General features: G+C 40.1%; 2 non-coding genes and 1 pseudogene across 2 annotated transcripts; 2 read left to right on the top strand and 1 right to left on the bottom strand.

The window, feature by feature from the left end:
* Positions 1-29,015: 29,015 nt before the first annotated feature.
* On the bottom strand, positions 29,016-38,022 carry LOC112701451 (2-hydroxyacyl-CoA lyase-like; annotated as a pseudogene).
* A 13,698-nt stretch (positions 38,023-51,720) lies between these two features.
* Positions 51,721-51,828, top strand: LOC112704553 (small nucleolar RNA R71). Its single transcript, XR_003155173.1, has one exon. It is a non-coding gene; the product is annotated as a small nucleolar RNA R71 (small nucleolar RNA).
* A 9,537-nt stretch (positions 51,829-61,365) lies between these two features.
* On the top strand, positions 61,366-61,473 carry LOC112704441 (small nucleolar RNA R71). The gene has a single exon (XR_003155066.1). It is a non-coding gene; the product is annotated as a small nucleolar RNA R71 (small nucleolar RNA).
* The last annotated feature ends 10,616 nt before the right edge of the window (positions 61,474-72,089 follow it).

Here is a 72,089-nt window from a genome sequence, read left to right as displayed (position 1 = left end):
GAAAAAGGAGACATGTTACTGAGGATCTGAAAAATCATAAAAATGATTCTTGAAGCAAGAAAAAGCAGTGAATTCAAAAAAAAACGAAAAAAAAGAGGGGAGAAAAAGAAAAAGAAAGAAAAAGAAAGAAATAAAGTTGTGATCCAAGGAAAAAAGAGTGTGCTTAAGAACCCTGGACACCTCTAATTGGGGACTCTAGCAAAGCTGAGTCACAATCTGAAAAGGTTCACCCAGTTATGTGTCTGTGGCATGTATGTATCGGTGGTAATACTGGAAGACAGAGTGCTTTGGGCCACGGCCAAGACTCATAAAGTAGCTGTGTTCAAGAATCATCATACTTAACTAAGAGAATCAATAACACTATCTGGACTTTGAGTTCCTAGAGAAGCCAATCATTCTGAATTTCAAAGGATAAAAGTGAGATGCCAAAACTATTCAAAGGCAAAAAGCTACTAGTCCCGCTCATCTAATTGGAGCTAAGTTTCATTGATAATTTGGAGTCTATATTATATTCTATTCTTTTTATCTTATTTGATTTTCAGTTGCTTGGGGACAAGCAACAATTTAAGTTTGGTGTTGTGATGAGCGGAAAATTTGTACGCTTTTTGGCATTGTTTTTAGTATGTTTTTGGTATGATCTAGTTAGTTTTTAGTATATTTTTATTAGTTTTTAGTTAAAATTCACTTTTCTGGACTTTACTATGAGTTTGTGTGTTTTTCTGTGATTTCAGGTATTTTCTGGCTGAAATTGAGGGACCTGAGCAAAAATCTGATTCAGAGACTAAAAAGGACTGCAGATGCTGTTGGATTCTGACCTCCCTATACTCGAAGCGGATTTTCTGGAGCTACAGAAGCCCAATTGGCGCGCTCTCAACGGCGTTGGAAAGTAGACATCCTGGGATTTCCAGCAATATATGATAGTCCATACTTTGCCCAAGATTTGATGGCCCAAACCGGCGTTCAAAGTCACCCTCAGAATTCCCAGCGTTAAACGCCGGAACTGGCACCAAAGTGGGAGTTAAACGCCCAAACTGGCATAAAAGCTGGCGTTTAACTCCAAGAAGAGTCTCTACACGAAAATGCTACAATGCTCAGCCCAAGCACACACCAAGTGGACCCGGAAATGGATTTTTATGTCATTTACTCATATCTGTAAACCCTAGGCTACTAGTTTTCTATAAGTAGGACCTTTTACTATTGTAATCTTAAATCTTGGTTCTTCTGGTTCCCTCTCTGGGATCGAAGCCAATGATCACTCTTGTTCTTATGTATTTTCAACGGTGGAGTTTCTACACACCATAGATTAAGGTGTGGAGCTCTGCTGTACCTCGAGTATTAATGCAATTACTATTGTTCTTCTATTCAATTCCGCTTGTTCTTGTTCTAAGATACCACTTGTTCTTCAACTTGATGAATGTGATGATCCGTGACACTCATCATCATTCTCATCTATGAACGTGTGCCTGACAACCACCTCCGTTCTACCTTAGATTGGGTGGATATCTCTTGGATTCCTGATACACGATGCATGGTTGATCGCCTGACAACCGAGCGCTCGCCTGACAACCGAGCCAGCCATTCCGTGAGATCAGAGTCTTCGTGGTATAGGCAAGAACTGCTGGCGGCATTCGAGAGAATCCGGAAGGTCTAACCTTGTCTGTGGTATTTTGAGTAGGATTCAATGATTGAATGACTGTGACGTGCTTCAAACTCCTGAAGGCGGGGCGTTAGTGACAGACGCAAAAGAATCACTGGATTCTATTCCGGCCTGATTGAGAACCGACAGATGGATAGCCATGCCGTGACAGGGTGCGTTGAACATTTCCACTGAGAGGATGGGAGGTAGCCACTGACAACAGTGAAACCCTTGCATAAGCTTGCCATGGAAAGGAGTAAGAAGGATTGGATGAAGACAGTAGGAAAGCAGAGAGACGGAAGGGACAAGCATCTTCATACGCTTATCTGAAATTCCCACCAATGAATTACATAAGTATCTCTATCTTTATCCTTATGTTTTATTCGTATATCACCCATATCCATTTGAGTTTGCCTGACTAAGATTTACAAGGTGACCATAGCTTGCTTCATACCAACAATCTCTGTGGGATCGACCCTTACTCGCGTAAGGTTTATTACTTGGACGACCCAGTACACTTGCTGGTTAGTTGTGTGAAGTTGTGTTTATGCCATGGTATTGAACACCAAGTTTTTGGATTCATCACCGGGGATTATTTGTGTTGTGAAAAGTATTGATCACAATTTCGCATACCAGCCCCAAAAGTGGATTTCTGCATCAATTACTTACTTTTGTAAACCCTAGTAGCTAGACTAGTATAAATAAGACATTTTATTATTGTTTTAGAAATCCTGGATCCTGGATTGTATTTTTTTCCTGTGATCACGTTTTGGGGGCTAACCATTCGTCCATGCCTGAACCTTCATCACTTATGTATTTTCAAAGGTGGAGTTTCTACACACCATAGATTAAGGGTGTGGAGCTCTGCTCTACCTCGAGTTTTAATGCAATTACTACTATCTTTTATTCAAATTCAATCTTATTTCTGTTCTAAGATACTACTTGTACTTCAACCTGATGGATGTAATGATCCGTGACACTCATCATCATCCGTCCCTATGAACGCGTGCCTGACAACCACTTCCGTTCTACAAGCGAAAGTTAGAGTGTGTATCTCTTGGATTCCTGATGCACGATGCATGGTTGCCCTCGCCTGACAACCGAGGCTTCCATTCCGTGAGATCAGAGTCTTCGTGGTATAAGCTAGAATTGATGGCGACATTCACGAGAATCCGAAAAGTCTAAACCTTGTCTGTGGTATTCCGAGTAGGATTCCGGGATTGAATGACTGTGACGAACTTCAAACTCGCGATTGTTGGGCGTGATGACAAAAGCAAAAGAATCAAGGGATTCTATTCCGACATGATCGAGAACCGACAGATGATTAGCCGTGCCGTGACAGAGCATTGGGATGAAGGAGTAAGAAGGATTGGATGAAGGCAGTAGGAAAGCAGAGATTCAGAAGGAGCACAGCATCTTCATACGCCTATCTAAAATTCCCATTGATGATTTACATAAGTATTTCTATCTTTATTTTCTGTTTAGTTATTATTATTATTATTATTCGAAAACTCCATAACCATTTATTATGTGCCTGACTGAGATTTACAAGATGACCATAGCTTGCTTCATACCAACAATCTCCGTGGGATCGACCCTTACTCACGTAAGGTTTATTACTTGGACGACCTAGTGCACTTGCTGGTTAGTTGTGCGAGGTTGTGAAGAAAGTGCTGAGTTATAAACGCGCATACCAAGTTAAATGCCATTATTAGAGATCACAATTTCGTGAACCAGAGATGTATCCCATTGGTTGAACCGGGGTGTCTTCTAACCCGAACAGGCTATCCAGATATGCTCTGAGTTCTTTTTCTTCCAAGCTGAGTTTGTCGAAAGCCGTTTTGAATAACATATCGGCAGAGCTCCCCTGGTTTATCAACGTGTGGTGAAGATTTGCGTTTGCCAGCATAATAGTGATGACCATGGGATCGTCATGCCCTGACGCGACGCCAGATGCGTCTTCTTTGGTAAAAGTGATCGCCGGGATGTTGGGTGCTTCTTCTTTTTCTGCGACGTGGTATACGTCTTTGAGATATCTTTTGTGGGATGATTTGGAGATTCCTCCCCCGGCGAATCCGCCGTGTATCATGTGGATATGTCTTTCTGGCGTCCGGGATGATCGCGCGGTTGGTCCGACATCTTCTGCTCTTCTTCTTTTCCTTTGTTCTTTATCATGGGTGGCCAGGTATCGATCTAGCTTTCCTTCGCGTACGAGCTTTTCTATGATATTTTTTAAGTCAAAACTTTCATTGGTGGAGTGCCCGCGGATCCGATGGTATTCAAAATATTCAGCCTGATTTCCTCCTCCTTTTTTGCCTTTAAGTGGTCGAGCTGGTGGTATTTTTTCTGTGTTGCAAACCTCTCTGTAGACATCTACAAGAGACACCCGAAGAGGGGTGTAGTTGTGGTATTTTTTGATTTTCTCTCCATGGCGATCTTTCTTTTTTCTGGAATCTTTGTCTTTATCCCGAGGGGTGAACCCAACCTTTGAGGTCTCTCCTAATCGGGAGTTTTCTTCCATGTTGATGTACTTTTCCGCTCGTTCTTGCACCTCGTTCAGAGACGTGGGGTACTTCTTTGATATAGATTGACTAAAAGGCCCTTCTCGCAGGCCATTAATGAGGCCCATGATAGCGGCCTCTGTTGGCAAGTTTTGTATATCCAGGCATGTCTTGTTGAATCTCTCCATGTAGTTGCGCAGGGTTTCCCTTTCTCCTTGTCTGATTCCCAGTAAGCTCGGTGCATGTTTAGCTTTGTCCTTTTGGATGGAGAATCTGGCTAGGAATTTCTTGGCCATGTCGTCGAAACTTGAGATGGATCTAGGAGGGAGGTTGTCGAACCATGTAATTTCTGTTTTTGTTAAAGTAGTTGGAAAGGCTTTGCAACGAACTGCATCCGAGGCGTCGATGAGATACATTCTACTCCTGAAGTTGCTGAGATGATGGCTGGGATCCGTAGTGCCATCGTACAAGGTCATGTCTGGAAGTTTAAAGTCTTTTGGGATTCTTGTCTTCATGATCTCCTTGGTGAATGGATCTTGCTCCTTGCGGGTGCTATCTTCGAGAGTGGATTGGCTGGCTTTAGTCTTGACATCGGCTTCAATTTTTAGGAGTTTGTTCTCCAATTCCAGGCGTTGTCTTATTTCTCTTTGCAGGTCCTTCTCAGCTTCTCATTGATGTAGAGCTTCTTCCTCAAGTTGTTTTAACCGATCTTGAAACGCATCCAGGGCTCCCTCGTTTGGGGAGTTCTTTTTGTTGATTTGGGGAGTATCTTTTGGTGTAGTGTCCGCGTTTTTGTGCGACGTTCTATCTTCTAGATCTGAGTCGTGGTTGTTGTCATGGTCGTCCGCCATGGTGCTGGGATGACTTCTAGGTTCCCCGGCAACGGCGCCAATGTTCCGAGGGTTACCTGAAACTGTGGGTCGATCTCGGATGAGATCTTCTGCGCTGGTCGGTGCTGTTGTGTCCGACTTGGTGATGGTGCTGATCCTACGTTCCCAGAGGGTGGGGGTACCTGCAAGGGACTCCGGTGCTTAAGTTAGCAAGGGTCTTAAGCAGGTATTGAGTAGAATCAGAATATGAGTTATACCTGGGTGCTCCAGTGTATTTATAACGGTGTAGAGTGACCTTTGTAGATAAGATAAGTTATACCCGGGTCAGACATCTCAACCCAGGGTATGAACAGAAAGCAATAACAATAACAAAACTATATCATAATCATACAAACTATTAATAAATAATAATAAACTTAGATAATTAGGATGCCCCAGATAATTGATAACATGATCTTCAAGAGACGTATAATCACGTACCATTATAAATATATTAATCCCACCCTCAACTTTAAAACTAATTCAAAATATTCCTAAACCCCAAACCCCACCACTCCTTTGTCACTTTCAAAGCAAATAATGAAACTATCACAGTCCCACCACCATTTTATAATACATTCACTACCAACCCCCAACGTCCCATATTAATGGTTGCTGTTCTCGGTGCTGGGCTTTCCTCTTACAACGCAACATGTGGCAACACGCAGCTTGCGTGCTCCGCAATAATAATAATAATAACAAAATAACATACAATAGCCAGTTTCATTAATTTATTCTACGTATGTAAAATAATTTCTAACAAAATGACATACAATAGCCAATTTCATTAATTTATTTTACTATACAATGAACCACACATAACGAAAGCAATAATAATAATAACAACTACAATCAAATTAATAAATCAAATAAATTAATTAATTTGTGTTAAAAATAATAATAACAAAAGCAATCATAATAACGAAAGCAAAAATAATAATAACAACTATTGTTAAAAATATATAATAAATTTGTTATCAGTTTAAATTTATTATCATGTTTAACTAAGATTTATATTTAATAATAATAATAACGAAAGCAATAACAATAACAAAACTATATCATTGATGCACGAAAAATTGTCTCTCAACAAATTTTTCTTTGGCAAGTATACCGAATTATCGTCAAGTAAAAACTCACAATAGAGTGAGGTCGAATCCCACAAGGATTGATTGGTCAAGCAACTTTAATTGGTAGAATATGCTAGTTGAGCTAAACAGAGTGTAGTTGATATTGCAGGAAATTAAATGGCGGGAAAGTAAATTGCAGAAAATAAAGTGCAGAATCTTAAATGGGGAATTGGAGAGATGAACATGGAACTAAATGACAGAAAGTAAAGAGAATGGGTAAGATCTACGGATCAAATTCATTTTCATCTCTTCCTCAATCAAAGCATCTATTGATCTCCTTGGCAATCTTAAGTGATTGGGTTCCAATTCCTTGGCAACCCAATCTCTCTATGCTTGAACAATTGCCCAATTTCTTGATTTAATTGCTCATGGGAAGAGATGAAGTGTGGTCACTGATTATACCACATGTATTTGCAAATCAAAGTGTTGGGAAGATTACATGTCACTATATCCGCCCAGACCCCAATTTGGTCCAACATGAGAAAGCATTTCTAGCATGATCTCCTCATCCCTTTTCCAAGGCTCAAAGGAGATCCAATTATGGAGAGTTTCTTTTCCAAGACAACTAACCAACTGAATTAAAATCGAAAGCTTTCTAGTAAATCAAAAGAGAGGAAAGAAGAAGAAGAATGAAAACTATAATTGATCCATCAAATTACAACAGAGCTCCCTAACCCGATGAAAGGGGTTTAGTTGTTCATAGCTCTGGAAATGGGAAATGGCAGAAAAGAATACATGCTTAACTAGAAAATGCAGAAAAGTAAATATACAGAGGGTAGTTCTCCAAAGTGCCAAAAGCCCTTCTATAGTTCAAAACTACTCCTATATATACTACTCTTCTTGGTCTTCTAGTGAGTTCTTCAAGTCTTGGATGTGGGCCTTAGATCTTGAGTTGAAGCAGTTACAATCTTTAGTGGGCTCAGCTTGCAGGAAAGTGTGAGTTAGGCATGGGCGTTAGCGTTAAGTGAAATTGTGGGTTCGAGAACGTTAGTGGCAATCACCTTTTTCACTAACGTTCCAACCCCATATAGTCCATGTTAACTTCAACGTTAGTGGCACTAACGTGACCACTAACGTTGCCTTATGATCCTTCGCAAGCGTTATTGGGAATCACCTTTCCCAATAACGTTGCCTTGTGCCCCTCTTTCCTACGTTAGAGTTCACGTTAGTATAACTAACGTGACTCTTAATGTGGGCATGCCTATCTTCGAGAGCGTTAGTGACACTTACCTTTGTAACTAACGCTCCAAAAGTCCCTCTTTCCCACGTTAGAGTTCACGTTAACTAGGTTAACATGGCCACTAACGTGGTAGTGAATGCCATCTCCAACGTTAGTGACAAAGGTGAGTGTCACTAACGTTGGCTCATCAATCTCAGCTCCACGTTAACTTTCACGTTAGTGGTCTTAATGTGACCACTAACATGGGCAATGCTAGCTTGATCCAACGTTAGTGACAAAGGTAAGTGTCACTAACATTGGTATTGTCTTCCCTTCCATGTTAGAGTTCACGTTAACTAAGTTAACGTGACTCTTAGCGTGGCCAATTGCCACTTTGTAGCATTAGGGGTGTTCACGTTTACCACTAATGCTGGAGCTCTCTTTATCTCCACGTTAACTATCACGTTAATGTAGTTAACGTGGCAAATTACGTGGGCTTATGATGGCTTCACAGGCGTTATTGTCGACCACCTTTCTCATTAACGTTGCAAGCTCGTCTCCATTCCACGTTAGTGGTCACGTTAATTAGATTAACGTGGCTACTAACGTGGTTCTTCCTTGCCTCCTTTGTCCTGAAATCAAGCAAATAGAGTGCATCAAAGCTCTAGCCCAAGTCATGAGATTATGCATCATCAATTAGTCATTCAATCCTTGCAAAATCCTCATGAAATCATGTAAAATTCACAATGGTTGCTTAAATCAAGGTGTAGGTGTATTTTCATCCAAAACTTGCCTTATTCACTAAGAAAATACATGAAACTACCCTAAAATAGTGAAAAAAGGTCAGTGAAACTGGCCTAGATGCCCTGGAATCACAACACCAAACTTAAAGCTTGCTTGTCCCTAAGCAAGTACTAAAACATAGGAAGAATGAATGAAAGAGACAAGATGAACAAAATAAAAGTAAAATTCCTGGTTTATCGGGTTTCATGCATAGCAACTTAGGTTCATTCCTTTACTAGGTTTCAGGCCTTTATCATGCCCTTGAATACTTGTTTGATTGCATCCTTTGAGACTTCCTAATTATTGATCCTCCTTTCCCTTCCAGGATTTATTGCATTTCTTTTTAGGCTAAGTGCTCTATAAGAGGCGACTCTTTAAGATAAGCTTTCAGTCAACACTCCCGAACCAGTTGGTTCAAGGTGCTAGGTGTTAAGACACCCCTAAGTACTTACTCCCTCAAGTCTCTTTCCCCCATACATACACACCACAGGCACATGGTTTGTTATTTTTCTTTCTTGAGACCTTGGTGTCCAGTACCTCTTTGGGTTGCTAAGTGCTCTGTAGCAAAGGTTGCTCTTGATAGTGGATTTTCAGCTGATAATCTCGGATTAGTTAACCCAAGTTACCTGGTGATGAGGCACCCCTAAGAGCTTATTCATCCAAGCATATCCTTTGCACATGAACACCACAGACACATGCCTCAATATTCAAACCCTTGGTGCCTAGCATTATTTCTTATTGTTTTTCTTTCCTTTTTAACTTTTATTGCTCTTTCTCTTTTCTTATTGGGATCTCATTATTTGGTTCGTCTCATAGGATGTGTTTCAAGCATAGGATTCAGGATAGATAGTTGCCTTCCTACCTTGTTGGTGAACCAACTTAGCTAATTAGTCACCCTACCACAAACATTCAGGATTCACTCCACAAAATGACTCCACTCTTGTTCTTTTCATAACATCTTCTTTTTGATTAACTTAAAGGACAATCATACATGTAAGAAAGGTGAAAATGTAGAAGGGATTTTAGACTAGCACACTTGGATGTGAATAAAGAAGGACAAGCAGAGTATGAAGGTTTCTAGGATAACATTCAATCATTTTTCAATAAAAGTACTGCAACTCCGAGATAGTTCAATACAACCTCATGATGTCTTCCTTGGCATTATCATTCTAGCAATTGCATCCTTGTTTGTCTCCTTGGATGATGAGGTATGATTATTCCCTGAGATTGATTGAATTCCTGTGACACTATTGGAAGTTGCTTGCTCCCCGAGCACTTAGAAAACAGTTATCATGTATGTATGCTTGTGAGTTTCTGAACTTAATTTGGTGTGTGAACACCAAACTTAGTTCCTTGCCTAATTCAGTGAATTAAATATATGCAAAAACCTCATGTGCTTTTATTAAGGAAACAACCATGAGCTAAAAAAAAGAACAAACTATGCATTAAACATTAAACTTCTGTCATGTGAGTTCTCTGGTTGTTAGAGCAATAATTTATCACTGAAGGGTTGCAATGCACTCTTCAGCTGGAGTCCTCGGTGGAACACCAAACTTAGAGCTCCACATTCACCTTTGAAATGCTTTGGTGTGCAACACCAAACTTGGCTCCTCACAATACAGAGAACTCAACTTGAAGTTTTTATTGAAGAGAGTTACCTCAGGTTGGGTTGCTTCCCAACAAAGCATTTTTTTAGCATCGCTAGCTCGATGATTGCTTCCCTAGTTGAGGTTATACTTCTGTTTGGGGGCTTCCCCCATGCTGTCCAAGTAGAGCTTGAGTCTTTGCCCATTCACAGTGAATGTCCTCTTTGAGCTTTCTTCCATGATTTCTATGTGTCCATACGGTGAGACTTTTGTAACTAGAAAGGGCCCCGACCATCTTGATTTGAGTTTCCCAGGAAAGAGTTTCAGTCTGGAGTTGTAGAGAAGCACATATTGTCCTTCTTCGAAACTTCTTGGTGCCAGGTTGAGATCATGTTTCCTTTTTGGTATTTTCATAGGCTTGAGATCTAAACTCTTCCAGTTCTTGCAGCTGCAAGATCCTCTTCTCACCAGCAGCGGTGCTGTCCAGGTTCAGCATCTTAAGAGCGCAAGAGGCTTTGTGCCTCTAGCTCTAATGGCAGGTGACAGGCCTTTCCGTATACCAGATGATATGGGGACATCCCAATTAGTGTTTTGAAGGCTGTCCTGTATGCCCAAAGAGCATCATCTAGCTTCTTTGCCCAGTCCTTTCTTGATATCCCCACAATCTTTTCCAGGATCCTTTTCAACTCTCGGTTGGATATCTCTGTTTGGCCACTTGTTTGGGGGTGATAAGGTGTGGCAACCTTATGCTTCACCCTATATCTTAGGAGTAGGGTCTCCAATGGTCTATTGTAGAAATGGCTCCCTCCATCACTGATGAGGGCTCGTGGGACTCCAAATCTGGTGAAGATATTTTTTCTAAGAAAGTTTATGACTACCTTGTTGTCATTTGTTGGGGTTGCCATGGCCTCCACCCACTTAGATACATAGTCTACTGCCACCAAGATATACTTGTTCGAATATGAGGTTGGGAATGGTCCCATGAAGTCGATCCCCCCACACATCGAATAGTTCAAGTTCTAGAATGTATTGCTATGGCATCTCATTTTTCTTGGGCAGATTGCCAGCCCTTTGGCACTCATTGCAACTCCTTACCAGTTCCTTAGCATCCTTGAAAATAGTGGGCCAGAAGAACCCACATTGTAGTACTTTTTCTGCGGTTCTTTCTCCTCCAAAATGACCTCCATAGCTAGCGCTATGACAACTTCACAGGACCTCTCGTCCTTCTTCTTCTTCTAAGATGCACCTCCTAAGGATTCCATCTGAGCATTTCTTGAAGAGATAGGGTTCATCCCAAATGAAATACTTAGCATCATTGATGAGTTTTCTTCTTTGATGTTTGTTAATCCCAGGGGGTAGGTCACCGGCTGCTTTAAAATTGGCAATATCTGCAAACCAGGGTGCTTTGTGAACCAACATTAACTGCTCATCTGGAAAGAACTCATTTACACTTATATCATGTGTAGCATCTTTCTCACCAGGGATTCTGGATAGATGATCTGCTACCTTATTTTCCATACCTTTTTTTGTCTCTAATCTCAATGTTAAATTCCTGCAACAATAAGATGCATCTGATTAATCTTGGTTTTGATTCTTGTTTGGCAAATAGATATTTGAGTGCTGTGTGATTAGTGAAAACAATAACTTTAGAGCCAATGAGGTAGAATCTAAATTTTTCAAATGCAAAAACTAGTGCCAGCAACTCCTTTTCGGTGGTAGTATAATTTCGTTGAGTGTCATTAAAGACCTTGCTGGCATAGTATATGACATGCACCAAATTTTCTTTTCTTTGCCCTAACACTGCCCCCACTGTGAAATCAGATGCATCACACATCAGTTCGAATGGTAGTTTCCAATCAGGTGGGGTGATGATAGGAGCAGAGGATAGCCTCTTTTTTAAGTTCTCAAATGCAAGCATGCACTTCTCATTAAAGATGAATGGTGTATCAGACATAAGGAGATTGCTTAAGTGCTTAGCTATCTTTGAAAACTCTTTAATAAACTTTCTATAGAAGCCAGCATGCCCCAAAAAGCTCCTAATTGCCTTGACATCACTTGGTGGTGGTAATTTTTCAATTAGCTCCACTTTATCTCTGTCTACCTCAATGCCTTGGTTAGAAACTTTATGGCCAAGGACTATTCCATCTGTCACCATGAAGTGACATTTTTCCCAATTCAAGACCAAGTTGGTCTCTTGGCATCTTTTTAATACTAGGGCAAGATGGTTTAGGCAATTAGGAAAGGAGTCTCCGAATACTGAAAAGACATCCATGAAAACTTCAATGAACTTTTCTATCATATCCGAGAAGATGGAAAGCATGCAGCGTTGAAAAGTTGTAGGTGCATTACATAGCCCAAATGGCATGCGCCTGTAAGCAAATACTCCATATGGGCAGGTGAATGATGTTTTCTCTTGGTCTCTTGGATCAACCACTATTTGGTTGTATCCTGAATAACCATCTAGAAAACAATAATATGCATGCCCTGCAAGTCTTTCCAGCATCTAATCCATGAAGGGAAGTAGGAAATGATCTTTTTTTGTGGCTTCATTGAGCTTTCTGTAATCAATACACATCCTTCATCCTGTGACGGTTCTTGTAGGGATTAGCTCATTTCTTTCATTGGGTACCACAGTGATTCCTCCTTTCTTGGGGACCACTTGGACTGGACTGACCCATGGGCTATCCGAAATTAGGTAGATTACTCCTCCCTGCCACAGCTTCATGACTTCTTTCTGTACTACTTCCTTCATAACTGGATTCAACCTCCTTTGGGGCTGAATGGAGGGTTTGGCATCCTCTTCCAATAGTATCTTATGTATGCATATGGCTGAACTGATTCCCTTCAAGTCAGCAAGTGTCCATCAATGGCATCCTTATGTTTTTGTAAGACTTGAAGTAACTTTTACTCTTGTTCTTGGCTGAGGGATGAATTTATAATCACTGGGTAACTTTCATTCTCTCCTAAGTATGCATACTTGAGAGTAGGCGGCAGTGCCTTTAGCTCAAGTTTGGGTACTTCTTTTCTTTCATCCTTCCCTTATAGTGTGCCTTGGACATGCATTTCAGCGGCTACAGCCTCTTCGCTTGATACTAATTCCTCTTCTTCTGTTAACTCCTCAAGTTTTTCTTCAAGAGTTTGTCGCACCACAGCATCCACCGAGTCCAACCGCATACATTCTCCCAATGAGTCATGTGGGTAACTTATGGCCTTGAACACATTGAATATCATTTTCTCCTCATGTAGTGTAAGGACAAGTTCACCCTTTTGGACATCAATGATGGCTCTAACAGTGGCCAAGAATGGCCTCCCCAAGATGATAGAGGTCTTGGCTCCTTCCTCCATGTTCAATACTACAAAGTCTGCTAGAAAGATGAAGTCTCCCACCTTTACCAATAAGTATTCTACTATTCCGTGAGGAAACTTGAATGATCGATCTGCTAATTGCAGAGCCATTCTTGTTGGTTTAGCCTCCTTAATCTTTATTTTCCTCATCATTGCTAAGGACATCAGATTTATGCTAGCTCCTAGGTCACATAAAGCCTTCTCCACTGTAAGTTCTCCTATGATACAAGGGATTTGGAAGCTCCCAGGATCCTTCAATTTCTGGGGCAATTTGTGCTGGATGATGGCACTGCATTCTTTGATAAGTACCACAGTCTCATTATTCTTCCAACTTCTCTTCTTGGTCATCAACTCCTTCAAGAACTTAGCGTAGAGTGGCATTCGCTCTATTACTTCAGCAAAGGGTATGTTGATTTGTAGTTTCTTGAAGATTTCAATTGAGAATTGGTTATCCTCTCCCTTCTTCTTTAATTGCTGGGGGTATGGAGCTTTTGAAAGGCATGGGTTGAGCGCTTCTCCCTCTTGATGTGACTTAGGAGTGGAGACTCGAGTTCCCTCTTGTCCTCTTTCTTCTTCATCTGAATTCTTCTCTGGTGGTTTCTTGTGGGTCTCCTTCAATTCCTTCCCATTTCTGAGGGTGATAGCTTGACATTCCTCCCTTGTCGTGGAGTTAGTGTTGTTGCAAATATTGTGGCCAGGGGCTTGCTTGAATAGGTAACCAATTTGTGTTTCAAGTTTCTTGATGGCAGCATCTTGATTCTGCATATTGGATCGCACTTCTTCCTGGAAAGCTTTACTATCTTGAGTTTCCTTACATATGCTTTCAAGTAGAGTCTCGATCTTGGAAAGTCTATCTTCGGTTGGTGATGGTGGGTTGAGATTGGGTGGTTGCGAAGGGTGGTTAGGTGGGTGTTGATAGGATCTCTGTGAGGTATGTTGGTGAGTTGCATTGTTGTTGAAATTGTGGTTGTGGCGTCTCTGGTCTTGGCCTTGGTCTTGTTGATTTCCCCACCCAAAGTTAAGGTAATTTCTCCATCCAAAGTTGTAAGTTTTTGAGTATGGATCATGGATTTGTCTAGGTGAGTTCCCAACATAATTGGCTTGTTCCCAGTCACCTTCTTCTCCTATATTCACTCCTTCTTGAGTTGGTGATGAAGTGATGATTGCTGCAACTTGGTTTTCTTCCACCTTCTTGGTAAGATCTGCTAGTTGCTTGGTGATCATCTTGTTTTGAGCCAGCAATGCATCCATGGGGTTCAGCTCCATTACTCCTCGAGTGTTGCTGATGAGCGGATAATTTGTACGCTTTTTGGCATTGTTTTTAGTATGTTTTTAGTATGATCTAGTTAGTTTTTAGTATATTTTTATTAGTTTTTAGTTAAAATTCACTTTTCTAGACTTTACTATGAGTTTGTGTGTTTTTCTGTGATTTCAGGTATTTTCTGGCTGAAATTGTGGGACCTGAGCAAAAATCTGATTCAGAGACTAAAAAGGACTACAGAAGCTGTTGGATTCTGACCTCCCTGCACTCGAAGTGGATTTTCTGGAGCTACAGAAGCCCAATTGGCGTGCTCTCAACGGCGTTGAAAATTAGACATCCTGGGCTTTCCAGAAATATATGATAGTCCATACTTTGCCCAAGATTTGATGGCCCAAACCGGCGTTCAAAGTCACCCTCAGAATTCCCAGCGTTAAACGCCGGAACTGGCACAAGGATGGGAGTTAAACGCCCAAACTGGCATAAAAGCTGGCGTTTAACTCCAAGAAGAGTCTCTACACGAAAATGATTCAATGCTCAGCCCAAGCACACACCAAGTGGGCCCGGAAGTGGATTTTTACGTCATTTACTCATCTCTGTAAACCCTAGGCTACTAGTTCTCTATAAGTAGGACCTTTTACTATTGTATTGAGATATCTGGGTAGCTACCTTTGTTCTTATGCTATCTTAGATCATTGGGAGGCTGGCCATTCGGCCATGCCTAGACCTTGTTCTTATGTATTTTCAACGGTGGAGTTTCTACACACCATAGATTAAGGTGTGGAGCTCTGCTGTACCTCGAGTATTAATGCAATTACTATTGTTCCTCTATTCAATTCCGCTTGTTCTTGTTCTAAGATATCACTTGTTCTTCAACTTGATGAATGTGATAATCCGTGACACTCATCATCATTCTCACCTATGAACGTGTGCCTGACAACCACCTCCGTTCTACCTTAGATTGGGTGAATATCTCTTGGATTCCTGATACACGATGCATGGTTGATCGCCTGACAACCGAGCGCTCGCCTGACAACCGAGCCAGCCATTCCGTGAGATCAGAGTCTTCGTGGTATAGGCTAGAACTAATGGTGGCATTCAAGAGAATCCGGAAGGTCTAACCTTGTCTGTGGTATTCTGAATAGGATTCAATGATTGAATGACTGTGACGAGCTTCAAACTCCTGAGGGCGGGGCGTTAGTGACAGACGCAAAAGAATCACTGGATTCTATTCCGGCCTAATTGAGAACCGACAGATGGATAGCCATGCCGTGACAGGGTGCGTTGAACATTTCCACTGAGAGGATGGGAGGTAGCCACTGACAACGGTGAAACCCTTGCATAAGCTTGCCATGGAAAGGAGTAAGAAGGATTGGATGAAGACAGTAGGAAAGCAGAGAGACGGAAGGAACACAGCATCTCCATACGCTTATCTGAAATTTCCACCAATGAATTACATAAGTATCTCTATCTTTATCTTTATGTTTTATTCGTATATCACCCATATCCATTTGAGTTTGCCTGACTAAGATTTACAAGGTGACCATAGCTTGCTTCATACCAACAATCTCTGTGGGATCGACCCTTACTCGCGTAAGGTTTACTACTTGGACGACCTAGTACACTTGCTGGTTAGTTGTGCGAAGTTGTGTTTATGCCATGGTATTGAACACCAAGTTTTTGGATTCATTACCGGGGATTATTTGATTCGTGAAAAGTATTGATCACAATTTCGTGCACCAAGTTTTTGGCGCCGTTGCCGGGGATTGTTGAGTTTGGACAACTGACGGTTCATCTTGTTGCTTAGATTAGGTGTTTTTCTTCAGATTTCTTTAAAAATGAATTCTAGAGTTTCATGATGATCTGTTGAAATCTGGCTGGCTGAGAAGCCATGTCTAATCTTATTGGTCCGAGGTTTCAACTTATCATCACAAGAGCTTGTTGATTTCTATCAAACCTGCTATTGGAGTAATGATCTGCTGAGGCTTGGCTGGCCATTGGCCATGTCTAGTGTTTTGGACCGAAGCTTTCTTTGAAAGCTTGGCTGGCTGTGAAGCCATGTCTAATTCCTGGACCGGAGTCTTAGACTAGCATTGCAATGATTCCTGGAATTCAAATTAAGAATTCTGAAACCTTTATTTTCTTTTCCACTTAATTTTCGAAAAACACAAAAAAATTTACAAAATCAAAAAAAAAAAACCAAAAATATTTTATGTTTCTTGTTTGAGTCTAGTGTCTTATTTTAAGTTTGGTGTCTTGCATGCATTGTTTATTTGATCTTGGTTCTATTTTCAAGTCAATAGTACAGGGAACTGAAGATTCAGAACATGCAGTAGAGGAATTACACAGAAAAAGATGGGCGTTCAAAACGCCCAGTGAAGAAGGACAGACTGGCGTTTAAACGCCAGCCAGGGTGCCTGGCTAGGCGTTTAACGCCCAAAAGGGTAGCATTTTGGGCGTTAAACGCCAGAATGGATACCATTCTGGGCGTTTAACGCCAGGATGGCACAAGAGGGAAGATTTTGTTTTCAAATCAATTTTTTTCAAGTTTTCAAAGTTTTTCAAAATCAAATCTTTTTCAAATCAAATTTTTTCAATCAAATCTTTTTCAAAATCAATTTCTTTCCCTTTTCAAAGATACTTGCTATCAATTAATGATTTGATTCAACATTTCAAGTATGTTGCCTTTTCTGTTGAGAAAGGTTTAATGTTTGAATCATATCTTTTCTTGTTAGTCAAGTCATTAATTTTTAAAATCAAATCTTTTTTAAAAATGTTTTTCAAAACATATCTTCTCAATCACATCTTTTTAAACTAATCATATCTTCTGAACCACATCTTTTTCAGAATAGCTTTCAATCAAATCTTTTTGATTTCTAATTTCAAATTCTTTTTCAAAAATCACTTGATTTCTTTCCCACTTTTATTTTCGAAAATCAATTAGTGTTTTTCAAAGTGTTTTCAAAATTCTTTACTTAATTTTCGAATACTACTTCCCTTCTTCTCACATCCTCCTATTTATGGACTAACACTATTCCTTAATGCACAATTCGAACTCCATCTCTATTGATAAGTTCAAATTTTCTACCTCTGCCTTCTATTTTTCTTTTCCTCTGACACCTCAAGGAATCTCTATACTGTAACATAGAGGATTCCACATTTTCTTGTTCTCTTCTCTTTCTTATGAGCAGGAGCAAGGACAAAAGCATTCTTGTTGAGGCTGATCCTGAACCTGAAAGGACCTTGAAGCGAAAATTAAGAGAAGCTAAGGCACAATTCTCTGTAGAAGGACCTAACAGAAATCTTCAAAGAAGAAGAACACATGGCAGCCGAAAACAACAACAATGCCAACAATGCAAGGAAGGTGCTGGGTGACTTTACTGCACCTACTCCCGATTTCTATGGGAGAAGCATCTCTATCCCTGCCATTGGAGCAAACAACTTTGAGCTTAAGCCTCAATTAGTTTCTCTAATGCAACAGAATTGCAAGTTCCATGGACTTCCATTGGAAGATCCTCATCGGTTTTTAGCTGAATTCTTGCAAATCTGTGACACTGTCAAGACTAATGGGGTTGACCCTGAGGTCTACAGACTTATGCTATTCCCTTTTGCTGTAAGAGACAGAGCTAGGACATGGTTGGACTCACAACCTAAAGAAAGCCTGAACTCTTGGGAAAAGCTAGTCAATGCCTTCTTGGCAAAGTTCTTTCCACCGCAAAAATTGAGTAAGCTTAGAGTGGAAGTCCAAACCTTCAGACAGAAGGAAGGAGAATCCCTCTATGAAGCTTGGGAAAGATACAAACAATTAATCAGAAAGTGTCCCTCTGACATGCTTTCTGAATGGAGCGTCATAGGTATTTTCTATGATGGTCTGTCTGAACTGTCCAAGATGTCTTTGGATAGCTCTGCTGGAGGATCTCTTCATCTGAAGAAGACGCCTACAGAAGCTCAAGAGTTGATTGAAATGGTTGCAAATAACCAATTCATGTACACTTCTGAAAGGAATCTTGTGAACAATGGGACTAGTCAGAAGAAAGGAGTTCTTGAGATTGACACTCTGAATGCCATATTGGCTCAGAACACAATATTGACTCAATAGGTCAATATGATTTCTCAAAGTCTGTCTGGAATGCAAAATGCACCAAGCAGTACTAAGGAAGCTTCATCTGAAGAAGAAGCTTATGATCCTGAGAACCCTTCAATGGAAGAGGTGAATTACATAGGAGAACCCTATGGAAACACCTATAATCCTTCATGGAGAAATCATCCAAATCTCTCATGGAAGGATCAACAGAGACCTCAACAAGGTTTCAACAACAATAATGGTGGAAGAAACAGGTTTAGCAATAGCAAGCCTTTTCCATCATCTTCTCAGCAACAGACAGAGAATTCTAAGCAGAACCACTCTGACTTAGCAACCATGGTCTCTGATCTAATCAAAACCACTCAAAGTTTCATGACTGAAACAAGGTCCTCCATTAGAAATTTGGAGGGACAAGTGGGTCAGCTGAGCAAGAAAATTACTGAACTCCCTCCTAGTACTCTCCCAAGCAATACAGAAGAAAATCCAAAAGGAGAGTGCAAGGCCATCAACATGGCCGAATTTGGAGAGGAGGGAGAGGCAGTGAACGCCACTGAGGAAGACCTCAATGGACGTCCACTGGCCTCCAATGAGTTCCCCAAAGAGGAACCATGGGAATCTGAGGCTCAAAATGAGACCATAGAGATTCCATTGGACTTACTTCTGCCATTCATGAGCTCTGATGAGTATTCTTCCTCTGAAGAGGATGAGTATGTCACTGAAGAGCAAGTTGCTAAATACCTTGGAGCAATCATGAAGCTAAATGACAAGTTATTTGGAAATGAGACTTGGGAAGATGAACCCCCTTTGCTCACTAAAGAACTGGATGACTTGTCTAGGCAGAAATTACCTCAAAAGAGACAGGATTCTGGGAAGTTCTCAATACCTTGTACCATAGGCACCATGACCTTCAAGAAGGCCTTGTGTGACTTAGGGTCAAGTGTAAACTTCATGCCTCTCTCTGTAATGGAGAAGCTAGGGATCTTTGAGGTGCAAGCTGCAAAAATCTCACTAGAGATGGCAGACAACTCAAGAAAACAAGTTTATGGACTTGTGGAGGATGTTCTGGTAAAGGTTGAAGACCATTACATCCCTGCTGATTTCATAGTCCTAGAGACTGGGAAGTGCATGGATGAATCCATCATCCTTGGCAGACCCTTCCTAGCCACAGCAAAGGCTGAGATTGATGTTGATAGAGGAGAATTGATCATCCAAGTGAATGAAGAATCCTTGGTGTTTAAGGCTCAAGGATATCCCTCTGTCACCATGGAGAGGAAGCATGAAGAGCTTCTCTCAAAACAGAGCCAAACAGAGCCCCCACAGTCAAACTCTAAGTTTGGTGTTGGGAGGCCACAACCAACTTCTAAGTTTGGTGTTGAACCCCCACATTCAAACTCTAAGTTTGGTGTTGGGAGGTTCCAACATTGCTCTGAGTATCTGTGAGGCTCCATGAGAGCCCACTGTCAAGCTAATGACATTAAAGAAGCGCTTGTTGGGAGGCAACCCAATGTTATATTTTATCTATTCTCTTTTATTATTTTATGTTTTCTGTAGGTTGATGATCATGAGAAGTCACAAAATCAATTGAAAAAGCAAAAACAGAAAGAAAAACAAGAAGAAAAACAGCACACCCTGGAGGAAGAACCTACTGGCGTTTAAACGCCAGTAAGGCTAGCAGTTGGGCGTTTAACGCCCAGTCTGGCACCATTCTGGGCGTTTAACACCAGAAAGGGGCACCAGACTGGCGTTAAACGCCAGAAAAGGGCAAGCACTTGGCGTTAAACGCCAGAAATGGGCACCAGCCCGGCGTTTAACGCCAGAATTGGCCAGAAACGCATTTTTGCATGCCATTTGGTGCAGGGATGACTTTTCCTTGACACCTCAGGATCTGTGGACCCCACAGGATCCCCACCTACCCTACCACTCTCTCTCTTCTTCACCCATTCACCAATCACCTCAACACCTCTCCCCCAAAAACCCTTCACCTATCAAATCCCATCTTTCTCTTCACCACTCACATCCATCCTTCATAAAACCCCACCTACCCCACCATTCAAATTCAAACCACTTTCCCACCCAAACCCTCCCATACATGACCGAACCATCACCCTCCCCCACTCCTATATACACCTATCTTCACTCCTTCATTTTCACACAACATAAACACTCTTTCTCCTCCTTTGGCCAAACTACAAAGCCTCCCCTATCTCCTTCATTTCTTCTTCTTCTACTCTCTTCTTTCTTCTTTTGCTCGAGGACGAGCAAACCTTTTAAGTTTGGTGAGGTAAAAGCATTGCTTTTTGTTTTTCCATAACCATTTATGGCATCCAAGGCCAGAGAAACCTCTAGAAAGAGGAAAGGGAAGGCAAAAGCTTCCACCTCCGAGTCATGGGAGATGGAGAGATTCATCTCAAGGGTGCATCAAGACCACTTCTATGAAGTTGTGGCCTTGAAGAAGGTGATCCCCGAGGTCCCTTTTAAACTCAAAAAGAGTGAATATCCGGAGATCCGACATGAGATCCGAAGGAGAGGTTGGGAAGTTCTTACCAACCCCATTCAACTTGCCCATGATGCAAGGAGATGAACACCCTTACACTAGAAGGGTCAACTTTGATCAAAGGTTGGACCAAGTCCTCACAGTCATTTGTGAAGAGGGCGCCCAATGGAAGAGAGATTCAAGAGGAAAGCCGGTTCAATTGGGAAGGCATGACCTCAAACCCGTGGCTAGGGGATGGTTGGAGTTTATCCAACGCTCAATCATTCCCACTAGCAACCGGTCCGAAGTTACTATAGACCGGGCTATCATGATTCATAGCATCATGATTGGAGAAGAAATAGAAGTTCATGAGGTTATATCCCAAGAACTTTATAAGGTGGCGCACAAGTCCTCTACCTTGGCAAGGTTAGCCTTTCCTCATCTCATTTGTCACCTCTGTTATTCAGTTGGAGTTGACATAGAGGGAGACATCCCCATTGATGAGGACAAGCCCATCACTAAGAAAAGGATGGAGCACACAAGAGATCCCACTCATCATGAGATCCCTGAGATTCCTCAAGGGATGCACTTTCCTCCACAAAACTATTGGGAGCAACTAAACACCTCCCTAGGAGAATTGAGTTCCAACATGGGACAACTAAGGGTGGAGCACCAAGAACATTCCATTCTCCTCCATGAAATTAGAGAAGATCAAAGAATCATGAGAGAGGAGCAACAAAGACAAGGAAGAGACATTGAGGAGCTCAAGCACTCCATAGGATCTTCAAGAGGAAGAACAAGCCGCCATCACTAAGGTGGACCCGTTCTTTAATTTCCTTGTTCTTTATTTTTCTGTTTTTCGAATTTTAGTGCTTATGTTTATCTATGTTTGTGTCTTGTGATCATTAGTATCTTAGTGTCTATGCCTTAAAGTTATGAATGTCCTATGAATCCATCACCTCTCTTGAATGAAAAATGTTCTTAATTGAAAAAGAGAAGAATTGCATGAATTTTGAATTTTATAACAGTTTAATTATTTTGATGTGGTGGCATTACTTTTGTCTTCTGAATGAATGCTTAAACAGTGCATATGTCTTTTGAATTTGTGGTTCATGAATGTTGGCTCTTGAAAGAATGATGAAAAAGGAGACATGTTACTGAGGATCTGAAAAATCATAAAAATGATTCTTGAAGCAGAAAAAAAGCAGTGAATACAAAAAAAAATATTCGAAAAAAAAAAGAGAGAAAGAAAAAGAAAGAGAAAAAGAAAGAAAAAGAAAGAAAAAGAAAGAAATAAAGTTGTGATCCAAGGCAAAAAGAGTGTGCTTAAGAACCCTGGACACCTCTAATTGGGGACTCTAGCAAAGCTGAGTCACAATCTGAAAAGGTTCACCCAATTATGTGTCTGTGGCATGTATGTATCCGGTGGTAATACTGGAAGACAGAGTACTTTGGGCCACGGCCAAGACTCAATAAGTAGCTGTGTCCAAGAATCATCATACTTAACTAGGAGAATCAATGACACTATCTGGATTCTGAGTTCCTAAAGAAGCCAATCATTCTGAATTTCAAAGGATAGAGTGAGATGCCAAAACTGTTCAGAGGCAAAAAGCTAAAAGCCCTGCTCATCTAATTAATACTGATCTTCATAGATGTTTTTGGAATTCATTGCATATTCTCTTCTTTTTATCTTATTTGATTTTCAGTTGCTTGAGGACAAGCAACAATTTAAGTTTAGTGTTGTGATGAGCGGATAATTTGTACGCTTTTTGGCATTGTTTTTAGTATGTTTTTAGTATGATCTAGTTAGTTTTTAGTATATTTTTATTAGTTTTTAGTTAAAATTCACTTTTCTGGACTTTACTATGAGTTTGTGTGTTTTTTTGTGATTTCAGGTATTTTCTGGCTGAAATTGAGGGACCTGAGCAAAAATCTGATTCAGAGACTAAAAAGGAATGCAGATGCTGTTGGATTCTGACCTCCCTGCACTCGAAGTGGATTTTCTGGAGCTACAGACGCCCAATTGGCGCGCTCTCAACGGCGTTGGCAAGTAGACATCCTGAGCTTTCCAGCAATATATGATAGTCCATACTTTGCCCAAGATTTGATAGCCCAAACCGGCATTCAAAGTCACCCTCAGAATTCCCAGCGTTAAACGCCGGAACTGGCACAAGGATGGGAGTTAAACGCCCAAACTGGCATAAAAGCTGGCGTTTAACTCCAAGAAGAGTCTCTACACGAAAATGCTTCAATGCTCAGCCCAAGCACACACCAAGTGGGCCCGGAAGTGGATTTTTACGTCATTTACTCATCTCTGTAAACCCTAGGCTACTAGTTCTCTATAAGTAGGACCTTTTACTATTGTATTGAGATATCTGGGTAGCTACCTTTGTTCTTATGCTATCTTAGATCATTGGGAGGCTGGCCATTCGGCCATGCCTAGACCTTGTTCTTATGTATTTTCAACGGTGGAGTTTCTACACACCATAGATTAAGGTGTGGAGCTCTGCTGTACCTCGAGTATTAATGCAATTACTATTGTTCCTCTATTCAATTCTGCTTGTTCTTGTTCTAAGATATCACTTGTTCTTCAACTTGATGAATGTGATGATCCGTGACACTCATCATCATTCTCACCTATGAACGTGTGCCTAACAACCACCTCCGTTCTACCTTAGATTGGGTGAATATCTCTTGGATTCCTGATACACGATGCATGGTTGATCGCCTGACAACCGAGCGCTCGCCTGACAACCGAGCCAGCCATTCCGTGAGATCAGAGTCTTCGTGGTATAGGCTAGAACTGATGGCGGCATTCAAGAGAATCCGAAAGGTCTAACCTTGTCTGTGGTATTCTGAGTAGGATTCAATGATTGAATGACTGTGACGAGCTTCAAACTCCTGAGGGCGGGGCGTTAGTGACAGACGCAAAAGAATCACTGGATTCTATTCCGGCCTGATTGAGAACCGACAGATGGATAGCCGTGCCGTGACAGGGTGCGTTGAACATTTCCACTGAGAGGATGGGAGGTAGCCACTGACAACAGTGAAACCCTTGCATAAGCTTGCCATGGAAAGGAGTAAGAAGGATTGGATGAAGACAGTAGGAAAGCAGAGAGACGGAAGGAATACAGCATCTCCATACGCTTATCTGAAATTCCCACCAATGAATTACATAAGTATCTCTATCTTTATCTTTATGTTTTATTCGTATATCACCCATATCCATTTGAGTTTGCCTGACTAAGATTTACAAGGTGACCATAGCTTGCTTCATACCAACAATCTCTGTGGGATCGACCCTTACTCGCGTAAGGTTTATTACTTGGACGACCCAATACACTTGCTGGTTAGTTGTGCAAAGTTGTGTTTATGCCATGGTATTGAACACCAAGTTTTTGGATTCATTACCGGGGATTATTTGATTCGTGAAAAGTATTGATCACAATTTCGTGCACCAGTTGCTTCTTTCAGAAGCATAGAAGTAGTCATTCTGGGCTACCATTTCAATGACATCTATGGCTTCTTCAATAGTTTTCTTCTTATTTAGAGATCCTCCGGATGAATGGTCTACAGCCTTCTTTGACTCATAAGAAAGACCTTCATAGAAAATGTGAAGTTGAACCCACTCATTGAACATGTCCGGTGGGCATCTTCTTGTTAAGTCCTTGAATCTCTTCCATGCCTCATAGAGAGTCTCACCATCTTGTTGCCTGAAAGTTTGCACATCAGCTCTCAGCCTGTTAATTCTTTGAGGAGAGTAGAATCTTGCCAAAAAATTGTTCACCACGTCTTCCCAATTTGTTAAGCTCTCCTTCGGGAAGGATTCAAGCCATTTAGATGCTTTGTCCCTGAGTGAAAAAGGGAACAAAAGTAGCCTATAGACATCCAGATGGACTCCATTAGACTTCATAGTGTCACATATTCTCAGGAAGGTGGTTAGATGTTGATTGGGGTCTTCTTGGGCACTTCCTCCAAATGAGCAGTTGTTCTGAACAAGGGTGATGAGCTGGGGTTTTAATTCAAAGTTGTTGGCATGTATGGTGGGCTTTTGGATGCTACTTCCACAGTTTCCTGGATTTGGATTGATGTAAGAGCCTAGAACTCTCCTCTCTTGCCCAGCATGATTTGCAGGGCCTTCTCTGGCATGGTTGTGAGCTTCTTCTTCATGATGGTTTTCCAAATTCTCCTCCATGTTTGTTTCAAAGTACTCTTCCTCTTCCTCAGCACCAATAACTCTTTTCCCTCTTGCTTCCCTCCTTGATCTATGAAGGGTCCTCTCAGGTTCTGAATTAAAGGAAGTTGAAGCTCTGCCTCTTCTCCCTGTCATACAACTAACAGAGCACACAACAAGAGATAAAATAAAGTGATTATTCTTATTAGAGTGATTGTTAATGTGAGTGGTGCAATTTATCAAACAGTTAGTGGGTTAGTGAGCAGAATTGTAAGTAAATTCAAAGAAAAGAAAATAAATAATGAGGGGATATGGGGTGAGGAAGAAACTAAATAAACTAAAAGTAAATGACTGGATAAAATAAACAAACGAAAGAAAAATGCTCAATCTAGTGAACTTCCAACTTAATCATTGTTGATACAAAATCAATCCTCGGCAATGGTGCCATAAACTTGATGCACGAAAACTTGTCTCTCAACAAATGTCCCTTCTGCAAGTATACCAAATTATCGTCAAGTAAAAACTCACAATAGAGTGAGGTCGAATCCCACAGGGATTGGTTGGTCAAGCAACTTTAATTGGTAGAATATGCTAGTTGAGCTAAACAGAGTGTAGTTGATATTACAGGAAATTAAATGGCGGCAAAGTAAATTGCAGAAAATAAAGTGCAGAATCTTAAATGGGGAATTGGAGAGATGAACATGGAACTAAATGACAGAAAGTAAAGAGAATTGGTAAGATCAGAGATGGGGAATTCATTGGGCTCAGGAGATGTTGTATTCTCCGGATCAAATTCATTTTCATCTCTTCCTCAATCAAAGCATATATTGATCTCCTTGGCAATCTTAAGTGATTGGGTTCCAATTCCTTGGCAACCCAATCTCTCTAAGCTTGAACAATTTTCCAATTCCTTGATTTAATTGCTCATAGGAAGAGATGAAGTGTGGTCACTGATTATACCACATGTATTTCCAAATCAAAGTGTTAGGAAGATTACATGTCACTATATCCGCCCAAACCCCAATTTGGTCCAACATGAGAAAGCATTTCTAGCATCATCTCCTCATCCCTTTTCCAAGGCTCAAAGGAGATCCAATTATGGAGAGTTTCTTTTCCAAGATAACTAACCAATTGAATTAAGATCGAAAGCTTTCTAGTAAATCAAAAGAGAAGAAAGAAGAAGAAGAATGAAAACTATAATTGATCCATCAAATTACAACAGAGCTCCCTAACCCAATGAAAGTGGTTTATTTGTTCATAGCTCTGGAAATGGGAAATGGCAGAAAAGAATACATGCTTAACTAGAAAATGCAGAAAAGTAAATATACAGAGGGTAGTTCTCCAAAGTGCCAAAAGCCCTTCTATAATTCAAAACTACTCCTATATATACTACTCTTCTTGGTCTTCTAGTGAGTTCTTCAAGTCTTGGATGTGGGCCTTATATATTGAGTTGAAGCAGTTACAATCTTTAGTAGGCTCAACTTGCAGGAAAGTGTGAGTTAGGCATGGGCGTTAACGTTAAGTGAAATTGTGGGTTCGAGAACCTTAGTGGCAATCACCTTTTTCACTAACAATCCAACCCCATATAGTCCACGTTAACTTCAACGTTAGTGGCACTAACGTGACCACTAATGTTGCCTTATGATCCTTCGTAAGCGTTATTGGGAATCACCTTTCCCAATAATGTTGCCTTGTGCCCCTCTTTTCCTACGTTAGAGTTCACATTAGTATAACTAACGTGACTCTTAACGTGGCATGCCTATCTCCGAGAGCATTAGTGACACTTACCTTTGTCACTAACGCTCCAAACGCCCCTCTTTCCCACGTTAGAGTTCACGTTAACTAGGTTAATGTGGCCACTAACGTGGTAGTGAATGCCGTCTCCAACGTTAGTGACAAAGATGAGTGTCACTAACGTTGGCTCATCAATCTCAGCTCCACGTTAACTTTCACGTTAGTGGTCTTAATGTGACCACTAACGTGGGCAATGCTAGCTTGATCCAACGTTAGTGACAAAGCTGAGTGTCACTAACGTTGGTATTGTCTTCCCTTCCACGTTAGAGTTCACGTTAACTAAGTTAACGTGACTCTTAACATGGCCAATTACCACTTTTGTAGCATTAGGGGTGTTCACATTTACTACTAACGCTGGAGCTCTCTTTATCTCCACGTTAACTACCACGTTAATGTAGTTAACGTGGCAATTAACATGGGCTTATGATGGCTTCGCAGGAGTTATTATCGACCATCTTTCTCATTAACGTTGCAAGCTCGTCTCCATTCCACGTTAGTGGTCACATTAATTAGATTAACGTGGCTACTAACGTGGTTCTTCCTTGCCTCCTTTGTCTTGAAATCAAGCAAATAGAGTGCATCAAAGCTCTAGCCCAAGTCATGAGATTATGCATCATCAATTAGTCATTCAATCCTTGCAAAATCCTCATGAAATCATGCAAAATTCACAATAGTTGCTTGAATTAAGGTGTAGGTGTATTTTCATCCAAAACTTGCCTTATTCACTAAGATAATGCATGAAACTACCATAAAACAGTAAAGAAAAGGTCAGTGAAACTGGCCTAGATGCCCTGGCATCAATCATAATCATACAAACTATTAAACTAATATTAATCACGTAAATACTAATAAATTAATAAATAATAATAAACTTACATAATTAGGATGCCCCAGATAATTGACAACATGATTTTCAAGAGACGTATAATCACGTACTATTATAAATATATTAATCCCACTCTCAACTTTAAAACTAATTCAAAACATTCCTAAACACCAAATCCTACCACTCCTTTATCACTCTCAAAGTAAATAATGAAAACTATCACAGCACCACCACTATTTTATAATACATCTGCTGCCAACTCCCAATGTCCCACATTAATGGTTGCAGTTCTCGGTGCAAGGCTTCCCTTTTGCAGCGCAACACGTGGTAACACGCAGCTTGCGTGCCGCGCAGGATGCTGAGACGTGGACCACTGAGTCCAACACGTGGTTTGTGTACTACACAAATGTTGGACACGTGGTTGGACCAGGCTTACACACAGCCTACATGCTGAGTTGGCATTGACACGTTGCGCTCGTGTCTTTGGTGGACACGTCAACATGTTACCTGCGTCGTTAACTGCATGTTAACTCCCTTTTCTGACAGATCTATAATTCTGTAAAATATCTTAAACACCCATATTCAAGTAAAGCACCACTCATTTCTACATATGTAAAATAAGTTCTGACAAAACAATATACAATAGCCAATTACATTTATTTATTTTAGGTTTAATTACTCTGCAGGTCCCTATACTTTCACCAAATTTTCAATTAGGTCCCTATACTTTTTTTTCTTTTCAATTGGATCCCTATACATTATTTTTTTTTTCAATTTAGTCCCTGTTAACGTTAAACGTCAAAAAAATGTTACTGAATTGTGAAATTTCTTATATACCCTTAGGGACCCAATTGAAAAGAAATAAAATATAGGGACCTAACTGAAAATTCGATGAAACTATAAATATTCAATGAAAGATATTCTTATAATCCCTATTCAATGATTCTACGACATGAAAGATATTCCTATAATCTTTTTTATTTTGTCACTATCATTCTTTTGCTTATTTTTATATAAATTGTACCAAAAATAGTTTTTGTTTTTTTTTTTTACTTTCAAAATACCTTATTTTTAAAGAACATATAGAAAAAAAGGAATGGATAAAATAAAATAGAAATAGTAGTAATAAATGTATGTAGAATTCAATTTCCATTATTCAAGTATTTATTATGATCATATGATATTTTACATTTGTATGGATTCATGAAATATAGTTTATGTCTTTATCATATCATTGTACACCATGGAAAACCACAAGGTTATCTAATTTGTGTTTTTAAAATTTGAAATCTAAAAATAAAAACCATAGAAAAAATAATTTCAGTGTAATACAGGTAATATATAAATCAATTCTTGTGTTGTAGCCTCCCACTCCCACTCTCTGAACCAGCATAGGATCAACAATAAAGAGCAGACTTGAGTTCATCAGGTGTCCCAACAAGATAGTCCACCAAAAGCTTCAATCAAAGCATGGTAGCCTGTAGCCTGCTTTTGAAACAAAGGAAGTCGGAGCAGGATCATCTTTGTAAGGTCCATTCAACTCTTTAGGGGTTCTCTGGTCACCACCATATACACCTCCAGAATTTTCACTCCACATTCCTAGATTAAACCATTACAAACAGCATCAATAGTCACCGACTCTTTTATAATTTAGTTTCCAAAAGAAGAGACTCTTGCAAACAATCTTGACGAATTCAGGACAACAAGATTCGTTTATAATTTACCTTTACCACTGCTCAGTACTTAGTACTCACTAGTAACTAGTAAAAAAATCTCATAGAACTTGGAATTTTGGGTTGTCGCATAGTAATTACACCAGCTTATGTAATTCTATCTATTACAAAACTACTAGCTATAGATAGAAACATAAAAGAGTTCATGGAAGATCCTAGTTCAAAACAATTGCAGTAAAATTTTATGCTAGCGTGAATCAATAGAATCAATCATCATATTCTCAATTTTATACACTTTTCATACTGGTTGTTACTTAACAATGTTGTATAGACTAAAATAAGAACCATTCTACTATATGACAGATGAAAATATAACTAAAGATAAGGGCATCAATAAGTATGGGTTCAGCAGTATATACCTCAACTTCAACGGTACTAAATCCAAATCCAAAATTCCTTCAACTACAAAATAAGTCAATCGTGATAAGCTACTGCAGCAGCAATACAATAACCGAGGCCAACCCCTATGGTCTCCCAAGTCCCTGTATTCAACCTAGTCCTGGGCTCTGTCTGAACCAACATAGCCCTACCTACATCTATGGTGTTTGCACCCTCAGACACCACTACTGGAGTCGGGCTTCTGACTATAAGAATTGCATCTCTTATGATCCTCGTTGGTGTTAAGAAATTAAATGGCACAACATCCTTAGTAATCTGAGCCTCCATCTTTGGAGCATTATCCTTAGACTTCTTCTATATAGCTTCTCCCACAGGTGGTTCCTGGTCAAACAAAAAGATCATCCTTAATCTCCTTATTCAGAGTCTCTACAACTGTTTTTGCATTACCAACCAAATCCAAATAGGTTTCCTCAGCTCAATCTCTTCCTCATTAATATATATAATATTATAAACCTTAAACCATTATCTCAAAAAAAATTCAAAAATCAATTCAAAAAATAGGTATTCAACCACTGCTATATTTTTCGTAATCAACTCAAAAACCATTATCTCAAAAAAATTATCATATGCTTAAATATGTTTCATCAACTTTGAAAAACAAACTAAAAATTTAACTCGTTACCTGTTTTGGCATATTGACTTCAGGCAGCGAGGGGTGGCCCGGCGAGGCACAGCAAGGGAATGCCACGAACCTATGGATGAACAATGTGGAGCAGAGCAGAGCAGACTGACAAACAATATAGAGCAGATCAGAAGCGACGGAAGACCACCAACCGACATACGCTTACAACACCATGGACGACGACGCAGATGGACGATGAAACCAACGAACGGAGGAGAAGCGCCAAGAACTTACTGTTCCCTATTTCACCGTGAGAGGAGAAAAGAAGATAAAGAGATTCGTGAAGTGAGGAAGAAAAGAAGAAAAAGAAGAACAAAGAAAGAAAGAAGATGGAGTGCGTATTTGGCTAGGCGGGCAACGGGTTCACGATCGTGGTGGCGGAAACGTCGGCAGTTCACAGCATCCTTGTGCACAACTCCAACAAAGACAGAGAAAGTTAGGGCTGGCAAGGAATCTCTCATTTTGGGGACCAAGGGCTGTTTTGGTATTTCAAAAAAATAGAGAGTTGTTTAATTAGTTATTATAAATTAATTATGAGAATATTCTATTTTTTAACGAAATATTCTGTTATTTCAAACGGTTTTGTAACGACAGGGACTAAATTGAAAAAAAAATTAACATCTAGGGACCCAATTAAAAGAAAAAAAGTATAGGGACCTAATTGAAAATTCGGTGAAACTATAGGGACCTGCAGAGTAATTAAACCTTTATTTTACTATACAATTAACCACACATAGCTAAAGCAATTATAATAATAACTACATTCAAATTAATAAATCAGATAAATTAATAAATTTGTGTTAAAAATAATAATAACAAAAGCAATCATAATAACAGAAGCAATAATAATAACAACTAGTGTTAAAAATATATAATAAATTTGTTATCAGTTTAAATTTATTATCTTGTTTAACTAAAATTTATATTTAATAATAATAACGAAAGCAATAACAATAACAAAACTATATCATAATCATACAAACTATTAAACTAATATTAATCAAGTAAATACTAATAAATTAATAAATAATAATGAACTTACATAATTAGGATTCCCCAAATAATTGATAACATGATCTTCAAAAGACGTATAATCACGTACCATTATAAATATATTAATCCCACTCTCAACTTTAAAACTAATTCAAAACATTCCTAAACCCCACCCTCACCACTCCTTCATCACTTTCAAAACAAATAATGAAAACCATCACAGTCCCATCTCCAATTTATAATACATTCGCTGCTAACCCCCAACGTCCCATATTAAGGGTTGCTATTCTCGATGTAGGGCTGCCCTCTTGCGATGCAACATGTGGCAACACGCAGCTTGCGTGCTCTGCAGGATACTGCACGTGGACAGCTGGTACACGAAATCGTGATACACAACTTCGTGCAATTGACCAGCAAGTGCACTGGGTTGTCCAAGTAATACCTTACGTGAGTAAGGGTCGATCTCACGGAGATTGTCGGCTTGAAGCAAGCTATGGTCATCTTGAAAATCTCAGTTAGGCAGATTCAAATAGTTATGGGGTTTTGATAATTAAAAGATGAATAAGAACATAAAAGCTATGGTCATCTTGTAAATCTCAAGAATGCTACCTGGTGCACGAAATTATGATCATCAATAGAGCCATCAACATGGTATGCACAATTGCAATCTCAACTCTTTATCACAACTTCGCACAACTAACCAGCAAGTGCACTGGGTCATCCAAGTAATAAACCTTACGCGAGTAAGGGTCGATCCCACGGAGATTGTTGGTATGAAGCAAGCTATGGTCACCTTGTAAATCTTAGTCAGGCAGATTCAAATGGTTATGGATGATATACGAATAAGGCATAAAGATAGAGATACTTATGTAATTCATTGGTGAGAACTTCAGATAAGCGTATGGAGATGCTTTGTCCCTTCCGTCTCTCTGCTTTCCTACTGTCTTCATCCAATCCTTCTTACTCCTTTCCATGGCAAGCTGTATGTTGGGCATCACCGTTGTCAGTGGCTACAATCCCGTCCTCTCAGTGAAAATGTTCAACGCACCCTGTCACGACACGGCTAATCATCTGTCGGTTCTCAATCAGGTTGGAATAGAATTCATTGATTCTTTTGCGTCTGTCACTAACGCCCAGCCTTCAGGAGTTTGAAGCTCGTCACAGTCATTCAATCATTGAATCCTACTCAGAATACCACAGACAAGTTTTAAACCTTCCGGATTCTCTTGAATGCCGCCATCAATTCTAGCTTATACCATGAAGATTCCGATTAAGGGATCCAAGAGATAAACATTCAAGCCTTGTTTGCTTGTAGAATAGAAGTGGTTGTCAGGCACTCGTTCATAAGTGAGAATGATGATGAGTGTCACATAATCATCACATTCATCATGTTCTTGGGTGCAAATGAATATCTTAGAACAAGAATAAGCTGAATTGAATAGAAGAACAATAGTAATTGCATTAATACTCGAGGTACAGCAGAGCTCCACACCTTAATCTATGGTGTGTAGAAACTCCACCGTTGAAAATACATAAGTGATAATAGTTATCATTGGCTTCGGCCCCAAAGAGGGAACCAGAAGAACCAAGATCTGATCTAAGAACTAGACGTCCAAAGATGAAAATACAATAACAAAAGGTCCTATTTGTAGAGAACTAGTAGCCTAGGGTTTACAGAAATGAGTAAATTACATAAAAATCCACTTCCGGGCCCACATAGTGTGTGCTTGGGCTGAGCATTGAAGCTTTCATGTGTAGAGACTTTTCTTGGAGTTTAACGCCAGCTTTTGTGCCAGTTTGGGCGTTTAACTCCCATTCTTGTGCCAGTTCCACCGTTTAACGCCGGGCAGTTTTGAGCTGATTTGGAACGCCAGTTTGAGCCATCAAATCTCGGGCAAAGTATAAACTATTATACATTGCTGGAAAGCCAAGGATGTCTACTTTCCAACTTTGTTGAGAACGTGCCAATTGGGCTTCTGTAGCTCCAGAAAATCCACTTCGAGTGCAGGGAGGTCAGAATCCAACAGCATCTACAGTCCTTTTCAGCCTCTGAATCAGATTTTTGCTCAGGTCCCTCAATTTCAGCCAGAAAATACCTGAAATCACAGAAAAACACACAAACTCATAGTAAAGTCCACAAAAGTGAATTTTAACTAAAAACTAATAAAAATATAATAAAAACTAACTAAAACATACTAAAAACTACTAAAAATAATGCCAAAAAGCGTATAAATTATCCGCTCATCACAACACCAAACTTAAATTGTTGCTTGTCCCCAAGCAACTGAAAATCAAATAAGATAAAAAGAAGAGAATATGCAATGAATTCCAAAAACATCTATGAAGATCAGTATTAATTAGATGAGTAGGGCTTTTAGCTTTTTGCCTCTGAACAGTTTTGGCATCTCACTCTATCCTTTGAAATTCAGAATGATTGGCTTCTATAGGAACTCAGAATCTAGATAGTGTTATTGATTCTCCTAGTTAAGTATGATGATTCTTGAACACAGCTACTTTATGAGTCTTGGCCGTGGCCCAAAGCACTCTGTCTTCCAGTATTACCACCGGATACATACATGCCACAGACACATAACTGGGTGAACCTTTTCAGATTGTGACTCAGCTTTGCTAGAGTCCCCAATTAGAGGTGTCCAGGGTTCTTAAGCATACTCTTTTTGCCTTGGATCACAACTTTATTCTTTTTCTCTCCTTTTTTTTCGATTTTCTCCCCTTTTTTTCTCTTTTTTTTGAATATTCACTGCTTTTTCAAGAATCATTTTTATGATTTTTCAGATCCTCAATAACATGTCTCCTTTTTCATCATTCTTTCAAGAGCCAACCATTCATAAACAACAAATTCAAAAGACATATGCACTGTTTAAGCATACATTTAGAAAACAAAAGTATTGCCACCACATCAGAATAATTAATCTGTTATAAAATTTAAAATTCATGCAATTCTTCTCTTTTTCAATTAAGAACATTTTTCATTCAAGAAAGGTGATGGATTCATAGGACATTCATAACTTTAAGGCATAGACACTAAGACACTAATGATCATAAGACACAGATATAGATAACATAAGCATGGAAATTCGAAAAACAAGAAATAAAGAACAAGGAAATTAAAGAACGGGTCCACTGATAAACGAAATTTAGCATGCCGATTTAGAATTCAAAGATGAATATGATCGTGAGTATAGTCTAATCGACACTTAAATTTCGTACCAAACAATCCTACAATCTATATCCGAGAGTACTAGTCTCCCGAGTCGTCCTCCCTTGGAATTGCCAAAGTGTGCATCTTATTGATTAGAAAGCCTTGTTAGGATTCTTTGAAAGTTTTAGCAAAGTAGTAGGAAACAAACAATCAATCATTAAAAGACTTGGCTTAGGGTTGACATTAGAATTTATATCCTTATAGTTCTTTTAATGATGATAACAATTAGGCCTTGCCTCATTTAGTTATCCTCTAGGTATAGAGGAAAGTCAAATGAAAATAATCAACTTGAGTCACAAGTCCTAGCTTCACCTCATGGGAATCTAGCTTTAGTGCACTCCAAGTCAATTGGCAATCCCTAATTCCAAATCAACAATTGACACAACTATTCAACTTCTTCTAATGGCCCAACCCTATGCCAAGTGAGAAATTTCTACTCCATAACTAGTGTTGACATTTTATCAAACATTTGATGAGCAAGAAAGAAAGTCATAGTAAAATGAGATGAAAAGTAGAATTAAAAGTATTGCAACACAAGGAACTAACAACAAGTATCAAAGAGCAACAATGAGGATCAAATTCTCAAAGTATTGATGAAATCCAAAACCACAAAGTTGAATTCTAGATCTAAGAGAATTTAGCAATTACAACTACTACTTGAAATTGGAGAAGAAAATCTATGACATGAACAAAATAAAGTGAGAATTGCAATGGATCTCACCAAAGAGTAATTGAAACTTCAGAAATTGGATGAAGAAGAACCCAAGTGAGAGCTTGAGATCTCTCTCTCCTCCTCCAAGAGTGTAACTAACTATCCCCCAAAATATATAAAATCTAGAAAAATGAACTAAGAGTCCTTAACCCTTGCTCCTTTGGTCCTCTTAAGCTTTTCCCGCCAAGGAATTCCCTAAAAATGGGATTCCCAACTAACTCCACGCCTAAGTCACGTGGCTCCTTAAAAAAATCATATTCGAACATCGGCGCGCACGCGCAAAGTACGCGCGCGCCACCTAGGCATCTTGTACTGTGCGCGGAGGCGTGATGTACGCGTGCGCGCAGATGAAAATCATGGCTTAGCCGCTACGCAAGCCGGCTCGTGGCTTCGACCTGTAGTTGCTCTATCCACGCGGACGCGTCAAGTGCGCGCACGCGCCCATGCTGAGGTTTCCAAGGCTTAATTCTCGTGCTCCCTTCCTTTGCACCCGTCCTCCTTCTCTCTTCCGGTCCATCCCTGCCCTATATTCTGAAACCACTTAACACACAAATCACGGCATCGAATGGCATCACGAGAAGATTAGAAATGTATCTAGTTTAGTGCAAAATAAGCATGTTTTCATCCATGGGGCAAAACTAGGAAAGGAACACAAAATCTTGTATTTTCATATAGAAAGTGTGTGGAATCATTGATAAAACCCCTGACATCAACACAAGATAAACCCTCAAAATGGGGTTTATCAACCTCCCCACACTTAGATTCTAGCATGTCCTCATGCTTAGAGAAATGCAAAAGAAACGCAGAAGACCGAGGGATCACAAAAGTATAAGACTCATGAAGTGCAACCTACTTCTATGAATGCAACTATGACTAGTGCTATTATCTACTTGGTTAGGAACAAATCAACCTTCCCATGACATATGCGAGCATATGGGACACGATGGTGGTCAAAGTATGGGACTTGCCAATTTTTAAGCATCAAATGCGATATATGCAACCTTGCATGAGGAATGCTCGTGAGAGCCGGGAATCAAGGAATTGAGCATCGAACCCTCACCGAAAGTGTTTACACTCTAGCCGCTCGGTGTTTGGGGTTGATTCACTCAATTCTCCTCTAATCATGCTTTCCAAGATTTGTTTTTCTTCTAATAGCCGACAATTATTCAATGCATGCATACAATTATCATGAGGTCTCTTCTTTAGGTTGTAATGGGGCTAGGGTTAAGGTAGGATGCATATTTGGCCAAGTGAGCTTGAAATTTAAATCTTTTATAGGCTTAGACTTCCCACCTAACCTATGACATCCTATACAATTAAGTTCTAACCTAACTACCCGTTTTTCACTTTTTCACATACTCATGCACTTTCGTTTCACTTCACAACACTTGTGCATTGATTTTATTGAGCTACACTTTGCTTTGGGGCATTTTGTCCCCTTTTTATTTCTTTCTTTTCCTATTTTTCTTTCTTCTTTTTTTTTCTTTTCCTATTTTTCTTGTCTTTTGCATATTTATTTCTTTTCTTTTCTTTTTTTTTCTTTTCTTTTTCTCATTTTTTTTATATACAAGAACATCAATGCATAAGGTTTTACATTTGATCAATACATGAGTATGTACCCAATTCCCAATATTTTCAATAACAATACAAAATTACCCTTTTATTCACCTAATGTCCCAAGGTTCCCACACTTGAATGATACTCACACACTCTAGCCTAAACTAATCAAAGATCCAAATAAGGACATTTATTGTTTTTCGCTTTAAGGCTTGTAATGTGCTAAATTAAGAACAAAAAGGGGTAGGCTCAAATTTGGCTAACAAAGGAAGATAAAAGGTAAAGCCATTTGGGTAAGTGAGCTAATAAAATGATGGCCTCAATCATATAAATGCATGAATACACAGAATAACGGACACAGAGAATCAAACAAATCAAGGGTTACAATCACAGAAAGAGAATAATGCACACAAGAAGGAGAATAAGTGGTTATAAGATGTAACCACGCAATTAGGCTCAAAACTCACTAGCTTGTGTTCTTACTCAAAAATCATGTTCCAAAATATAATTCTTCATGCAAATTTGGCATCAAAGTATTTTAAAATTGGCAATGCCACGGTTGCCCCAAAGCATTGGTTTCCTAAGAAAGAGTTTCATTGTTCCAACCAAGTAAACTTATCATGCGAATGGTGCCAACTAAAACCTAATCATGCAACCTATCCTAATTATGATGGAGATCAAGGAACAAGAATTTATTCGGGTGTTACCTACGGAGATCGGTCGGCCAACCTCCCCACACTTAAAACTTAGCACGGTCCTCCGTGCTATAGGTTAGGCGCAATGGGTGGTCGAGTCCCGAGTGTCCCTCATCTCCAATGTCATCGGTATCCCCGCTTGAAGTTGCGGTGGACGTGGAGATATCTGGCTCCTCCATAGGTGGTGTGACTACGCTTAGAAGTCTCTTCACATGAGCATATCGGCGTTGGTTACGCCTCTCATAACGGTCCAATTTCTTGTGAAGGTCTTCAAAGCGTTGGGTGGCTACTTTTTGTGGTGTAGATGATGTGGTAGTGTTGCGTGTTGGTGTGGGTAGTCCAATGTCCTTGGTGAATTCCGGAGGCCTGAGGCACCTCTTGGTCGGAATGACATCGCCTTCGACCGGAATTGAGGTTTTCCTATCCTTTGCCTCTCGGTTGACGCCGGCCCTTGCAACTAATTCGGTCACCATAGCGGGGAATGGTAGATTTCCTTTGGCATGAATGCGCCCCATGGATTGGCGAATGGCATGCGAAATGTTGACCGGTTTCTCGGTTAAGATGCACTATATCAATAAGGCATGCTCGGCGGTAATGGATGACCCATGGGTGCTCGGGAGCACGTAGTGAGCTAAAATTTGGGCCCATGCCGTAGCTTCTTGAGTGTGGTAGCGGGCATCCAAACCCTTTGGTCGTTGCTTTATGGTCCCCCGAATCCAACATGAGTCGGGTAAAGCAATTATGCAGAGGATAGCGCTCCAATCGAACGCACGGTCATCACATGCAGTCAAGACTTCTTGGTAAGCATCATAGTTATCTGTCAACGGCTCAATCCCAAGGACTTCTCGGATGGTGTTCACTGTGACCGACACTTGCTTCCGGCGCACAAATACTGATGTGAGAAGGGGTGAGTGGTAGTTGGAATAGAATTCCACCACCCACGAGAGATTGGCCTCCTTTGGTTGCCTCAAGAGGAACCTCCATTGCCTCCGGTCAATGTGTGGCATCACTATCGGAGTGTGGTGAGCCGGTAGGACTAGAAGGGGCTCCGAGTGATAATTCCGTTCAATCATTCTTGAGTAAATAAGTTCGCAGTAGCGGTTAGGGAACTTATTTGAATCCTTTGGAGGGTTGTCCTTCTCTAGAACATCAACGGGGCCCTTAGCCTTCTTCAGGAACGGCTTGGCCGTTAGTTCTTGGTGCGCCCTATTGGAAGCTGGCTTCTTCGGAGCTTTTCCTTTGTTCCTTTTTATTACCATCCTGTGATAACATAGAAGGGGGATAATATCAAACCCAAAGAAGCGTAATTGAATATGATGATGCAAATGAAGAGTTATGCCATAAGAAAATGGGTATCTTTATTACATCACAGCTGCAACATGTAACTAAGATAACATGTGATGAGCAAGGGTAGTTTAAGCATGCAAGTAATAAGAATGAGATGCATACACCCTCAAATATCTAAAACGGGAAGCAAGTTAAGAAAAGTGAGTGGATGGATTGGAGAATGTGGGGATGTACGCAAAAGTGATTAGTTGAGAGGCAATGTAGTCAAAATGAGCTCAAAACTCAAGTATGCCTTTCGTCGAACACTTGGCGTGCACCCTTTTTATAGTATGTGATTGGGTGAAGGTGAAAGCAATGTAGCATTCCACAATCCATTATCAATGACTACAGTGCACAGTGATTGTAAGAAAAAAAACAAGCAACACATCTCATTTACCAATGCAAGAGAAGTCGAGACCCATATGCCAATGAAGAGTTAAATTGAAAAAGAGGGAAAGAAAAACAAAAACACCCTAAAGAAGTAACTAAAAAGGGGGAGGAGAAAAGGAAAGAAGCTACCTAGAAGAAAATGAAACTAAATGATTAAGAATCAAAAGAGATAGGCGGAGTAAGAGGGTAGCTTAGTATAGTACCTTGAGAGATGGAAGAGGATATGGAAGAAGAAGTTGGAGAGTGGAGTGATGGAGGGTGGAGGGGTGATGTGGGGCCACCGGAGGTAGGTGGTGGGAGGTGGTTGACTGGAAGAAGAGATGGTAGTAAGTGGATGGGTAGTAGAGAGAATGAGAAGAAGAGGGAAAGGAGAAGAAGAATGAAGGGGGCAAGTAAGCTCCCTCGTAAGTTGGCGTCGATCACCCGCGCGTCCGCGCATGGTGCGCGCTCGCGCAAGGGAGCGAGGTGGAGTGGGGGCGCGTGTGCGTACGCTGCGCGCACGCGCCCATGCACTTGGGCTGGCAGCACAGGGGTGGCATAGAGGTAGCACAACTCTCTAGACGAGGTATCAGAAGTTGGCTGCAGGGCTATTGGCGCGCGCGCGCACGGTGTGCGTACGCGTCAATGTGGTTATGCCCCAGGCATGAGATGGGCCTGGGGTGGGCCTAACTCTCTGTGGAGTGGCCTAGAGGAGGGTGCAGCACAGGGGACGCGTACGCGGCTAAGGCGCGCGCGCGCACCTCGTGTGGCTAGTGTATGGACGCGTGCGCGCTAGGTGCGCGCACACGGCAGAAGTACTGGGCCGGTGGCTTGGTGCGGGCTCGAGAGTGGCTTAACTCTCTGGAATATGTACCAGGAGTGCAACAAGGTGATCGACGCGGACGCGCACAGTACGCTGGCGCGTCGATCTGCAGATTTCACCCAAGCGCGCGTACGCGCCATGTGCGCGCACGCGCGAGTGGCCTATGCTTTAGGCATGGTGCTGGCATGGTGTGGGTGTAACTCTCGGGTAGATATATGGAGGGGTGTTTTTCGCAACCCACGCGTCCGCGCACAGTGCGCGTCCGCGTGGGTGGTCGTCAAATGCCTCAAGGGCGCGCACGCGCCAGGTGCGCGCACGCGCAGAAGGGTGCCTTTTCAAAATTTTGCATGATTTTGCACCACTTATGACATTCCAACCCCCCAAACAGCCACTTCAGCACTATAGCAGGGCGTTTTAACTTGATAAACTACCAATGAACTCAACAAATGAAGCAGAATTAGGATTGAAATCTAACTATCAAACATGAAGTCAAGTGTTAAGCTAGTGTCAATCAAAGAATGATGGAATGGCTATGTACAAAGGAACATTTTACCATGGTGGGGTGTCTCCCACCTAGCACTTTTGTTTACCGTCCTTAAGTTGGACTTTCAATAGCTCAAAGTTCTTGTTCAAGAGGTGCATCCCTCAAGAGGAATACTTCAAATTCCTTGGAGTTCTTTCTTTGCTCACCATGGTACAATTTGAGACGGTGCCCGTTTACCTTGAAAATGTCCGGACTCGATGGGTGGCGCAAGTGGTAGACCCCATAAGGTTCTACTTTCTCCACTTGGTAGGGTCCATCCCACCTTGATCTAAGCTTTCCGGGTAGTAATCTCAACCTTGAGTTGTAGAGAAGGACTAGTTCACCGGGTCGGAATTCTCTTCTCCTAATGTTCTTGTCATGGATGGCTTTCATCTTTTCCTTGTAAAGTCTAGAGTTGTCATAAGCTTCTAATCTCAAGCATTCCAATTCTGCTAATTGAAGCTTTCTCTCTACTCCGGCTCCACCCAAGCTCATATTACATTCTTTTACAGCCCAATAAGCTTTGTGTTCAATTTCTACCGGTAAGTGGCATGCTTTACCATATACAAGCCTAAAGGGGCTCATGCCAATGGGTGTCTTGTAAGCCGTTCGATAGGCCCAAAGTGCATCGGAGAGTTTAGTGCTCCAATCCTTCCTATTCGGCTTCACAATCCTTTCCAACACATGCTTGATTTCCCGGTTAGAAACTTCGGCTTGGCCATTTGTCTGAGGGTGGTAAGCCGTGGCGACTTTGTGTATGATGCCGTACTTTCTCATGAGGCCGTCCATTTTTTTGTTGCAAAAGTGGGATCCTTGGTCACTTATGATTGCTCTTGGGGAGCCAAAGCGACAAATGATATTGTTCCTCACAAAAGAATAAACAACATGAGCGTCATCCGTTCGGGTGGGGATTGCCTCCACCCATTTCGACACATAATCGACGGCTAACAAGATGTAGAGAAAGCCATTGGAATTTGGAAATGGTCCCATGAAGTCGATTCCCTAAACGTCAAAGATTTCACAAAAAAGCATATTTTGTTGGGGAATTTTGTCCTTCTTAGAAATATTTCCAAACCGAATGCATTGGGGACAAGATTTGCAATAGAGGGAAGCATCTTTGAGAAGAGTTGGCCACCAAAATCCACAATCAAGGACCTTTCTTGCCGTTCTTTGGGGGCCATAGTGGCCACCTCCTTCGGAAGCATGGCAAGCGTCCAAGATTGCTTGGAATTCGGTTTGAGGTATGCACCGTCGCACTATTTGGTCCACTCCACACCTCCACAAATAGGGATCGTCCCAAACATAGTATTTGGATTCACTTTTCAGCTTATCCTTTTTGTGTTTGTTGAGATTGGGAGGGAAAGTGCGTGAAACCAAATAGTTTGCTATTGGGGCATACCAAGGAACTACTTCTGAGATTGCGTGCAAAGCGTCTAAAGGAAAGGAGTCATTGATAGGAGTGGTGTCGCCTTTTGTGTGTTCGAGGCGACTTAAATGGTCCGCCTCTAGGTTTTGGGAACCACTCCTATCCTTGATCTCCAAGTCAAATTCTTGTAACAAAAGCACCCAACGAATTAATCTCGGTTTTGATTCCTTTTTGGCCAACAAGTACTTTAGTGCCGCGTGATCCGAGTACACTACAACCTTGGAACCAAGAAGATAGGCTCAGAACTTGTCCACAGCAAAAACAATAGCTAGGAGTTCCTTTTCGGTAGTAGTGTAGTTGGATTGGGCTCCGTCTAGTGTTTTGGAAGCATAAGCTATGACATATGGAATCTTACCTTCGCGTTGTGCTAACGCGGCTCCTATCGCATAATTTGAGGCATCGCACATGATTTCGAATGGTTGAGTCCAATTCGGTCCTCGCACACTAGGGGCTTGTGTCAATGCTACTTTAAGTTTGTCATATGCTTCCATACATTCTTTGCTTAACTCAAATTCAGTGTCCTTTTGTAGTAGTCGAGAGAGAGGTAAGGCTACCTTGCTAAAGTCTTTGATGAATCTCCGGTAAAATCCTGCATGTCCAAGAAAAGAGCGGACTTCCCTCTCGGAGGAGGGGTAAGGTAAACTAGATATGACATTTATTTTTGCCGGATCTACAGAGATGCCTTTTTTTGAGACTATGTGTCCCAAAACAATGCCTTGTTTGACCATGAAATGACATTTTTCAAAATTTAAGACAAGGTTTGTTTTAGTGCATCTCTCTAGGACTTTTTCAAGGTTACCTAAGCAATGCTCAAATGAATCACCGTACACACTAAAGTCGTCCATGAAAACTTCCATAGATTGCTCTAGAAAGTCCGCAAATAAACTCATCATGCATCTTTGAAACGTTGCCGGTGCATTGCATAGGCCAAACGGCATACGCTTGTAAGCATACGTTCCAAAGGGGCAAGTAAATGTGGTTTTTTCTTGGTCCTCTAGAGCAATGTGAATTTGGAAGTATCCGGAATAACCATCAAGAAAACAATAATATGATTTACCGGCTAGTCGATCAAGCATTTGATCAATAAACGGTAGTGGGAAGTGATCTTTTCTTGTGGCCGCATTCAACCTTCAGTAGTCTATGCATACTTTCCAAGAATTCTGCACTCTTGTCGCTATAAGTTCACCACTTTCGTTTTTGATTGTTGTCACCCCGGACTTCTTTGGCACTACTTGGACCGGGCTTACCCACTCGCTATCCGAGATAGGATAGATGATGTCCGCTTCAAGTAGCTTGGTGACTTCTTTTTTCACAACCTCAAGAATGGTTGGATTAAGTCTCCTTTGAGGTTGTCGGACCGGTCTTGCTCCTTCTTCAAGAAATATGCGATGCTCGCATACTTGGGGGCTTATTCCCACTAGATCCGCCAAACTCCACCCAATTGCCCTTTTGTTTTTCCTCAATACATCTAGCAATTTTTCTTCTTGTTGAGGAGTTAACTCTTTTGCAATTATCACGGGGAGCTTTTGGGCTTCATCAAGGTATGAATACCTTAAGTGGGGTGGTAGTGGCTTCAATTCCATCTTTTTGTCATTCTTTGAAGTTTGAGTTTCTGGGTGATTTGTATGGTGTGTGGTATTTAGTTCGCTGGGACCTTCATTTGCTTCTTCAATCATGTACTTCTCATCTAATTTTGCAAGATGCACTTCGGCAACCATGTTATCAATTGGGTCACACCGAAATAGAGAGTGATTCTCCGGTGGATGCTTCATTGCTTCTTCTAGGCTAAAACTTACAATTCTCCCATCTATTTCAAATGAGTAGGTCCCCGAGTAGGCATCTAGCTTAAATCTAGAAGTTCTCAAAAATGGTCTTCCAAGTAGGATAGATGATGCTCTCTCGGTTTCGCTTGATGGCATTTCAAGGACATAGAAGTCAATCGGAAACACCAACCCTTTTATATTCACCAATACATCTTCCGCAACACCCGTCACGGTTATTATGCTTTTATCCGCTAGGACAAATCTTGCCGTCGACCTTTTTAGTGGTGGCAACTTCAATATCCAGTAGACGGAGAGCGGCATGATGCTAACATATGCTCCGAGGTCGCACATACAATCTATAAATTGAACTCCATTAACGGTGCAAGTGACCATACATGGGCCCGGATCATCACACTTCTCGGGTAATGCTCCCATTCAAGCGGAAATAGAACTCCCCAATGGGATGGTTTCCAATTCAAGAATTCTATCCTTGTTCATGCATGGATCTTTGAGGAATTTTGCATATCTTGGAACTTGATGGATAGCATCAAAGAGGGGGATGGTTACCTCGACTTTCTTGAACATTTCTACCATTTTGGGGTCGAGTTCTATGCGCTTTCTAGCTTTCTTTGCAAGTGATGGGAATGGGAGTGGTTGAGCAATTTCTTCTTCCAAGGTTCTCTTGGCCTTGGGGGTCTCCTTTGTTGGTTGAGCTTCATCCTCAATTATAGATTGTGGTGTCTCCTCTTCCACTACCTCTTCTATATCTATTCTCTCTTCCTCTTGGGCGGTTGTGATAGGATTTGAGTCCTTTGCTTCCTTCTCTTTTAATTGTGTTCCGGATCTAAGGGTGATGGCATTGATGCCCCCCTTTGGATTTGGTTGGGGTTGAGAGGGGATGACACTTTGGATTGGGGGTTGAGGAGTGGGGTTTGATGGTGTATCCATGCGTGCGAGAAGAGCTTGTAGTGTAGAGGTGAGGCCGGTGAGGCCGGAAGCAAGTGTGTTTTGTAGTTCCTTTTGGCCTTGGATAATGGTCCGGAGTGTTTCGTCTTGGTTGGAGGGGGTGGTTGCATATGTGAGTTGAGGAGCTTGTGATTGGTTGGGTGGTGGTCTTTGATGTGGTGGTTGGTATGTTTGGTAGTTTCTTTGTGGGTTTTGTTGGTTGTATGGTTGATTTTGTTGGTTGTATGGTGGCCGGTTTTGTGAGAAATTTTGTGAGTTGTTGTTCCATCTTTGACCTCCTCCGTTGTTGTTGTTGTCCCTATTTCCTTGTTGGTGATTGTCTCTCCAATTTTGATTGTGGTATCCATTCCCTTGGTTGTAGCCTCCTCCTTGATAAGGGTTCCCTTGGTTAGGATTACCGCCTTGGTAGTACCCTTGATTGGGGCGGTCATAGAAATTATGGGTAGCCGCGAAGGTGTTATCTTCTTGAAGGCTTGGGCACTCATCCGTGTAGTGGGAGTAGCAAGAACAAATGCCACATACTTTTTGAGGAACCAATTGTTGGTTGTGTTGTTGAGGTGGTGGAGGGTGTTGTTGGTATGATTGAGGTGGTTGTGGTTGTTGTTGGTTCAATTGAAGTTGCCTTAAGATGGATATCATCTCGTTCAAGGATTGAGTTAGAGCGGTGGTTTCACTACTTGTTGATACCTCATTCACGGTCCTAGGGCGGTTGATTCTTCATCTCATATGTTGATTGGATTCGGCTAAGTCAATGATAAGTTGCCATGCCTCCTCCGCTGTTTTATATTTGGACAAAGAACCATTGCTAGAGGTGTCCAAGAGAGTTCTATCTTGTTCTCGCATCCCTTGACATATGTATCCAAGCAATACTTGAGTATCAAGCATGTGATTAGGGCATGCGTCTAGTAGCTTACGAAACCGTTCCCAATACTCGTATAGCGGTTCCGTTTCACCTTGCACAATACAAGACATTTCCTTCCTTAGCCTATCCATCTTTTCCGGGGGCAAGAATTTATCCAAGAATCCTCTTCTAAGTAAGTCCCAATCGGAGGTGACTTCACTAGATAGAGTGTAGAACCATTCTTTAGCCTTGTCCTCAAGAGAGAAAGGGAAAGCAAACAACCATATAGCAACTTCATCGGATCCTTCCCGTCTAGTGGTTGAGCATATACGATGAAAGTCCTTGAAATGTCGAATAGGGTCTTGTGCAGGAAGCCCATGAAACTTAGGTAGGAGGTTGATCAAAGCGGTCTTCAATTCAAAGTTTGCATTCAAGTTAGGATGAGTTACATGAAGGGGTTGAAGGACATAATCCGGTGCACCCGCTTCCTTAATAGTAACCCTCCTCGGAGCATCCATGGTGTTAGTACCTAAAATGAAAGAAAAATTGTTAGTGATATTGATGGAAGTATGACTAATGCCTTCTTTGTGTGACGGTTCAATGTTCACTTTTAGTGAGGTGGTTGAGGTGGTAAAGACCTCTTCACCTTTCCCAAACTTTAGCCGCCTCCGAGCTTGTATAATATGAAACAAAGTTCGTTCTATTTCCGGATCAAGAGGGACTAAGCTCAGATTTGGTTGTGAACGCGTCATGCAATGAAGGGGAAGTGAGATTCATGGTAACGATGAGGGGTTAGTCACTTGAACAAATTACAATGAAATGCAACTATGTACATATATACACATTCAATCCAAACAATAACATGGCACACTAAGCAAATCCCCGGCAACGGCGCCATTTTGATAAACGAAATTTAGCATGCCGATTTAGAATTCAAAGATGAATATGATCGTGATTATAGTCTAATCGACACTTAAATTTCGTACCAAACAATCCTACAATCTATATCCGAGAGTACTAGTCTCCCGAGTCGTCCTCCCTTGGAATTGCCAAAGTGTGCATCTTATTGATTAGAAAGCCTTGTTAGGATTCTTTGAAAGTTTTAGCAAAGTAGTAGGAAATAAACAATCAATCATTAAAAGACTTGGCTTAGGGTTGACATTAGAATTTATATCCTTATAGTTCTTTTAATGATGATAAAAATTAGGCCTTGCCTCATTTAGTTATCCTCTAGGTATAGAGGAAAGTCAAACGAAAATAATCAACTTGAGTCACAAGTCCTAGCTTCACCTCATGGGAATCTAGCTTTAGTGCACTCCAAGTCAATTGGCAATCCCTAATTCCAAATCAACAATTGACACAACTATTCAACTTCTTCTAATGGCCCAACCCTATGCCAAGTGAGAAATTTCTACTCCATAACTAGTGTTGACATTTTATCAAACATTTGATGAGCAAGAAAGAAAGTCATAGTAAAATGAGAAGAAAAGTAGAATTAAAAGTATTGCAACACAAGGAACTAACAACAAGTATCAAAAAGCAACAATGAGGATCAAATTCTCAAAGTATTGATGAAATCCAAAACCACAAAATTGAATTCTAGATCTAAGAGAATTTAGCAATTACAACTACTACTTGAAATTGGAGAAGAAAATCTATGACATGAACAAAATAAAGTGAGAATTGCAATGGATCTCACCAAAGAGTAATTGAAACTTCAGAAATTGGATGAAGAAGAACCCTAGTGAAAGCTTGAGATCTCTCTCTCCTCCTCCAAGAGTGTAACTAACTATCCCCCAAAATATCTAAAATCTAGAAAAATGAACTAAGAGTCCTTAACCCTTGCTCCTTTGGTCCTCTTAAGCTTTTCCCGCCAAGGCATTCCCTAAAAATGGGATTCCCAACTAACTCCACGCCTAAGTCACGTGGCTCCTTAAAAAAATCATATTCGAACATCGGCGCGCACTCGCAAAGTACGCGCACGCCACCGAGACATCTTGTACTGTGTGCGGAGGCGTGATGTACGCGTGCGCGCCGATGAAAATCATGGCTTAGCCGCTACGCAAGCCGGCTCATGGCTTCGACCTCTAGTTGCTCTATCCACGCGGACGCGTCAAGTGCACGCACGCGCCCATGCTGAGGTTTCCAAGGCTTAATTCTCGTGCTCCCTTCCTTTGCACCCGTCCTCCTTCTCTCTTCCGGTCCATCCCTGCCCTATATTCTGAAACCACTTAACACACAAGTCACGGCATCGAATGGCATCAGGAGAAGATTAGAAATGTATCTATTTTAGTGCAAAATAAGCATGTTTTCATCCATGGGGCAAAACTAGGAAAGGAACACAAAATCTTGTATTTTCATATAGAAAGTGTGTGGAATCATTGATAAAACCCCTGAAATCAACACAAGATAAACCCTCAAAATGGGGTTTATCATCCACCTTAGTGATGGCGGCTTGTTCTTCCTCTTGAAGATCTTATGGAGTGCTTGAGCTCCTCAATGTCTCATCCTTGCCTTTGTTGCTCCTCTCTCATGATTCTTTGATCTTCTCTAATTTCATGGAGGAGGATGGAATGTTCTTGGTGCTCCACCCTTAGTTGTCCCATGTTGGAACTCAATTCTCCTAGGGAGGTGTTGATTTGCTCCCAATAGTTTTGTGGAGGAAAGTGCATCCCTTGAGGCATCTCAGGGATTTCATGATGAGTGGGATCTCTTGTTTGCTCCATCCTTTTCTTAGTGATGGGCTTGTCCTCATCAATGAGGATGTCTCCCTCTATGTCAACTCCAACTGAATAACAGAGGTGACAAATGAGATGAGGAAAGGCTAACCTTGCCAAGGTAGAGGACTTGTCCGCCACCTTATAAAGTTCTTGGGCTATAACCTCATGAACTTCTACTTCTTCTCCAATCATGATGCTATGAATCATGATGGCCCAGTCTATAGTAACTTCGGACCGGTTGCTAGTGGGAATGATTGAGCGTTGGATAAACTCCAACCATCCCCTAGCCACGGGCTTGAGGTCATGCCTTCTTAGTTGAACCGGCTTCCATCTTGAATCTCTCTTCCATTGAGCGCCGTCTTCACAAATGTCTATAAGGACTTGGTCCAACCTTTGATCAAAGTTGACCCTTCTAGTGTAAGGGTGTTCATCTCCTAGCATCATGGGCAAGTTGAATGCCAACCTTACATTTTCCGGACTAAAATCTAGGTATTTCCCCCGAACCATTGTAAGCCAATTCTTTGGGTCCAGGTTCACACTTTGATCATGGTTCTTGGTGATCCATGCATTGGCATAGAACTCTTGAACTATTAAGATTCCGACTTGTTGAATGGGGTTGGTAAGAACTTCCCAACCTCTTCTTCGGATCTCATGTCAGATCTCGGATATTCACTCTTTTTGAGTTTGAAAGGGACCTCGGGGATCACCTTCTTCATGGCCACAACTTCATAGAAGTGGTCTTGATGCACCCTTGAGATGAATCTCTCCATCTCCCATGACTCGGAGGTGGAAGCTTTTGCCTTCCCTTTCCTCTTTCTAGAGGATTCTCCGGCCTTGGATGCCATAAATGGTTATGGAAAAACAAAAAGCAATGCTTTTACCACACCAAACTTAAAAGGTTTGCTCGTCCTCAAGCAAAAGAAGAAAGAAGAGAGTAGAAGAAGAAGAAATAGAGGAGATGGAGATGGCTTTGTGGTTTGGCCAAAGGGAGAGAAGTAGTGTTTAGGTTGTGTGAAAAGGAGGTGGTAAAGATGGGTTTATATAGGAGTGGAGAGAGTGGTAAGGTTCGGCTATGTGAGGGTGGGTTTGGGAGGGAAAGTGGTTTGAATTTGAATGGTGAGGTTGGTGGAGTTTTATGAAGAATGGATGTGAGTGGTGAAGAGAAAGATGGGATTTAATAGGTGAGGGGGTTTTGGGGAAGAGGTGTTGAGGTGATTGGTGAATGGGTGAAGAAGAAGAGAGAGGGTGGTGGGGTAGGAGGGATCCTGTGGGGTCCACAGATCCTGAGGTGTCAAGGAAAATTCATCCCTGCACCAAGTGGCGAGCAAAAATGCTCTCTATGCCAATTCTGGCATTAAACGCCGGGCTGGTGCCCATTTCTGGCATTTAACGCCAGCTTGTTGCCCTTTCCTGGTGTTTAACGCCAGTCTGGTGCCCCTTTCTGGTGTTAAACGCCCAGAATGGTGCCAGACTGGGCATTAAACGCCCATTTGCTGCCCTTACTGGCGTTTAAACGCCAGCAAGGTCTTCCTCCAGGGTGTGCTGTTTTTCTTTCTATTTTTCATTCTGTTTTTGCTTTTTCAACTGATTTTGTGACTTCTCATGATCATCAACCTACAGAAAACATAAAATAACAAAGGAAAATAGATAAATATAACATTGGGTTGCCTCCCAACAAGCGCTTCTTTAATGTCAGTAGCTTGACAGTGGGCTCTCATGGAGCCTCACAGATACTCAGAGCAATGTTGGAACCTCCCAACACCAAACTTAGAGTTTGAATGTGGGGGTTCAACACCAAACTTAGAATTTGGTTGTGGCCTCCCAACACCAAACTTAGAGTTTGACTGTGGGGGCTCTGTTTGACTCTGTTTTGAGAGAAGCTCTTCATGCTTCCTCTCCATGGTGACAGAGGGATATCCTTGAGCCTTAAACACAAAGGATTCTTCATTCACTTGAATGATCAATTCTCCTCTGTCCACATCAATCACAGCCTTTGCTGTGGCTAGAAAGGGTCTGCCAAGGATGATGGATTCATCCATGCACTTCCCAGTTTCTAGGACTATGAAATCAGTAGGGATGTAATGGTCTTCAATCTTTACCAGAACATCCTCTACAAGCCCATAAGCTTGTTTTCTTGAATTGTCTGCCATCTCTAGTGAGATTCTTGCAGCTTGTACCTCAAAGATCCCAAGCTTCTCCATTACAGAGAGAGGCATGAAGTTTATACTTGACCCTAGGTCACACAGAGCCTTCTTGAAGGTCATGGTGCCTATGGCACAAGGTATTGAGAACTTCCCAGGATCTTGTCTCTTTTGAGGTAATTTCTGCCTAGACAAGTCATCCAATTCTTTGGTGAGCAAAGGGGGTTCATCCTCCCAAGTCTCATTACCAAATAACTTGTCATTTAGCTTCATGATTGCTCCAAGGTATTTAGCAACTTGCTCTTCAGTGACATACTCATCCTCTTCAGAGGAAGAATACTCATCAGAGCTCATGAATGGCAGAAGTAAATCCAATGGAATCTCTATGGTCTCTGTGTGAGCCTCAGATTCCCATTGTTCCTCATTAGGGAACTCATTGGAGGCCAGTGGACGTCCATTGAGGTCTTCCTCAGTGGCGATCTCTGCCTCTTCCTCCTCTCCAAGTTCGGCCATGTGGGGCATGTTAATGGCCTTGCATTCTCCTTTTGGATTCTCTTCTGTATTGCTTGGAAGAGTACTATGAGGGAGTTCAGTAATTTTCTTGCTCAGCTGTCCCACTCGTGCCTCCAAGTTTCTAATGGAGGACCTTGTTTCAGTCATGAGACTTTGAGTGGTTTTGATTAGATCATAGACCATGGTTGCTAAGTCAGAGTGGCTCTGCTTAGAATTCTCTGTCTGTTGCTAAGAAGATGATGGAAAAGGCTTGCCATTGCTAAACCTGTTTCTTCCACCATTATTGTTGTTGAAACCTTGTTAAGGTCTCTGTTGATCCTTCCATGAGAGGTTTGGATGATTCCTCCATGAAGGATTATAGGTGTTTCCATAGGATTCTCCCATGTAATTCACCTCTTCTATTGAAGGATTCTCAGGATCATAAGCTTCTTCTTCAGATGAAGCGTCCTTAGTACTGCCTAGTGCAGCTTGCATTCCAGACAGACTTTGAGAAATTATATTGACTTGTTGAGTCAATATTTTGTTCTGAGCCAATATGGCATTCAGAGTATCAATCTCAAGAATTCCTTTCTTCTGATTTGTCCCATTGTTCACAGGATTCCTTGTACATGAATTGGTTATTTGCAACTATTTCAATTAGTTCTTGAGCTTCTGCAGGCGTCTTCTTCAGATGAATAGATCCTCCAGCAGAACTATCCAAAGACATCTTGGACAGTTCAGACAGACCATCATAGAAGATACCTATGATGCTCCATTCAGAAAGCATGTCAAAAGGGCACTTTCTGATCAATTGTTTGTATCTTTCCCAAGCTTCATAGAGGGATTCACCTTCCTTCTGTCTGAAGGTTTGGACTTTCACTCTAAGCTTACTCAATTTTTGAGGTGGAAAGAACTTTTCCAAGAAGGCATTGACTAGCTTTTCCCAAGAGTTCAGGCTTTCTTTAGGTTGTGAGTCCAACCATATCCTAGCTCTGTCTCTTACAGCAAAAGGGAATAGCATAAGTCTGTAGACCTCAGGGTCAACCCCATTAGTCTTGACAGTGTCACAGATTTTCAAGAACTCAGCTAAAAACTGATGAGGATCTTCCAATGGAAGTCCATGGAACTTTCAATTCTGTTGCATTAGAGAAACTAATTGAGGCTTAAGCTCAAAGTTGTTTGCTCCAATGGCAGGGATAGAGATGCTTCTCCCATAGAAGTCGGGAGTAGGTGCGGTAAAGTCACCCAGCACCTTCCTTGCATTGTTGGCATTGTTGTTATTTTCGGCTGCCATGGGTTCTTCTTGTTTGAAGATTTCTGTTAGGTCCTCTACAGAGAGTTGTGCCTTAGCTTCTCTTAGCTTTCGCTTCAAGGTCCTTTCGGGTTCAGGATCAGCCTCAACAAGAATGCTTTTGTCTTTGCTCCTGCTCATATGAAAGAGAAAAAAACAAGAAAATATGGAATCCTCTATGTCACAGTATAGAGATTCCTTGTGGTGTCAGAGGAAAAGAAAAATGGAAGGAAGAGGTAGAAAATTTGAACTTATCAAGGAAGGATGGAGTTCGAATTGTGCATTGAGGAGTAGTGTTAGTCAATAAATAGAAGGATGTGAGAAGAGGGGAAGAAATTTTCGAAAATTAAGTAAAAGATTTTAAAATCATTTTGAAAAACACTAATTGATTTTCGAAAACTAAGAGTGGAAAAGAAATCAAGTGATTTTTGAAAAAGATTTTGAAATTAGAAAGTAAAAAGATATGATTGAAAACTATTTTGAAAAAGATGTGATTAAAAAGATATGATTTAAAAGTTATGGTTTTTAAAAAGATGTGATTGAGAAGATATGATTTGAAAAACAATTTAAAAAGATTTGATTTTGAAAATTAATGACTTGGCTAACAAGAAAAGATATGATTCAAACATTAAATCTTTCTCAACAGAAAAGGCAATATACTTGAATTGTTGAATCAAATCATTAATTGTTAGCAAGTATTTTTGAAAATGGAAAGAAATTGATTTTGAAAACATATGATTGAAAAGATTTGATTTTGAAAAATTTTGAAAACCTGAAAAAAATTCGAATTAAATACAGAATCTTCCCTCTTGTGCCATCCTGGCGTTAAACGCCCAGAATGGTATCCATTCTGGCGTTTAACGCCCAAAACACTACCCTTTTGGGGTTAAACGCCAGTTTTCCTTCTTCACTAGGCGTTTTGAACGCCCAGACTTTTTCTGTGTAATTCCTCTGCTGTATGTTCTGAATCTTCAATTCTCTGTATTTTTGACTTGAAAAGACACAAATTAAAAATTTTTTTGGATTTTTAATAATGAGGAATAATCAAAATGTAACTAAAATCAAATAACAATGCATGCAAGACACCAAACTTAGCAGTTTGTATACCATTGACACTAACAAAATGAGAATGCATATGAAAAACAACAAAACACTCAAGACAAGAGAATTTAAAGATCAGAACAAGGAAATCATCAAGAACAACTTGAAGATTAATGAAGACACATGCATGAATGCAAGAAGAATAGAAACATGCAATTGACACCAAACTTAAAATGAGACACTAGACTCAACAAGAAACATAAAATATTTTTTTATTTTTATGCTTTTGTAATTTTTTTGGATTTTTCGAAAATTAAGTGGAAAATAAAATGAAGATATCAAAATTCTTAATGAGAATTCCAGGAATCATGCAATGTTAGTCTAAAGCTTCAGTCTAAAGGAATTAGACATGGCTAGCCAAGCTTCAGCAGGACATTGCATTCAAGAGCTAAATTGATGAGAATCAATTAGCGTTGGTGATGATAAGAACATCACCTTGAAACACTAGAATTCATTCTTAAGAACTCTGAAGAAAAATACCTAATCTAAGCAACAAGATGAACCGTCAGTTGTCCAAACTCAACAAACTCCAGCAACGGCACCAAAAACATGGTGCACGAAATTGTGATCATCAATAGCGCCATCAACATGGTACGCTCAATTGCAATCTCAACTCTTTATCACAACTTCGCACAACTAACCAGCAAGTGCACTGGGTCGTCCAAGTAATAAACCTTACGCGAGTAAGGGTCGATCCCACGGAGATTGTTGGTATGAAGCAAGCTATGGTCACCTTGTAAATCTTAGTCAGGCAGATTCAAATGGTTATGGATGATATACGAATAAAGCATAAAGATAGAGATACTTATGTAATTCATTGGTGAGAACTTCAGATAAGCGTATGGAGATGCTTTGTCCCTTCCGTCTCTCTGCTTTCCTACTGTCTTCATCCAATCCTTCTTACTCCTTTCCATGGCAAGCTATATGTTGGGCATCACCGTTGTCAGTGGCTACAATCCCGTCCTCTCAGTGAAAATGTTCAACGCACCCTGTCACGGCACGGCTAATCATCTGTCGGTTCTCAATCAGGTTGGAATAGAATCCATTGATTCTTTTGCGTCTGTCACTAACGCCCAGCCTTCAGGAGTTTGAAGCTCGTCACAGTCATTCAATCATTGAATCCTACTCAGAATACCACAGACAAGGTTTAGAACTTCCAGATTCTCTTGAATGCCGCCATCAATTCTAGCTTATACCACGAAGATTCCGATTAAGGGATCCAAGAGATAAACATTCAAGCCTTGTTTGCTTGTAGAACAGAAGTGGTTGTCAGGCACTCGTTCATAAGTGAGAATGATGATGAGTGTCACATAATCATCACATTCATCATGTTCTTGGGTGCAAATGAATATCTTAGAACAAGAATAAGTTGAATTGAATAGAAGAACAATAGTAATTGCATTAATACTCGAGGTACAGCAGAGCTCCACACCTTAATCTATGGTGTGTAGAAACTCCACCGTTGAAAATACATAAGTGATAATAGTGATCATTAGCTTTGTCCCCAGTGAGGGAACCAGAAGAACCAAGATTTGATCTAAGAACTAGACATCCAAAGATGAAAATGCAATAGCAAAAGGTCCTATTTGTAGAGAACTAGTAGCCTAGGGTTTACAGAAATGAGTAAATTACATAAAAATCCACTTCCGGGCCCACATAGTGTGTGCTTGGGCTGAGCATTGAAGCTTTCATCTGTAGAGACTTTTCTTGGAGTTAAACGCCAGCTTTTGTGCCAGTTTGGGCCTTTAACTCCCATTCTTGTGCCAGTTCTGGCGTTTAACGCCGGGCAGTTTTGATCTGATTTGGAACGCCAGTTTGGGCCATCAAATCTCGGGCAAAGTATGGACTATTATACATTGCTGGAAAGCCCAGGATGTCTACTTTCCAACGCCGTTGAGAACGCGCCAATTGGGCTTCTATAGCTCCAGAAAAGCCACTTCGAGTGCAGGGAGGTCAGAATCCAACAGCATCTACAGGCCTTTTCAGCCTCTGAATCAGATTTTTGCTCAGGTCCCTCAATTTCAGCCAGAAAATACCTGAAATCACAAAAAAATACACAAACTCCTAGTAAAGTCCAGAAAAGTGAATTTTAACTAAAAGCTAATAAAAATATAATAAAAACTAACTAAAACATACTAAAAACATACTAAAAACAATGCCAAAAAGCGTATAAATTATCCGCTCATCACTACCCATGTGATTTTAGCTTATACCACGAAGACTCTGATAGCACGGAATGGAAGCTCTGTTGTCAGGAGAGGCAACCATGCGTCATGAACTAGGAGGCCAAGAGATACACTCTCAAGCTCTCGCAGATAGAATGGAGGTGGTTGTCAGTCACGCGTTCATAAGGGAGGATAATGATGAGTGTCACAGATCATCACATCCACTAGGTTAAAGTACGAGTGGATATCTTAGAACAAGAATAAGCTTGAATTGAATAGAAAACAGTAGTAATTGCATTGATTCATGAGGAACAGCAGAGCTCCACACCTTAATCTATGGTGTGTAGAAACTCCACCGTTGAAAATACATAAGAACAAGGTCTAGGCATGGTCGAATGGCCAGCCTCCCAAAAGTGATCAAAAGATTAAAAGATGATCAAAAGAATGAAAATACAATAGTAAAAGGTCCTATTTATAGAGAACTGGTAACCTAGGGTTTACCGAAATAAGTAAATGGTGCAGAAATCCACTTCCGGGGCCCACTTGGTGTGTGCTTTGGCTGAGCATTGAAGCTTTCACGTGCATAGGCTTCTCTTGGAGTTAAACACCAGTTCTGGTGCCAGTTTGGGTGTTTAACTCCAGCTTTTATGCCAGTTTGGGCGTTTTACGCCAGAATTTTTATGCTGAATTGGAATGCCAGTTTGGGCCATCAAATATGGAGCAAAGTATGGACTATATACATTGCTGGAAAGCCCAAGATATCTACTTTCTAGCACAATTGAGAGTGCGCCAATTGGGCTTCTTTAGCTCCAGAAAATCCACTTCGAGTGTAGGGAGGTCAGACTCCAACAGCATCTGCAGTCCTTTTTCAGCCTTTGAATCAGATTTTTGCTCAGGTCCCTCAATTTCAGCCAGAAAATACTTGAAATCACAGAAAAATACACAAACTCATAGTAAAGCCCAAAATTGTGATTTTTGCATAAAACATAATAATTATATGCTAAAAACTAACTAAATCATACTAAAAACTACCTAAAAACAATGCCAAAAAGCATATAAATTATCCGCTCATCACAATACCAAACTTAAATTGTTGCTTGTCCCAAGCAAATGAAAAGAAAATAGAATAAAAAAAAGAGAATATACAATGAATTCCAAAATATCAATGAAACTTAGTCCCAATTAGATGAGCGGGGCTAGTAGCTTTTTGCTTCTGAACAGTTTTGGCATCTCACTTTATCCTTTGAAATTCAGAATGATTGCCATCTTTAGGAACTCAGAATTTTAGATAGTGTTATTGATTCTCCTAGGTCAGTGCGTTGATTCTTGAACACAGCTACTTTATGAGTCTTGGCCGTGACCCTAAGCACTTTGTTTTCCAGTATTACCACCGGATACATAAATGCCACAGACACATAAATGAGTGAACCTTTTTAGATTGTGACTCAGCTTTGCTAAAGTCTCCAGTTAGAGGTGTCCAGAGTTCTTAAGCTCACTCTTTCTGCTTTGGACCACGACTTTAACCACTCAGTCTCAAGTTCTTCACTTGGACCTTCATGCCACAAGCACATGGTTAGGGATAGCTTGGTTTAGCCGCTTAGGCCAGGATTTTATTCCTTTGGGCCCTCCTATCCATTTGATGCTCAAAGCCTTGGATCCTCTTTACCCTTGCCTTTTGGTTTAAAGGGCTATTTGGCTTTTTCTGCTTGCTTTTTCTTTTTCTTTCTTTCTCTCTTTTATTTTTTTGCTACCTTTTTTTTTTCTTTTTCACTGCATTTTCTTGCTTCAAGAATCAATTTCATGATTTTTCAGATTATCAATAACATTTCTCTTTGTTCATCATTCTTTCAAGAGCCAACAATTTTAACATTCATAAACTTCACTATAAAAAATATGCACTATTCAAGCATTCATTCAGAAAACAAAAGGTATTGCCACCACATCAAAATAATTAAACTAATTTCAAGATAAAATTTGAAATCCAAGTACTTCTTGTTCTTTTGTAATTAGGCACATTTTTCTTTTAAGAGAGGTGAAGGATTCATGGAATTATTCATAGCTTTAAGGCATAGACACTAGACACTAATGATCATGTAATGAAGACACAAACATGGATAACAAATAAAGCATAAAAATAAAAAAACAGAAAGATAAGAACAAGGAATTCAAAGAACAGGTCCACCTTAGTGATGGCGGCTAGTTCTTCCTCTTGAAGATCCAATGGAACGTCTGAGCTCCTCTATGTCTCTTCCTTGCCTTTGTTGCTCTTCCCTCATAGCTATTTGATGCTCTCTAATTTCATGGAGAATAATGGAGTGCTCTTGGTGCTCCATCCTTAGTTGCTCTCAAATCTCCCAAAGAGGTGTTGAGTTGCTCGCAATAGTTGTGTGGAGGAAATTGCATCCCTTGAGGCATCTCAAGGATTTCTTAATGAGGGACTTCCTCATGCTCTTGTTGAGGTCCATGAGTGGGCTCTCTTATTTGCTCCATCCTCTTTTTAGTGATGGGCTTGTCCTCTTCAATGAGAATGTCTTTCTCTATGACAATTCCAGCTAAATTGCATAGGTGACAGATGAGATAAGGGAAGGCTAACCTTGCTAAAGTGGAAGGTTTGTCAGAAACCTTGTATAGTTCTAGAGGTATAATCTCATGAACTTCCACTTTCTCTCTAATCATGATGCTATGGATCATGATAGCCCGATCTACAGTCACTTCAGATCGGTTGCTAGTAGGAATGATGGAGCGTTGGATGAACTCTAGCCATCCTCTAGCCACGGGCTTAAGGTCATACATTCTCAATTGAACCGGCTTGCCTTTGGAGTCTCTTTTCCACTGAGCTCCTTCTACACATATGTCCATAAGGACTTGGTCCAACCTTTGATCAAAGTTGACCCTTCTAGTGTAGGGGCGTGCATCTCCTTGCACCATAGGCAAGTTGAATGCCAACCTTACATTTTCCAGACTGAAATCTAAGTATTTTCCCCGAACCATTGTAAGCCAATTCTTTGGGTTCGGGTTCACACTTTGATCATGGTTCTTGGTGATCCATACATTAGCGTAGAACTCTTGAACCATTAAGATTTTTCGACTTGTTGAATGGGGTTGGTGAGAACTTCCCAACCTCTTCTTCGGATCTCATGTCGGATCTCCGGATACTCATTCTTCTTAAGCATGAAAGAAACCTCAGGGATTACTTTCTTCTTGGCCACAACTTCATAGAAGTGGTCTTGATAGACCTTTGAGATGAATCTCTCCATCTCCCATGACTCGGAGGTGGAAGCTTTTGCCTTCCCTTTCCTCTTTCTAGAGGTTTCTCCGGCCTTAGGTGCCATAAATGGTTATGGAAAAACAAAAAGCAAACGCTTTTTCCACACCAAACTTAAAATGTTTGCTCGTCCTCGAGCAAAAGAAGAAAGAAGGGAGGAGAAGAAGAAGAAAATGGAGGAGATGGAGTGGTGTGAGTGGTTCGGCCAAGGGGGGAAAGAAGTATTTATGATGTGCGAAAATGAAGGAGGGATGAGGGGTTTATATAGAGGTAGAGAGAGGGGTAGGGTTCGTGTATTAGGGTTGGGTTTGGGAGGAAAAGTTTTTGAATTTGAAAGGTGGGTTAGGTGGGGTTTTGGGGAAGAGTGGGTGGATGTGAGTGGTGAAGGGGTGATGGGGAAGAGAGATAGAGGTGATTGGTGAGGGGTATTTGGGAAAGGGTGGTATGGAGAGGTGTGAAGAAGAGAGAGAGTATCCTGTGGGGTCTACAGATTCTGAGGTGTCAAGGATTTCTCATCTCTGTACCATTTTGGCGTGTAAACTCCCTCCTAGTGCCAATCCTGGGATTAAACGCTAGGTTGCTGCCCATTTTTGGTGTTTAACGTTAGCTTTTCTTCCCTTTCTGGCGTTGAACACCAACTTGGTGCCCTTTTCTGGCGTTAAACGCCAGTCTGGTGCCCTTTTCTGGTGTTAAACGCCCAGAATGGTGCCAGACTGGGCGTTTAACGCCCATTCTGCTACCCTTACTAGCGTTTAAACGCGAGTAAGCTCCTCCTCCAGGGTGTGCTATTTTTAATGTTGTTTTTGAGTTTTGCTTTGATTTTGTGGTTGTTTTTGTGACTCCACATGATCATCAACCTAAAGAAAACATAAAATAACAATGGAAATTTGACATAGATAAATAAAAATTGGGTTACCTCCCAAGAAGTGCTTCTTTAATGTCAATAGCTTGACAGTGAGCTCTCATGGAGCTTCACAGATGTTCAGAGCATGGTTGGGGCCTCCCAACACGAAACTTAGAGTTCAAATGTAGGGGTTTTGTTTGACTCTGTATTGAGAGAAGCTTTTCATGCTTCTTCTCCATGTGTGCAGAGGGAGATCTATGAGCCTTAAAGAAAAGGTAGTCCTCATTCACTTGAAGGACCAACTCTCTTCTGTCAACATCAATCACAGCTTTTGCTGTGGCTAGGAAGGGTCTGCCAAGGATGATAGATTTGTCCTTATTCTTCCCAGTGTCCAGGATTATGAAGTCAGTAGGGATGTAAAGGCCTTCAACCTTCACTAAGACATCCTCTACAAGTCCATAAGTCTGTTTCCTTGAATTGTCTGCCATCTCCAGTGAGATTCTCGTAGCTTGTACCTTAAAGATCTGTAGTTTCTCCATTACAGAGAGTGGCATGAGTTTTACAGTTGACCCCAGGTCACGCAGAGCCTTCTCAAAGGTCATGGTGCCAATGGTGCAAAGTATTAAGAACCTTCTAGGGTCCGATTTCTTTTGAGGTATCTTTAGCTGAGCCAAGGCATTTAGTTCTTTAATGAGAAATGGAGGTTCATTCTCCCAAGTCTCATTACCAAATAATTTGACATTCAGCTTCATGATTGCTCCTAGATACTGAGCAAGTTGCTCTTCAGTAGTAACTTCATCCTCTTCAGAAGAAGAATATTCTTCAGAGCTCATGAATGGCAGAAGTAGGTTCAATGAAATCTCTATGGTCTCTATATGAGCCTCAGATTCCCTTGGTTCCTCAAAGGGGAACTCCTTTTCGTTCAGAGGACATCTCATGAGGTTTTTTTCACTGGGAATCACGTCCTCCTCACTCTCTCCAGGTTCGGCCATGTTGGTCATGGTTATGGCCTTGCACTCTCTCTTGGGATTCTCTTCTGTATTGCTTGGGAGAGTACTAGGAGGAGTGTCAATAAACTTCTTACTCAGCTGACCCACTTGTGCTTCCAAATTTCTAATGGAGGATCTTGTTTCATTCATGAAACTTAGTGTGGTCTTAGATAGATCAGAGACTATGGTTACTAAGCCAGAACGATTATGCTCAGAGTCCTTTGTCTATTGCTAAGAAGATGATGGGAAAGGTTTGCTATTGCCAAACCTATTTTTCCCACCATTATTGTTGTTGAAGCCTTGTTGAGGCTTCTGTTGATCCTTCCATGAGAAATTTGGGTGATTTCTCCATGAAGAATTGTAGGTCTTTCCATAGGGTTCTCCCATGTAATTCACCTCTTCCATTGCAGGATTCTCAGGGTCATAAGCTTCTCCTTCAGAGGAGGCTTCTTTAGCACTGCCAGATGCAGCTTGCAATCTAGTCAGATTCTGAGAAATCATATTGACTTGCTGAGTCAATATTTTGTTCTGAGCCAATATGGCATTTAGAGTATCAATCTCAAGAACTCCCTTCTTCTGAATTGTCCCATGGTTCACAAGATTTCTTTCAGAAGTGTACATCAACTGGTTATTTGCAACCATTTCAATGAGTTCTTGAGCTTCTGCAGGCATTTTCTTCAGATGAATAGATCCACCTGCAAAATGGTCTAATGACATCTTGGATAACTCAGATAGACCATCATAGAAGATACCTATGATGCTCCATTCTGAAAGCATGTCAGAAGGACACCTTCTGATCAATTGCTTGTATCTTTCCCAAGCTTCATAGAGGAATTCACCTTCCTTCTGTTTGAAGGTTTGAACTTCCACTCTAAGCTTACTCATCTTTTGAGGTGGAAAGAATTTAGCTAAAAAGGAATTGACCAGCTTTTCCCAAGAGTTCAGGCTATCTCTAGGTTGAGAATTCAACCATATACTAGCTCTGTCTCTTACAGCAAAAAGGGAAAAGCATAAGTCTGTAGATCTCGGGATCAACTCCATTGGTCTTAACAGTGTCACAGATTTGCAAAAATTTAGCCAAGAACTGATGAGCATCTTCCAATGGAAGTCCATGAAACTTGCAATTCTGTTGCATCAGAGAAACTAATTGAGGCTTAAATGTTTGCTCCAATGGCAGGAATAGAGATGCTTTTCCCATAGAAGTCGGGAGTAGGTGCAGTAAAGTTACCAAGCACCTTCCTTGCATTGTTGGCATTGTTGTTATTTTCGGCTGCCATGTCTTCTTCTTTTTCAAAGATTTCTGCCAGGTCCTCTCCAGAGAGTTGTGCTTTAGCTTCTCTTAGCTTCTTCTTCAAAGTCCTTTCAGATTTAGGATCAGCTTCAACAAGAATACCTTTATCTTTGTTCCTACTCATATGAAAGAGAAGAAAACAAAGAAAGTTTGGAATCCTCTATGTCATAGTATAGAGATTCCTTGATGTGTCAGAGGAAAAGAAGAATAGAAGGATGAGGTAGAAAATTTGAACTTATTAAGAGGGAGAGAGTCTGAATTGCTAATAGAGGAGAAGTGTTAGTCTTTAAATAGAAAGAGATGAGAGAGGGAGTTTTCAAAATTTTAAAAAGATTTTTGAAAAAGTGGTTAGTGATTTTCGAAAAAGATAAGAAATAATGATTTTTGAAAAGATAAAAGGTTAGAAAAAGATTTTGAAATTAAAATAAAAGAGATATGATTGAAAAAGATTTGATTTTAAAAAGATATTATTGAAAAGATATGATTGAAGAAAATTTGATTTTTAAAAAGATATGATTGAAAAGATATGGTTGAAAAAGATTTGATTTTTAAAATTGATGACTTGACTAAAAATAAATTAAAAGATATGACTCTAAAATTCAAATATTGAACCTTTCTTAACAAGAAAGTAACAAACTTGAAATTTTTGAATCACAACATTAATTGTTAGCAAGGATTTTTAAAAGAAAAATGAAAAAGATTTGATTTTGAAAAAGATATAATTGATATGAGAAGATATGAAAAAGATAAGATTTTGAAAAAGTCAGTTTTAAAACTTGAAATATTGAAAAAGATATGATTTGAAAACAAAATTTCCTCCTTGGTGCTATCCTGGCGTTAAACGCCCAGAATGGTATCCATTCTGGCGTTTAACGCCCACTTGGCTACCTCCTTGGGCGTTAAACGCCCAGCTAGGTACTGATAAACCCCATTTGTAGGGTTTATCTTGTGCTTGATTTAAAGAATTTTATAACCTTTTACCCACATTTATCCGTTGAAATAGCATGGTTTTATAACTTCTCCTTTAATTGTGCTTAAGAGTGAAAACATGCTTTTTAGGTCTTAAAATAGCTAAATTTAATTCACCTTGATTCCATTAGATGCCTTGTTATGTTTGTTAAGTGATTTTTGATTTAGGAGGCAAAGATTGGATTAAGGGAATAAAGGAAAAGCATGTAAAAATGGAGAACTCATGAAGAAATGAAGGAATCGCAAAAGGTGTCAAGCCGACCTCTTCGCACTTAATCGGCCATAACTTGAGCTACAAAGGTTCAAATGATGCGGTTTCAGTTGGGTTGAAAAGCTAACATCTGGGGCTTCGAAATGATATAAGATTTGCCATGGTTGCTACACGTATGATGACACGCACGCGCACTGTATTCGCACGCGTCATTGCTGCCATATAGTCCACTTAAAGCAATACGTGGCCAGCGAATTCTAAAGCCTTGTGGGCCTAATCCAACTAATTTCTGAAGCTATTTAAGCCAAGGATTGAAGGGGAATCAACATACTTTTACATGTTAGTTACCATTAGTTTAGTTTTAGCTTAGTTTAGTAGTTAGAGTTAGTTTCTAGAGAGAGAAGCTCTCACTTCTCTCTAGGATTAGGATTAGGATTAGTTCTTAGATCTAGGTTTTAATCTTTGCTTTCTTCTACTTCTACCTTTCAATTCCTTGTTGTTACAGTCATCTTCCTCTATTCTTTTGTTGTAATCTCTTTCATATTGTTCTTGTATTTTGTTGTAGATCTACTTTTGTTCCTTTCTTTCTCTTCCAATTTAATTCAAGGTAAATCATAATAATTGTGTTCCTTTTGATTTGTTGTTGTTAATTCTTTGCAATAATTGTTGTTAGATTTTGTTCTTGTTGTTGATTTACTATGCTTTCCTTTTATGCCTTCCAAGTGTTTGATGAAATGCTTGGTTGGATTTTAGAGTAGAATTTTATACTCTTGGCTTGGAGAGGTAACTTAGGACCTCTTGAGTTACTAATGTCCAAGTGATTGATGATTGGGAGCCATTGACTCTAGTTCTCACTAACTGAATTAGTGGAGAGTTAGGACCTATGGACTTGGATTGATATATCTCATTCAACTTTCCTTTACCATTAGTTAGAGGATGATTTAGTGAGATCAATCCTTGCCAATTCTCATATTGTGGTTAGTGATTAGGATAGAGATCCTTGACCACCAACCCTTGCCAAGATCTTTTTAGCCATTAGTTTACTTTTTTCCATTTATTTTTCATGTTTCTTATTAAAACCCCAAAAATAACTCACAACCAATAACAAGACACTTTATTGTAATTCCTAGGGAGAACGACCCGAGGTTCAATACTTCGGTTTATAAATTTTAGGGGTTTGTACTAGTGACAAACAACTTTTTGTATGAAAGGATTATTGATTGGTTTAGAAACTATACTTGCAACGAGAATTCATTTGTGAAATTCTATACCATCAAAAATCCAATCATCAGTTGGCGTTTAAACGCCACAGATCTTGAGCTCCTCATGAAAGAATTCCTACATGATATAAAGACGAGTGTCAAAAATGTAGAGAATTATGTGCAGACGATGATCAAGAACCAGGAAGGGGAACAAGCAAATTCCTTCCCAAGAGATACAATGCAAGATCCTATAGAAGAAAGTGAGGAAACCAATCAAAGGAATTTATACTCCAGTGAATTAGAGAACTTTCCACCCTCACATATGGAAGAAGAGGAAGATGCACAACCTTTCATGCCCTTGGTAAGCAATGAAGAAGAGATTGAATTAGAAGAAAGCTACCAAGAGGAAGAGGTTGAAATTGAGGAAGCTTGCAAAGAGGTAGAAGAATTCAAGGAGGAACACAAGGGAGTGGAGCTTGCAAGACCTCTTCCAAAGCCATCACCATCCAATATAACATTCAAGTGGGTAAAATTCCTATCCTTAACCTTTACTTTCTCACTTGAATATGGGCTACTGGAGACGGATGGTCAACTTAGAGCTCTTTGTGGCATTAAGAGTAAGAGGAAGATGGTTAGGGGCAAGAGTTGTCAAGCAAGGTTCAATATGGTTGCATGCTCCAAATTGAAGTGCAAGGATTGGTGCAGAGCTCAATTGAATGGGTCTAGAAGGTTATTTGGATGTCTCTGTGAGAACTCAGATTGCTTGCCACCCGGTAGAAACAATGGTGATCCACAAGAAGACGGGTGTAAAGGCAAGGTTTGGGATCCTGGAATTCATTCCCACAATCAACACCCTTTGGGCCTTGTCACTTGCTTTAACTTGCTCGAAGGCGTTATGCGCCTAGTTTAGGATCCCGGTAGCCATTGGAATTACAAACATTGGTGGAGATTCCTGGATCAGTACAAGCACAAGCCACCATGACAAGGAGCTCACCACATGTCCAACTTAAGGACTTTAACTAAAAGTACTTGGTGGGAGACAACCCACCGTGGTATGATCGTTCCTTTTCATTCTTAGTTGTTTTTCGTAGTAGTAGTTTTCTTACTAATTTGATTTTTACTGAGTTCTTACTAATTTTCTGATCATGCAGCTATTTTAGAACCAGAACCGGATAAAAAAAGGAGAAGAGCACCTGACGCGCAAGCATCGGTGACGCGTACGCGTCAGATGGGTGTGCGTGAAAAATAAAAATGAACAGAGAGTTGTGCGGGAGTGGCACCAGAATGAAGCCTTTCGCACAAACAAGCTCACGCGTACGCGTCCCTGACGCGTACGCGTGACCTGGAAAAACGGCGTAAATATGTGTTTGGGCAGAGAGTTGTGCTACCTTGGGGCTGGAAGCGTGCTAGAGGCATAACTTTACTCACACGTACGCATCCCTAACGCGTGCGCGTCATTTGCAAAAATGGTTCTCCACGTGTGCACGTGCATGACGCGAACACGTCGTATGCCAATATTGGTTCCCTAGCCACGCGAACACAGAGTTGTGCGTGCGTGCGGCTGGCTTCGCGTGAATCGCACAAAAATCCATGGCACGCGGACGCGTGCCTGACGCTAACACCTCATTAAAGAAAATTCGCGACCCACGCGTACGCGTGTTGCACGCATACGCATCGCCTTCGCCACACAACTACACTTGTTCGCCACACAGTTTTCACTTTTCTTTCTCTCTCTCCCACTCCTAATTCTCTCTTGTTCTTTTATCTTTATATTTTTCTTTCATCTCACTATTTGTTTTTATTTTCAATTCTTCTTTTCTTGAGGACAAGCAAACCTTTAAGTTTGGTGTTGACGCTGCGCTTATGGGTTTTCTGGCACAAAAGGGAGGCGAATCATCTTCACGGAGGAGCACAACCTGAAGAATAAAGCGACCGCTAGGACAACTAAGGTGGTTGAGTTCCTTTCATTTTTATTCCTCCCCTCTTCTTCTATGTTATGTTCTGGTTTTCTGCTATTTTGCTTTGTTTGTTGCATGATCCTTTATTAGTTAGAATCCTAGGACTAGTTTAGTTTTCTCTTTCTTGCTTTAATTCTGAAACGATGTCTCATGTATTACTCACTGAGCTTGAATTCAAATAAAAAAATACAAAAGTGATGTATTGCATGAGAAATTGAGTTAATTTTAAGAGTAGTCTTATTTACTTAAATGTGGTGGTATTAATTGTAATTCTGAATGCATGATATGAATAGTGCATATTTGAATTTGAATCAAGAGATGTTGATGTATAAGGAACAGGATTTAGATAATTATTATGACTTCTTTGAAATAAAGAAAAATTTAATCCTTGAAGCAAAAGAAACAGCAAAAGAAAAAAATATATAAATAAATAATAATAAAAGCAAGGTACAAGGCTCTAAGCATCAATGACTAGGGAGGTTCGACATGATTAAAAGCTCAAAGAGTTGTTTCCCTAGTCATATGCTTGTGGTGTGATTGTGTCAAGTAATCCTTGAGACAGAACACTCAGAGTCGAGACCAAGTGCGTTTAACAGAGTATGCCAAAGGCTTTGAGCACCACTGTCTAGGAGTAACTAAAGGAAAAATCAGGACTCAAGGAGAGTCCGCCAATTAAGTGCTTGTGGTGTTTCTGTGTCAAGAAAAACTTGAGACAAAACATTTAAAGTCACGGCTAGGCTCAAGGTGCAAAGCACCAAAGAAAAAATTAAATTAAAGTCAATTTCGCTATGCTCAAGGATTAGACTGAAATGTAAAGATCAAAGAATTCATAATATTATCCGGATTCTAATTCCGAATGACAATGACATCCTCCTGATTCAAAGGAGAGTGAGATGCCAAACCTATCCAGGATTACAGTTATAAACCCCACTATAAAAAGAGACATGAGCTTAATCGAACTATCATTCTCATGCAAATTCACATCCTAAGCATATGTTAGTTTTGGTTGCTTGAGGACAAGCAACAGTTCAAGTTTGGTGTTGTGATGCGTGAGCATCTTTTCTATCTTTTCCTAGTGAATTTGCATCTAATTTGTTGAGTTTAATCAAGAATTAATTATATTTTAGCCACTATGGATGCTATTTTGTGTTTTGTGCAATACTGTTTATTTTAGGTAGCATTCGGCTGGGTTTGATGGAGTTTCTGTAGCACAAGAATCAAAGGAGATGGCTGCGAGGAGCGACGTGCACGCGTGACACGCATGAATTGAAGATTTGCTCAGCGACGCGTCCACGTGACCGACGCGTCCGCGTGACTTGCGAAGAAGACCAGCGACGCGTCCGCGTGGCTGACGCATACGCGTGACATGCACCACGTGCAGAAAATGCAGAAACCGCTGGGGGTGATTTCTAGGCCCCATTTTAGCACCCAAGTTAGGCGCGGATCCAGTGAAGCCAAGTGGTCCCCACGTTACAAGACGCGGAGTCGCGGAGTAGTTAATTAATTTTGATTTAAATTCAAATTTGAATTTGAAAATAGGAAAAGATATTATCTTAATTTTAGATATTAGATTTTAAATTAATTAGGATTAGTTATAAAAAGGAGAGACTTCTCTTCTATTGAGGAGATTCCATTAGGGGGATTCCATTACGGAATTCTATACAAATTTACATTCCACATTCCATGAGCAACTAATCCTCCATTGTTAAGGTTAGGAGCTCTGTCTATTTGTATGGATTAATTCGTTTGATCTTTCTAATTTAATCCATGTTTTGATTTATATTTCAATAATTGTTTTCATTCTTTATTTTATGAATTTAGGTGGAACGGAAGTATGAACCATGTTCTAATTGAGTTCTTGTAAAACTTGGAAAAGCTCTTTACTTGAATAATAGCTTGAAAACATATTATACTGAATTTCTAATTGTTTTTATTAACAGGATACATGACATATAATCCCCTTATTTTTGGATAATTAGGATTCTTTTGGCATATAAACTAGAAATTGATCATCACCCTCCAATTGGAATTAATTGACCAAGGAATTGGCAGTTAATAAATTTTAGTGGAGACTAGGGAGGTCTAAGGAATTAGGGTCTAGTCACATATAGTTTGCCATGAATTAAGTCTTGCATGATTAAAATAGTTAGTAAGAAAAATCAATTCGGAAAAATAGATAACTCTGAAGCCTTAACTGTTTTCTCAATATTTTATTCCCAACTTATTTATCTACATGTTTTTAATATTCCAAATTTACTGTTAATGCTTTTGAACTTCCAAACACTATTTTCTATTTGTTTAACTAAGCCTATCAAACAATTTTGTTGCTTAGTCCATCAATTCTCGTGGGATCGACCCTTACTCACGTAAGGTATTACTTGGTACGACCCGGTGTACTTGCCGGTTAGTTTGTGGGTTGTAAAATACCGCACCAAGTTTTTGGCGCCGTTGCCGGGGATTGACTGTGATTAACAACTATTAGTTGTTTGATTGCTTAGATTAGGCATTTTATTTTTAATTTTATTAAAATCTATTTTTAAAAAAATTCAAAAAAAAAGTGTAAATTTTTTTTAAAATTAAATAAGTTATATATTTTGATCTATTTTGTTTAAATTTTTTTTCTCTTTTCTCTTAATTTTTGAAATTAAGTTTGGTGTCTCCATAGTAATTTTTCTCTAAAAAAAATTCTTTTCTTTCTTCTTTGCTTTCCTGTTTACCACATGGTGCATTTAATTCTGTTTGGTGTTTTGTGCTAAGGAAAAATAATGGAGAGAGATCACATGGGTTACTACTCACACCCGAGTAGTGATTCATATTATGGTGGATGGAGGAGCTATCCAAATTTTGGTTGGCAAGGTCAAAACCAAAGAGACTTCAATGCTCCATGTTCCAACTATCAAGAGCCACCACCTCCATGTTCATATCAAGAACCATCATCTCAATATTCATATCAAGAATCATCATCTTTCTATCCATATCAAGAACCATCATCTTGCTACCCATACCAAGAGCCACCATCTCCCTATTATATTTATTAATAATAACGAAAGCAATAACAAGAACAAAACTATATCATAACCATACAAACCATTAAACTAATATTAATCAAGTAAATACTAATAAATTAATAAATAATAATAAACATACATAATTAGGATGCCCCAGATAATTGATAACATGATCTTTAAAAGACGTATAATCACGTACCATTATAAAAATATTAATCCCACTCTCAACTTTAAAACTAATTCAAAACATTCCTAACCCCAAACTCCACCACTCCTTTGTCACTTACAAAGCAAATAATGCAAACTATCACAGCCCTACCAACATTTTATGATACATCCGCTGCCAACCCCCAACGTACCACATTAATGGTTGCTATTGTCGGTGCAAGGCCTTCCTTTTATGGTGAGACACGTGGCAACACGCAGCTTGCGTGCTTCGCAGGATGCTAACACGTGGACTCCCGAGACCAACACGCGGTTTGCGTGCTGCACAGATGTTGGATACGTGGTTGCACAGGCCTACACGCAGCCTACATGCTGAGTTGGCATTGACACGTTGCGCTCGTGTCTTTGGTGGACACGGCAACACGTTACCTGCGTGTTGATCAACACGTTACCTGTGTGTTAGCTCCCTTTTCTGACAGATCCATAATTCTGTAAAATATCTCAAACACCTATATTCAAGTAAAGCACCACTCAAATCTATATATGTAAAATAATTTCTGACAAAACAACATACAATAGGAAGTTATTTTAATTTATTTTACTATACAATGAACCACACAAAACGAAAGCAATAATAATAATAACAACTACATTCAAATTAATAAATCTGATAAATTAATAAATTTGTGTTAAAAATAATAATAACAAAAGCAATCATAATAATGAAAGCAATAATAATAACAAATAGTGTTAAAAATATATAATAAATTTGTTATATGTTTAAATTTATTATTTTTTCTAACTAAGATTTATATTTAATAATAATAACGAAAGCAATAACAATAACAAAACTATATCATAATCATACAAACTATTAAACTAACATTAATCAAGTAAATACTAATAAATTAATAAATAATAATAAACTTACATAATTAGGATGCCCTAGATAATTGATAACATGATCTTCAAAAGACGTATAATCACATACCATTATAAATATATTAATCCCACTCTCAACTTTAAAACTAATCCAAAATATTCCTAAACCCTGAACCCCACCACTCCTTTGTCACTTTCAAAGCAAATAACGAAAACTATCACAATCCTACCCGTATTTTATAATACATCCGCTGCCAACCCCCAACGTACCACATTAATTGTTGCTGTTCTCGGTGCAAGGCCTCCCTTTTGTGGAGAGAAACGTGGCAACACGCAGCTTGCGTGCTCCGCAGGATGCTGACACGTGGACGGCCGAGACTAACACACGGTTTGCGTGCTGCATAGATGTTGGACACCTGGTTGGACCAGGGTTACACGCAGCCTGCATGCTGAGTTGGCAATGACCCGTTGCACTCGTATCATTGGTGGACACGTCAACACATTACCTGCGTGTTACCTCCCTTTTCTGACAGATCCATAATTCTGTAAAATATCTCAAACACCCATATTCAAGTAAAGCACCACTCATTTCTACGTATGTAAAATAATTTCTGACAAAATAACATACAATATCCAGTTTCATTAATTTATTTTACTATACAATGAACCACACGTAACGAAAGCAATAATAATAATAACAACTACATTCAAATTAATAAATTAGATAAATTAATTAATTTGTGTTAAAAATAATAATAACAAAAACAATCATAATAACGAAAGCAATAATAATAATAATAATAATAATAATAATAATAATAATAATAATAATAATAATAATAACTAGTGTTAAAAATATATAATAAATTTGTTATCAGTTTAAATTTATTATCATGTTTAACTAAGATTTATATTTAATAATAATAACGAAAGTGTAACACTCTAACTACCAAAGTTCACGCTTCCGGCTGTGCAACTCTGATAGCTCGGACATTACAATGATACTTATACTATTTAATACCAAAATATGAGCCTGTTTAAAACTTTAAACCGCAATACCGCTCCCAAAATTACTTTCGTTCGATAACGTACATCCATAGACACCATACAGCTTACAAAAAAAAATCATAAAGAGTACATCCATATATATACATATATATATATAATATTATAAGCATTAGCCAATACAATTCCTATCCCTCTTACCGAATATATCAAGATAAAGGCGAGGGTACAATAAATAATAAGCTAAAGCAATACAGAGCATTTCAATAACAACTAAATAAACTCTTCGTAACTTCTGCGTCCATAACCTGAAAGGGAAAAAATATAGGGGGGTGAGAACATCATCCTCGAAAGGATTCTCAGTAGAGGATTTTTGGGAATTACTTTAATAGGATATGTGAAGATAACCGCACTAGTGATTAACAACCGTATTATGCCTCTTTTTAAAAACAACAATTTACAATAAAAGTAAAGTCGGAAATCATTTCTGAAAGAGGAACCGTTCAATTCTCAAAACATCAAAACCCTTTCAAAAAGGTTTATCTATACTGAACCAAAATAGCCTTTCATATTTTATTCCAAACCAGAAACACAAAACCGAAATCAACCATCGGTTCACCTCATTCCAACTACGGCCCTAGGCCCAAACAATCCAACCATCAACCAATCACCAGAGTCCAACAAAGTCTCAGTAGCGAACATGAATACGAAGATGCAAGCACAAACAAACAGTTATTGCAAGAAGAACAATTAGCAGTTAATCACATAGGCAAACCAAGTACAATATGCACACCTAAACAATGT

This window comes from Arachis hypogaea, chromosome 7, assembly GCF_003086295.3.
Source record: "Arachis hypogaea cultivar Tifrunner chromosome 7, arahy.Tifrunner.gnm2.J5K5, whole genome shotgun sequence".
NCBI lineage: Eukaryota > Viridiplantae > Streptophyta > Magnoliopsida > Fabales > Fabaceae > Arachis > Arachis hypogaea.
The sequence above is the reverse complement of the archived record's forward strand: the minus strand, read 5'-3'. Positions and strand labels throughout refer to the sequence as shown.